At 40.6% G+C, this 72089-nt stretch overlaps 3 protein-coding genes across 3 annotated transcripts; 2 read left to right on the forward strand and 1 right to left on the reverse strand.

The window, feature by feature from the left end:
• The first annotated feature begins 6041 nt into the window (after positions 1-6041).
• On the forward strand, positions 6042-16331 carry LOC144069404 (regulator of G-protein signaling 5-like). Its single transcript, XM_077594798.1, has 5 exons — positions 6042-6202; positions 7116-7229; positions 9690-9751; positions 13204-13370; positions 14212-16331. Exons 1-5 carry the CDS (start codon positions 6159-6161, stop codon positions 14374-14376), a joined length of 552 nt encoding a protein of 183 aa, XP_077450924.1. The 5' UTR covers positions 6042-6158; the 3' UTR covers positions 14377-16331.
• Positions 16332-35119: 18788 nt separating this feature from the next.
• On the reverse strand, positions 35120-59594 carry rgs4 (regulator of G protein signaling 4). Its single transcript, XM_077594700.1, has 6 exons — positions 59529-59594; positions 49066-49235; positions 48721-48825; positions 43957-44021; positions 42841-43004; positions 35120-35514 (listed from the first exon to the last, which is right to left on the reverse strand). The coding sequence occupies exons 2-6, from the start codon at positions 49107-49109 to the stop codon at positions 35329-35331; spliced, it is 564 nt and encodes a 187-aa protein (XP_077450826.1). The 5' UTR covers positions 49110-49235; positions 59529-59594; the 3' UTR covers positions 35120-35328.
• Positions 59595-63088: 3494 nt separating this feature from the next.
• fetub (fetuin B) lies at positions 63089-68580 on the forward strand. Its single transcript, XM_077594706.1, has 7 exons — positions 63089-63368; positions 63839-63952; positions 64628-64715; positions 64851-65017; positions 66731-66841; positions 67128-67214; positions 67614-68580. The coding sequence occupies exons 1-7, from the start codon at positions 63153-63155 to the stop codon at positions 68346-68348; spliced, it is 1518 nt and encodes a 505-aa protein (XP_077450832.1). The 5' UTR covers positions 63089-63152; the 3' UTR covers positions 68349-68580.
• Positions 68581-72089: the final 3509 nt, after the last annotated feature.

The following is a 72089-nucleotide window of genomic DNA, read 5'->3' on the forward strand; positions in this document are numbered from 1 at the left end:
TACAGCATGTTTTACATGAAAAATTAGAGGGAACATTGACATGCACCTGCTTGCGGCAGGTGTGATACTGGTGTGCCCATAGCGAGCAATGATGATGTCGTGACCGGATGATTCGCCTAAAGACGTTTCGGCGACGGACGTTTGACAGACGGACAGGTCGCCGAATGGACGTTCCGCCGAACGTTCATTCGGCGACCTGCCCGTCTGTCAAACGTCCGTCGGCGAAACGTCTTTAGGCGAATCATCCGAGTACCGATGATGTCGCTCACACTGGTACTCGGTGCGCTCAGGGAGGTTGACTTTCTGCTCAGACCAACGAAAAATTAGAGGGAACATTGTACACACCCTTACTTTATATGAAAAGAGAATATAAAATATGATCATTTTAAAAAGTATTTTTGTTGTTCTGTTGTCCAATAAAAATAAGATATCGCCCTCCTTACACTAGGAAAAGTAAATAATAAAACTTGCAGAAATTTTGACAGGCGTCTTTATTTTTATAAATTGGCCTTCAAACCAAAAGTTGCTGTGCAATATGAAATTAGAAAAATAATCAACTGAAAACATAATCACCTCTGGCAAGCAGACTATTTTCAGACTTACAAAATTCAAAGTGTAATTTTACCTCACATATGGCCATTTAGAAAAAATGAAATTAAAAAAAATAAATACAGTGGTACCTCGAGATACGAGCTTAATCCGTTCCGGAACTGAGCTCGTATGGCGAGATTCTCGTAACTCGAGCGGACGTTTTCCATTGAAATGAATGGAAAACCAATTAATTCGTTCCAACCCTCTGAAAAAACACCAAAAACAGGATATTGGATTGGAAAAAATGTTTTATTTCTTCTAATTCGCCATCTATTAACAAAGTAACACATAACTAGAGGTTTAATAGTAATAAAATGTGTTTAATCTAACTAAAATTGGGCAGATTTCACCGACGGGAGGCAGAGACGTTTGGGGGCGTGTGGGGGGGGGGGGGGGGTGGGGGGGTCGTGTTTTTACCACGACAACGCACTCGTAAACGGAACAAAGAAATTTAAATTAACTTGGATTAATATATACAGACATTCAAACATACGTTTAATGTAACTTTACACAAAACTGAATTCTAATTTTGTTGTAATCTTTTGTTACCTTCGTTTTCCGGGTTGGCGGTTTGCCATGCCTCCACCTTCACGTTCGCTATCGATGGACTGTTTGCTGTTGTATTGCCTTCAAAATATTCCCAAAATGATGCACACAAATGTCCTCACAATAGGATAACGCACGACCACTTGCCAACGAGATATAGTCTTTAAAGAACGATCGCGGGAGCTTCTTTCCTTAGAAAGAATAACAGGAAATACAATAGTTGAGCCCTCTTTTTGCCCGCGCATGCGCGTTGTGCGTTTCCTGGTCTTAGGAGAAACTCGTCTGAATTAATCGTTCCGTGCTCGTAAATATTGTTATACACGAAAGATATGCAAAAAAGACCTGGCTTGGTCGCATCACGAAATTTTGATCGCATGACGGGCGAATTATTCGATCGAAATTTCCGCCGTAAGACGAGAATTTTGTATGACGAGCGGTCGTATGACGAGGTACCACTGTAGTTGGGATGAATTTACCGTATTTTCACGACTATATGGCGCACCGCATTTAAAGGCGCAGTGTCAGTAACGAGTGCTATTTCTGTATTTGACACACACACAGGACGCACCACTTTTAAAGGCGCAGCCAGGCATGGCAAAACATACACCAGTTTAAACATACGGACACACGCTAAAAACACGTTTTTAAAAAGGCAACGGAAGCAAAACTGAGTTCGGTTGTACTTTATTTAGTCATTTTACAATTTACTCACGTCATCATCACCCACAAATTTATCAAAGTCCTCATTTTCTGTGTCCGAATTGAACAATTGTCCAAATGAGTCATCGAAAACGCTGAGTTTTATACGTTCGTCCAGGCGACCACAATCCATTCGCAAATAGTAGCTAGCGTAACTAGCCCGGCGCTGCCTGCCACCCTTCGTAAAGCTATGTTGATGCCGATGTCCAGGCCACAATCCATTCGCAAATAGTAGCTAGCGTAACTAGCCCGGCGCTGCCTGCCACCCTTCGTAAAGCTATGTTGATGCCGATGTCCAGGCCACAATCCATTCGCAAATAGTAGCTAGCGTAACTAGCCCGGCGCTTTAGTTAAGCCTCCGGGAATGACGGAAAGCTCAGAGTTCATTTTCGTGACTTGGTTTTTCACCGCTGCTTCGGGGGGGCTTAGAAACCAAACCGAAATTGTTTTGCAATAAACACATGCCCACACTATATACGGGTACCTTGTAGGGGTGTGCCTTTAGCGTCTGACCCCACCCACATCCGCCTTCTTTCTATATAAGAAGCGTGTCGGCAAGAAGTGTTCTTAGTAAGGCTTCAGAGCTTACACACGGCGCTCCGCATTATAAGGTGCCCAGTCTATTTTGGAGAAAATTTAAGACTTTTTAGTGCGCCTTATAGTCGTGAAAATACGGTAACCCATTTTTACCCAAGATAACAAGTCTTAGATTTTTGCAACATTTTCATTTAGAATGGGGCAACACCCTTGATATAAAAAAATAAGACATGACAGGCTGTCCTCAAATGAGTACAGTGGGTTAAGGACATTTTCAATAAGGCTGCTCTATGCACAGGTATCGATGAGGCATTTAAAAATAGTAAGATAGTGCCAGGGAAAATTCACTTGGATCCTTCAGTGGATCAGATCTGTGTTGTCCTGCATCTTATAATTGCTCATTTTGGCCGTGTTACTGTCCTTTTGAGTTCTTGCTTCATGTTAGCTTCTATTGCTAACATGCTAAAACACGTTTTCTCTTCTCCTGAGCGTTGGTCTGGAACTAGTGTTCATCTTGCAGCAGGGTCCCCGCTCTTTGTGGTAGTCTGGTGGTGTAATTGCAGTATAAAATTATCAAATTTTTATTGAAAGTTTTTATTATTATTGTTGACAAAAATTAATTCAGGGCGGCCTGGTGGGGCGAGTGGTTAGCGTGTCGGCTTCACAGCTCTGGGGTCCTGGGTTCAAATCCAGGTCATGTCCATCTGTGTGGAGTTTGCATGATCTCTCCAGGCCTGCGTGGGTTTCCTCCGGGTACTCCGATTTCCTCCCACATTCCAAAAACATGCATGGTAGGCTGATTGGACACTCTAAATTGCCCCTAGATATGGGTGTGAGTGTGCATGGTTATCCGTCTCCTTGTGCCCTGCAATTCGCTGGCCACCGTTTCAGGGTGTCCCCTGCCTCTGGCCCGGAGACAGCTGGGATTAGCTCCAGCACCCCTGTGACCCTAATGAGGATAAAGCGGTTCAGAAAATGAGGTGAGATGAGACGAAAATTATTTTACAATAATCATCATTATCGTTTTAGCCCAGCTCCAATTCAAAGGTAATCAGGTGGAACATGGCGTGTGGTTAGCACGTCTGCCTCACAGTTCTGAGAATAAAGGTTTAATCCCCGGTTGTTTCTGACCTCCCTTTGTGGAGATTGTATGTTCTGCCCATGCCTGCATGGGTTTTCTCTAAGTAGTCTTGTTTCCCCCCCACATCTGAAAAACATGCATGGTAGGCTGGTAGAACACTTTAAACCAGGGGTGCCCAACCTCCATCAACACATCTGACTCAAATAATCAGGATCACTAGCAACCTTGCCGATGAATAGTTCATTTAATTCAGGTGTGTTGGTGGAGGGAAGACATGGAAAACAGAGTGAAAAGTTAATCTTAAGGTAAAGAGATGAAATCTATTTTGTAAACCATGTAAACTGTTCAGAGAATGGGTCACTAACTACCAGGTGGCCACCAGTTTGAGACACACACACACACACACATATATATATATATAATTATATATATACATACATATATATACATATATATATACACAATAAAAAATACTATTAAATACTATTTCGTTTTTTGTCATTTTTTTAAATCTAAAAATAAATGAATAAGAATATTTGATGTTTTCTGCTTTTACTTTTTAATATAAATAAAAAAATTAAATATATTTCTTAAAATATTTTATTGGCTTCCCCTTTTAATGAAAAACAAATAGTTAAAAGTATAAAAAGGGAAATATTTAATGATTTCCTTTCTGAGAAAAAAAGTTCAAATGAACATTTTTAAATTAAAAAAAATGAAAATTTATGTTTTTTTCTCACTTTTTTAAATACAATTTTTTAAACTAAAATTGATGAAAATAATTAAATAAAATGTAAAATGTTTACTATTTCTATTAACTGCTTTGTAATGAAGAATTTAATATTTCCCCCCTTTTTTTAAAAAGTAAATACTAAATAAAATTAAATACAACAATCTTTGCTATTGAGGGGCTCTGGAAGATTTGGCGAATTTTTAATATCTAAAAATGATTTATTGCTCACCAGAAAAGTCAATTCATTCGGGGATTGATTGTGGCACCTTATCTGCCTGACATATTAGACTCGCTTTGAATAAAACCGTAAATACGACATGCCCCGTGACAAAAAAATTAGTTCGACAACCCTAACTCGGGGAAAAAAATTGTGATGTAGGGGCGAAAAGAGGGAGAGGTTGAAGAGGGGTGTTTGGGTTGGCAAATGTTGGATGTTTATCTTCTTTTTTTAAATGGGCGAGTGCAATCCTTATTATTAAAGGCTGAATGAGTGCCTATACACACTGGAAAAATAATCTGCATTCCCTTCTGCCTGATAGGCATGAAACATTTTTAAAAGTCAACAGTAAACCTGTAAATACATATAGTTTTATATGGATGGTTGCCAATTAATAGTCTCTATCGAAAATGATGACAGTAAATGGGTTAGGGTTGAATTGTTGTAAGAATATTAGAAAATTAGCTTTTCCCGCCCTCACGCAGAAAACAAATGTTAGGTTCTAGAAGGATAGTTCAATTTCATTCCATTTGAATTGGGGCTCATTATCTTCTGAAAATAGATGTTTATAGTATATAAAATGTCTGGAAACAACTTCTTCCTCAGTAAAAAAACAAGAAAAAAAGTTTCCCAGAGTGAGAGCTGGGGCAAGGTCAGCCTCGTAGCTTGCTCACCTGCCGTGAGCGTCTGTGTGTGAGTACTAAAGAAAATTGTCACAATCCAATAAATAAAGACTTGTCAGAATTCAATCCCGAATCGCAATTTATTTGTTTGTTTGAATTGACAAAGACACAAGCAGTGTCATTCTCAGTAGGTTTTTTTGCATCAGCATTGGGACTGTTCTATGTCATATTGTACTGTATGAACACAAACTCTTCTTTTCATTCATTCATTCATTCACTCATTCATTTTCTGAACCGCTTTATCCTCACTAGGGTCGCGGGGGGTGCTGGAGCCTATCTCAGCTGACTTTGGCCCATAGGTGGAGGACATCCTGTATTGGTGGCGCGATCACAGTGTACGAGGAGACGGACAACCATTCACTCTCACACCTAAGGGCAATTTAGAGCGTCCAATCAGTCTACCAAAATGTTTTTTTTTCTAATGTTGGAGGAAACCGGAGTCCCCGGAGAAAACTCACGCAGGCTCGGGGAGAGCATGCAAACTCCACACAGGTGGACCGACCTGGATTTGAACCCAGGACCCCAGAGCTGTGAGGCTGACATGCTAACCACTCAACAGACCGGGCCGCCGCTCTTCATTTCTAAAGACAATATGAATGTCAGTGGTAGCTATTTAGTCTGCTTGTGTCAAAATTCCTCTAAAACCATCGAAACATCAAAGTTCTTACTTTTTCTTCCTATTGAGACACCATATTGAGAGTGAACTGGAATACTATTTCCCAAAACAGGATATGTGTGGGTGGTCGTGTTCATTAAAAATAAATTAATCAAATGATTATGAATTGCCTTGTAATTAAAAATGCTGTAATACAACCCCAACAGTCTGAAATCTTAACTACAAAGGAGCTCAAATATAAACACCTGTTTTTCTTTGTCCAGGCTCTCCGGCTGCACACATTCCAGTCTGATTGGCTTCACTGTTGGCGCACAGCCCAGAGGGTGTCTGCATAAAACCCCGTTGTGTTTAAAGCCAGTGCCAGAAAGCAAGAGGAACTCTCAGGCTCATTGTGGACTAAAAGACCAAAGGTTAATCAACAAATTTTTTAGCAACGTGTCTAAGGGTTTTGCAAAATGTGTAAGGGATTAGCTGCCTTGCCCCAAAGCTGCCTCGAAAGGTAAGGCTACTAGGTACTAAATATAAATCTTCATATAACTAGCAATTAATGTATGATGCTATATTTGATTGACTGATAGTATGTCGAATATATTGTATTTTAGTGATAAAATACGTTGGCATGAGCAAATTTGTTTTGCTATAATATCTTAACTTGATCACTGTTTTCTGTAAAAAAAAAATAGTTACTTCATATGTCTCCACCACCACATGTAATTTTACTGATAAATTATTGATTTATGATCCAAAGTCCTGTTGGGATAAAAAATAAAAACTAGATGTGCCACATATTAATATGTTTTGGTTGAAACATAGCAAATCATTTTGTGTATTTTAGTATGTACAGTGTCCATTCTATGAAGTATCATTGAAATGACAGTTACATATTTCATATATTTGATAGTTGTTGTTTTTTTTGTCCTGTTGAGCATTGTTCAGTTGTTTTTGTTTATGTTTTGTTTAATTAATTATCTTAGTTTTAATTTGATATGTAACCATTTTATTATAGTTCCTGATAGTGAAGTGTTTGTGAGTGCAAAATACATATTTTATTCATTCACTCATTCATCTTCCATGCCGTAGATATTGAAATTGAAAATGAAAAAGAAATGTGATGATTTAAAAATGGCAACTAGTTGTTAGACAATTTGTAGTTTACTTTTAACTTCCCTTGAGAATGGCCCCAACATCTCAAGAGGGGCAGTACTGTTTGTGTCTTTTCACATAGCTAATATCTCTCCTTGCATGCAGGTCATCTGGTTCAATGTACTGTGGTGTAATACAAATGCACTTTATATATGCAGCTACAACTAAGATCAATGTTTTCTTGAGGGTCATAATGAGTACAATAAAACAATGTAAAAAAAAATCCCCCCAAAAAACTATTACATTTCCCCCTTCGTCATGTCTTACAGGGCAAAGGAGATCAAGTCAAAATTGGGAGTTTTGCTGCAAAAGCCAGAAAATGCAATCGACCTCATTGTTCCTTATCCGGAAAAAACGGAGAAGAAGCCAGAGAAGTTGCAGAAGTAACTTTTTTTTTTATTCTGCTTTGGGTAGGGACACAGAATCACAGACAATCCTTGTTTAACAAGTTTGATTATATTTAATTTAAAGTAGCAAGCCAGGGCATATTAAACAAAGGCATGATTAAACAGTTGAAACAATCACAGTTTGAAAGCATTCAAATCCATCCATAACACTGCTTCACCTTTAAAACATGGTTGCATGTACTGTATTATTGATTACTCTTGGTTTAACCCGTTTTTACTGATTTGGCAAAATTAAATAAAGCTGAATATGGATTAATTAAATGTTTATTTAATGTATTTTTATTTTTATTGCACTGGGCATTGTGGTTCTAAAAAGTAATCACAGAGTCTCTTAAACCATTATTAATTATTGTTGAGGCACCAGAAAAAAATTATAATGACATTGGCCTCACGTGAGCATAAGGCAGCAGCCCAGCAGCTGAGTGGTTAGCACGTCGGCCTCACAGTTCTCTGGTCCTGGGTTCAAATACAGGTACTCCTCTGTGGAGTTTGCATGTTCTCCCTGGCCCTGCATGAGTTTTCTCCGGTTTCTCCGGTTTCCTCCCACATTCCGAAAATATGCATACTAGGCTGATCGGACACTCCAAATTGTTTTCCTAGGTATGAATGTGAGTGCGAATGGTTGTCTGTCTCCTCGTGCCCAGCGATCGGGTGGCCACCGATTCAGGGTGTTCCCCTCTCCTGCCCGAAAGTCAGCTGGGATAGGCTCCAGCACACCCCCGCAACCCTTGTGAGGACAAGCGGTTCAGAAAATGAATGAATGATCAACCTGCAATAAGGTTATCTCATCTCATCTTATCTCATTTTCTGAACCGCTTTATCCTCATTAGTAGCGGACTCCTGGCCAGAAGCGGGGGACATTCTGAATCGGTGGCCAGTTGATCGCAGGGCACAAAGAGACTGACAACCATGCACACTCACACCCATACCGAGGGGCAATTTAGAGTGTCCAATCACCCTACCGTGCATCTTTTTTCGATTGTGGGAGGAAACCAGACTACCCGGAGGAAACCCACACAGGCACGGAAAGAACATGCAAACTCCCAACACACAGGTGTCCTGGATTTGAACCCAGGACCCCAGAGCTGTGAGGCTAATGCGCTAACCACTCGCCCAACCGGGCTGCCTAATAAGGTTATCATGAAAATCAATTCTCATAGAAGTAAAGGTTAGCTTGTCGCTAGAGAATTTCTTTAAAGATGGATCACCAATGTGTGTGGTGGTATATTTCCCAACATAAATGCGCCATGCCTTGCTGAACCTTCACTATTTGAGATATGGCAACCCTCTCAGTTTGGCTCTGCCAAGAAGTATCTAATGCAGGGGTGGCGAACACGCGGCTCCCGGCAAAAATGAATGTGGCTCTTTGCCTTGTTTCATGTTTCTCAAAATTTTATTCTCTCTTAAAACACTCAAATTCATCAGTCCCTAGTAAAAACAAATAATAAATTATATTTTAAAAATAATCATTTGTGTCTATCTGTCTGTGGCTCTTTGACTCTCACTGTTTGAAATTTTTGCTAACTTGTTCGCCACACCCTGATCTAGTAACTTAAAAACTGTAGCACAATAATTTTGCTATATAATTGCCCAAATACAATTTGCCCCTTTTATTTCTTTTTTCAAAACTAAGGATAGTTTATTTTACCACTCTGATTTTTAAACACCCCACTTTTTCCAAAATTGGCACCATTTAATAAGGAGTGTGAAAAGTATGAGATGTGAAAAGAAGGAGCCATGGAGTACATTCTGCTGCCCCTGGAAACGCAAAATTATCCATCCATTTTTAACACCACTCGTCCTTGTCAAGGTCAGGGCGAAAAATGTACTATCTAATAGACTGGTCGCCTGTCAGTCATAGAGCACTAACAGACAGAAAACCATTCGCAATCCATCCTACACCATCAGTGGCTACTCCTTGGATATTATCTACCTACATTTTTTGAGTTATGTCGGCACATGATCAGAACCAGCTGAAGTCAGTTGATACTCACAAAAATGCAAAAGATAAAATAGTTGATTTTTTTAAATTAGGTTATGATGCTTTGACAAGTCAGTAGCTAATAAAAAACCTACACAAGGGACTAAAGCTGGAAATTAGCTGACGGCTACAATCTTACATATTTAATATGTTCATTAACATGAATATGAATGTGTTCATTAATATGTACATTCCCTTATCAAATCAATCAATCAATATGAACACATTTGCAATACATGGCTGTATATATAGTTAATGCTAAAATATCCATCATTAGGGGGGGAAATTAAGAACAGTCCCATATGGAATAATATGGATGGATTTTTTTGTAAGAAATTTGAATTTTCTGTACTTTCCAAAAGAGAAAATAAACAACAATATATTTTACTTAACATTTAAAAGATGAATTTAGTTTCCCAGGCCATTTTGTTAACATAAAACTATTCCCTGCACAGACCTTCAAGAGAGGAAGCTGCTCAGTGGCGTGAGAGTCTGGATCGTGTTCTGAACAACAGTTGTAAGTTGACTCTCTCTAATGATCTTTGGCTTACATGTTATTGCTCAATCCACCTAAAATGCATTAAATCTACATATAATGTTGTGAAATTAATCCTTGATCGTATTATAAAAAAAGGCTAGAGAATAAAGAATGCAAGAATTGACAAAGTGGGATATTTAATGGGATTCGCTGCAGAGAGAAATATAATCGCAACCTGTAAACAAACACAGAACAAGTGAGGTGTCCTCCCATTAGCCCAGTGGCCTTATATATTCAAATGACATGTTTTTTCTAATATTTTTCCCATGCAGATCAGTGTCCCCAAATACACCTGCTCCCAAAACAACAATAAGAATTATTGTTATCTTTAAGAAAACAATTTATATTATTTAGCCAAGGTTCCAATTTGTTGATAACATAGAAGTGTGTCTTAATATGTCACTCACTCTCTTGCATTCATTTATCTCCCATACCCCTTATCCTCGAAAGGATGGGGGGGGGGGGTTGCTGGAGCCTAACCCAGCTGTCTTCGGGCGAAAGGCAGACTACACCCTAGACTGGTCGCCAGTCAGTCGTAGGGCACACAGAGAGACAGACGATCACTCACTCCCGCAATCACACTGCCACTGAGCCGGAATCGATCCCAGACTGGCCACATTAAAGTCAGGCGGAAGAACCACTACACCAGTGTTTCCCAACCACTGTGGCACGCCACACTGGTGTGCCTTGAGTAATGGTCAGGTGTACCGCGAGAAAATTGCAACTCATACAATGTAATATTCAGAGAGAAAAATTAACATGAATATAACATGTATACTTATATTTGCATCACTCAAACTAAAAGTTGTTCAGGGTCCACAGAGCAACTTTTGGTGACATAAGGTCACTGTCGGGTGGTTCTAAAAATGTCGTGCTTTAAAAACATATTTGCCTCAAATTAGGATATTTGCGCCGATGTACACACAAGGACTCTTTTGCATCATAGAATATGTAAATACGCAAGACTATTGAGTGTGAAGTTTCTTTGCATTCAATGATCTACAAACTATGGTGCAGGGGCACACTGTTTGTGACACTGCATTTTTATTGGTTCACGGCATAAAAAAACACTATTTACATTTCCAACAATGCTATTAAAAAGGTCAGGGTGTGCAGCGGTGTGGGGGAGATGCAAATAATGGACAATAGTATTATCCACAAATGTAAAAGGTCACTAAAATCTGCATCCACTATTGTATCAACTTTTCAGTATTTGTGAGAAGCAGTTTTTGGTTTGAGTGGCCTCAATTAATGTAGATTATTTTTATATGGGTATTTTAATTTGGGATAGATTAAGATATATCCATATTCACGCAGAATCGTTATATCAAAAACATCAATTTGGCAAAATGGCATTTTTATTGTTTTGTTATAATCAATTTTAATCTTTTATTGTATTTACTTATTGTTCCAATAAAACAAATATAAAGAACAGATGTTTAGCTCATTGAGTTGTTATTGCATTACATCTGTCTGTTTATGAGCAATCATAGGTTGAAAAAATGTCTGCCTACATAAACAATCATCAATCAACAATCATTTTGCCGAGTAAACGTAGCTTATGGAAAAGCACCACCAATTTCGTCACACGCAGTTTCTGGGTGTGATGACAAGTAGGCTTTTTGGTTGTTGATAATGACGACAGGGCCTATGTCCGATTATTATTATTATTATTATTATCTCCCCAATTTTACAGAAACTGCACTATTCCCAGGGCTATATATATATATATATATATATATATATATATATATATATATATATATATATATATATATATATATATATTGTTAGGTTCATCCAATTGTAGGTTTATCCTTAGGTTTTTCCAATTCAGCTTTCAATAAAAAAGGCATCTGTAGTCACATCACATTTAATTCTTGCAAGAGAGAATACATCCGGCAGCTCGCCCCACCCAAGATTATTCTAAAGAGCGGCATTATGTCCTGCCTATTTAAGGCTTCAAATCAAAACAATTACAAGGTTATCGATTCCATTTGCGTAAGCAAGAAACAAAACAATTCCATAATCAAGCAACCCAAGCGTCAACCTGGCGTCACAAATTAAAACAATATACAAGTTGATTGATAGCCATCCGTTGAGCCAACAACAATTTAAGCGTCCTTCACCGATCTTCCCTGTTGAACTCGCATCTGGGGAAGGGGTCGACGCGTATCTTCCAGTAATCAGTCCTCGGAGCAAGAACTCAGTGGATTGTTTTATGTCCTTTCGAACTTGTATCTCTCGCTGTCCTGGAGAGCGACCTTGGCGCAAGCGTTTGCTTCACATATTAATTCAACTCTAACATAAAGGCGATCAAACACATATATATATTGTTTAATATAGTTACACATTTAGGATGAGCAAATATATTGATTAATATAGTAAGCATGTATATTATAAGGCTTTATATTCATTGCAAACACATTTATAATAATGAATTACCCCAACATATATATATATATATATATATATATATATATATATATATATATATATATATATATATATATATATATATATATATGTGTGTGTGTGTGTGTGTTTAATTAAATTTTACGTTTTTCTATTGTATTATTTTATTTATTTGTAAAATGGTATTTCTGAGCACGCAATATGGTTTCGTGAACAACCACAGCAACTACCATTCTATAAACACTACAATTTATTTTGATGGCAATAATTTAGTACTGCTTAGTATTTTGAGCATTAACTTTTAACTGAGTATTTTGTTAAGGTCAAAAAAGAGCTTGTTGACATTATTTGAGTGTCTCTTTGTGTATCTTAGCACAGCAGCTTGATTGCTACTCAGAGCTATATTTAAAAGCAAGTCAGCCATTAACAGTAAAAGGTGGATAAAAGCCTGAGGGCTTCAGAGAAGGCTTATCATCTGTAGCATAGATTTGATCAGACAATGGAACCTTTACGGGCATTGTGTAGAATTACAATGGGTTTTAATGAGTTCTTGTTACGTCACAACTTGTTTTAGGAAAAACATGTACTGCACCAATAATGTTTGGGTTAAAACTTATATTTGCAGTTTTTCAAGGACCTGGGTTAGGGATCTGGTCTGGCGCATATCTCAGCCAACTATGGGGAAAAGGGAGGGGACACCACCCTTACTTGGTGGCCAGCCAATCCCAGGACACAAGGAGACATAAAACCATCTACACACACACTCACACACATTTATTCAACCAGCCTACCATACATGTTTTGAGATGTAGTAGGAGAAACCCAGTTTGTCACATTACTTCCATTAACCAAAGAATACTTTATTGTGTTCAGTGTTTAAAATTGGGAGTGAAGTCACTATTGGTCCATGTCTAAACGTATGTATACTCTATGTCTGTAGTACAGTAGATTTTAGTCTAAATGTATATATAAAAAATGATGGTAATCTGTTAAGTTTCCCACCTTCTGTCCATTAGATGGTCTTTCCACTTTCCGTGCCTTTCTGCAGTCTGAGTTCAGTGATGAGAATATTGAGTTCTGGATGGCCTGTGAGGATTTCAAGAAGATCAAGAACCCAGTGAAGATGGCCACCAAGGCAAAAATGATATATGAAGACTTTATTCAGTCTGAAGGACCTAAAGAGGTGAGGCTTCCGTTCCCTCATCTGAATGCATTAACAGTACACTGAAACTTACTAACAGACAACTTATTGTGGAGAGGAGGCGGGATTCGAACAGTACCCAAAATAAGTATAGTAGTTTATTGGAGAAAATTGCTGTATGTTTCAATTAAAAAGAAAAAAAAACGGCGGACAGCCAAATAACTTCAAATTAAAAAAATCTAGAGTATTTAAACAAACAAGATCAAATTTCCAGAGTCCGATTCCTATGCTTACCAAAACAGACATATGCAATGGTATATATGCTATCTCAACAGCAATACAATGCAACTGCAAACAATTCCTTCATCTTCCATACTGTGCATCCTCAAAGGTTGCGGGGGTTGCTGGAGCCAAATCCAGCTTACTTTGGGCGAAAGGCAGACTACAACCTAGGCTGGTCACCAGTTAGCCGTAAGGCACACGGAGAAACAAATGACCCTCCGCACTCACATTTATACCGCCACCAGCAGGAATCGAGGCCGCGCCTGCCCGCACCGAAGTCAGGCGAGTGAACATGTACACCATGAGGCGGCCTACACACATCATGTTTTTCATTTCCATTTTTATCAACAAAAATAAAAGAGAAATATTTTCCTCCAGAGTCAACATGGCATGCTATTCACTCTCACTTCCATAGACAGACTGTCCTTTATTTGTAGACGCTGGGGGCAAAATATCAATCTTGGTATACCATACAATTATATAATGCGAGTCAGGTTTGTTGTTTGTATACTTCGGTAAGATGCCATCTCCTTCTTGTATCAGTCAACAATTAATTGTTGGATTTTTCACTGACAGAATTTACTTTGCTCTCCTGCCATAGGTCAATATTGACCATTTTACCAAGGATGTGACCCTGAGGAATTTTGTAGATCTTTCACCTGAAACCTTCAACCTGGCTCAAAAGCGGATTCACGCCTTGATGGAAAAAGACTCCTTTGGTCGCTTCCTGAGGTCTGAGCAGTACCAGGAGCTTTTGGTCAACTAAACCCAACAAGGAAACTGAGCAGCTGGGTGGGGAGATGTTGAATTGATTGAAATTTGTGTTTTAGCCATACATAAGGAATTATAATTATAATATATTGTAATTGAAGAAAAAAAATGTGCTCAATGCAAAATTTTAAAAATATATAATCATCTTTTGGGGTTTAAAAAAAACACCTCCCAATCCAACACAGAGTTCCCAATCCTTTTCAATATGTAAACTGCTCAGAATAAATTTGACTGTCACTCCTCCAACCCTAACCCCTAGCCGGTGAGGCAAAACTCCTATTGTAATTCCTGCAAAAACTGACAAAACCCCATTAATCATTATAGAACGTGTGGAAACAACTTCATTTTCTACAGAAAAATACAAACTAATATGATCATGACTAAAAATGATGCTATTATATCTTTTATGATGTAAACTATGTGATAATTTTATTAGATTGACCTTTGCAAACTTCGCAAAGATTATGACTAGACTATGGTGAATAACTATGCGTTAGTCAGCAAAAAGGAAGTTTAATACAGGCATAGTTATATAAGTTAGTTATGAATGAACCTGACAGCCATGACCCATTTAAAAACCATTGGAATTCATTTGAATGGAGAAGGTGAGCCATCACCTGTCAGCTAATATCACTCACCGCTCACTAATGCTCTCAATGGACTGAAGGTGGGGATGGAGGGAGGGGGCTTCTGGAACCCTTCTCGTTATTTCAATATTGTTTGACCAAAATCTGTGAATCCAGTAAAAAAAAATCCCACTGGTTCATTTTTAACAATGCTCCCAAATCCGTTACTGCAAATTATTGACACATTGATTGAATTAAATATGTACAAGCCACCTGCAAATGACTGTTTAATATAGTGAATGATGATCACAAAACTCTACTTGTATTTCCACTTTCTTTTTCCTCCCAAACACAAGTTTATCTACACTACAGCCACCAAATGCCCTTTTTGGCTCGAGTGAGAGTCATCCTTGTGAACAGTGCTGGCCAGTTAGTTCAGTGGCCAAGCCTCTTGGCTACCACTAAACTGCAAGTTGTTTGGATGGGAAATCGAGTGGGTGTGAATCTCAGAATGAGGGAACCGCATGGCGAAATTGTTTTATAAAGTATACACAAACCTATTAGCAACATTCAGTAGTGTTTTCCCATGTGCTTCTACTTACAGTGTGGAAAATTGAATCAGCTAGATGCCCTTTTTGTTTTTTTTAACATACACAGTGCACACAAAATAATTCTGGGTTGCTGCAGTATACATCTTATCTGGTGGTTGATCCCATTCTTTGATAATGTTGATGTTGATTATAAAAAATAAATAAAAAATAAATGAATGAATGCATAAATAAATAAATACGTAAATACGTAATATAATAAATAAGTAAATACATACATACATACATACATACATACATACACACACACACACACATACATACATGCATACATACATGCATGCATACATACATACATACATACATACATACATACATACATACATACATACATACATACATACATAAAAATGAATCCAAATTGCATACTACACACATTATACTTCATTTTAATACATAATGTAATCCTTATCAATTGAAATACTGATTCACAATAGGTGAATATTGATGGGAAGAGTGGTGGGTTTTATGTTTGTGTTCAATTTAAATTCACAGTGTGATGATGTACTCATATTATGTAATCTGCTTTTGTATCTTACGAAATAATTTTTGTTGTAACCAACACCATTATTTTTATATTCAACACTTCTTAATTCCTTTTTGCTCTGAGATTAACACAGTGTCAGGTAGTAATATGGTACAGATTAGCCAGTCTGATGCCATACACAAGGGATTCAAAATATCATAGCAATCAGGACTTTGAAAGTGCCGAATATGTCCTAAGGTCGTGCATGTATGTGTTGAAGTTGATCACACAAATATATCTCTGCATACTACTTTTGAAGATGTATTTATTTTACATGTGTACAGTATCTATCTGGATATAAACCACTATTCATTACTGTCCAACCAAACGGTGAGAGGCCAGGGGATTGAGCACATCAAAAAAATGGATTGGACATGGCCGGTATTCTGGTGTTTCATCAAAAATTTTCCTGAAGCATGCTTTGACCAAGTGACAATTGAAGTGTTTCCAATGAAGAGTTGTTGGAAATTGACGGTGGAACTAAAACACAAAGGCATTGTCGGACCATCACCAAAAGTCAGTGGCGGGCGGTGCATTTTCTGGTAGCGCCTTCAACGTATTAATCCAACCCTCAAAAACTATTTTATGGCTATAAAACCTCTACTGCAGCTACAGCTGCAACACATAAAAAAAAAATCAATAAATTAATGCACAAAAATGGGGTAAAATCCACTTCCTAGCAGCATTTCATGATTAAATACAAATACTGGAGCTTTTCAGACATTAAAAACAGGCCAGGGGGTTATTTTCCCGGGAAAAGACAGCGATGAACGTCAATGGCGTACGGGCAAACATTGCCCGAAAATGGGGTAAAATCCAGCCAAAAACAGCATTTATTGATTAAATACAAATACTGGAGCTTTTTAGACATCAGAACCGGGCCCGGAGTATCATTTCCCCGGTAAAAAGACAGCGATGAATGTCGATACGTCCATACGTGAAATGACAAAAAATGCACTAAAATACTAAAATTAGGTAAAATCCACTTCCTAGCATCATTTATTGATTGAATACAAATACTGGAGCATTTGAGACATTACAACCAGGCCAGGGGGGTGATTTTTCCCAGGAAAAGACAGCGATGGAGGTCAATGGTGAAACGCCCAAAATTAAACTGGGGTAAAATCCACTTCCTAGCAGCATTTTGTGATTAAATACAAACACTGGAGCTTTTCAGATATCAGAACTTGGCCCACAATTGAAATATTATTTAGGAATATGGCCATATTTTACTCACCAAAAATCATTTTTACACAATATCCATCGTCCTTTCTTTCTTCCTTCTTTCCTATCGCCATCAAAGCTAATGATGAAAGTCGAGCCTGTCCTGTCATATTTCTGGCATAGTCCGTTTTGAAAATGGCTTTAAATCAAAACAACAATATACTATTTGCTTATGGAGCTAAGTTAGCACACAAAGTGCCGCACACACCATATTCCCGGCTGTAACAGGCTTGCTAGCTTCGGAGTTGACCGCCCTTTCTTAATAATATCCTTTTTTTTTTTTTTTTGAAAAGTCCGTCTGGAAAATTGCTTTGTGAGAGAAATCTGCAACAGAATTCATTTGTTTTTGCCACTGCCGGCTATGTGGGTGGAGTTTGCGATCTCTGGCTGCTTTGGCCCGCCTACTAGCCAATCATAGTTTGTGAAAGCAATGACATGTCCCAGCCAGCAAAATGCTAACGCCTATGAAAAATCATTGTGGGGTTGCCAACTCGAAATCTGATTGGTTAAAAGCAACAGTCTAGTTTAATGCAGCAGAGCCCGCAAGAACTGATTGTGAAGGCTTTGAGGCAGATCTGATCTGGCAACAAATAATGGCTGAAATGTGATTGGTTAAATGCTTCAATATGAAAACACACATCTGGAAGCAGTGCAACCAGGGGGAAAAGCAATGGAAGGAAGCTAACAGAGCATTTGGAATAATAAGTATTGATGGACAAAATATAATATGATTCAGATATTTCTTAGGCCAGCAGAGAAGGCCTTGAAGGCCCTGACGGCCCGCCACTGCCAAAAGTACACTGGTATATTTAAACTGATTTAAATATTTTGTTCAGAGTCGAAAGGCATAAATACAACATATTTCCCATTCAGTGTTGAGTAGACCCCAAGCTCCGATAGAAATAGAGTGAAAGCTAATGCTTTGGCGACAGGCTTGTTACTCTCACCGTGTGGTGATGTTTATGTTTCTAGTTTGAAGCTTTAACGTAAAATCTCACCAAAATCATGTTCTTCTGGATTTAATTCCTCCTCCCTCTGACACGAAGTAAAAAAAATACTCTTTTCCACTCACTTCCCCTGGAGGAGTCCTCCCCTTTCTCTTCATCATTGGTTTCAACTATGCTGAAGTAAACTGCTATGCATTGCCTAATTTAAATAGTTATGGATCTGTGTGAGTATTTTTTCTATAAAGGTGCAGGTTTTTAGTAGGCTTTAGCTTTTTGTCCTTGAGATGAGTGTAGTGAATTATATTCCTTCGTTTTGTACTTATAGTTTCAATCAAAAAATACATAGCTTTTACATGATGTAATTGTTGTGAACCGAAAGATAAGACCAGTTATACCATGTCATCACTGACTCCAATTCCTCACATTAATGTGTTATGTTATGCTTTACCTCGGCTGCAGACTGTAATTAAAAACAGGTTGCTGAAAGGATGCCCTGTTTGTCCTCCTAATAAGGTATCTAATATCTAAACTAATATGTGGTAAACAATCTAAGACTCAGCAAATAATATTAAACTAATGGAAGTTCAAAAGTTCATGATACTCTTGTGTTAAATTATTATGTTCCACATGATGGCTTTCCAAAGTTTTAGTGTTTATTTCCTAAAAAAATAAAAATAAAAAACCCATTGCCCCCTTTTATTCCCCCCATACTCCTTCTGGAAAGAACGGAAACAGATGTGACAGAGAGAGTCTGCCAACACAAACACAGTCAAAGGCTTACATGGTCACATCCTTTATTTCCAAGAAGAAATTGAAAAAAAAAAAGATTTTTGGGGGCCTCACAGGGGGTTAATGACATTTCTAACAACTTGTTTGTTTTACATATCTTGTCTATTGTCACATAAGTCCACTTCTCTGAAAGCATTGCATAGATAACATCAAATAGTGTATATTTAATAGTTTGTGTGGAAAATATAGCATAAACATTGGTGAATTGTCATAATAATGGGTTCTTAGTGCCTCATTAACAATGGGAATGACATCAGACTTTCCATATAGTTGTAGAGAGCTTAGAAGTTTTGGAACCTTTTAGAAAATACATCATACAACTCATCTGCATTTATGGACTCAAATGCAGTGGAAATGAACAGAATTTCACTGTTATACCAAAAACAAACATTTATTTACCAATTATTATGTCTACTGAGAGAAGAGCCACATCAGATACAGATTTGAACAAAATTTGTTGTTGCCTTCAGCTCAGACATTGGGCTAAAGATGACATTTTTTGAACATTAAAACAATTAAAAGTAGTAGTTTAATATAGTGCTTGAGCCTAAGTCACAGTCCAATACCAGTTTATTACACATTCATTCATTTTCTGAACCGCTTTATCCTCACAAGGGTCGCAGGAGGTGCTGGAGAATATCCAAACTGACTTCAGGCACGAGGCAGGGGACAATCGCAGGGCATTGACGGACAACCATTCATGCTCATACTCGTTCATAGGGGCAATTTAGAGGGTCCAATCAGCCTACCATGCATGTCTTTGGAATGTGGGAGGAACCCAGAGTACATGGAGAAAACCCACGCAGGCCCGGGGAGAACATGCAAACTCCACACAGGTGGACTGACGTGCATTCGAACGCAGTTATGTTTTAAAATTGTCTCCGATGCCTAAATAGTTCCTGAAAATTCATTCAGTGATTTCCCGTACCACTTATCTTCACAAAGGTCGCAGGGGGTTCTGGAGCCTACCCCAGCCAACTTTGAGCATCAGGCAAGGGACACCCTGAATAGGTGTGCAGCCAATTGCAGGGCACAAGGAAAGAACAACCATTCACGCTCACAGTCAAAACTTAGGGGCAATTTAGACTTTTCAAAGAGCCTAACATGCATGTTTTTCGGATGTTGGGAGGAAACTGGAATACCCAGAGAAAACTTGGGATTGAATGCTCACTCTCACAACTTTGAGGCTGACATGCTAACCACTCAACCACCGGGCAGCCGTTCTTAGACATTTATAAAAAAGAAATTCAACTACTACTCCTACCGGCTAACTTATAACCTATAGGCAACACAGGCACCAAAGACTGCTTGAATTTTTAAGGAACAAGCGGGTGGGGTTAAACAAATTAAAATTCAGGCACCAATTCAGGGTCATCGAGTTTTGGTACACAATTCATGCAGCACATTAGTGAGGTTTCTTCAAAAACTAAGAAGAATCTGTTCAAAAGTGCATATGGTTCTGATTTAAACTAACATAAATAGGATTAGGCCATTAGATTACATCACACTGGAAGCAGTTGAAGCGCAGGTCTACAAACTATTGAACTCAAGCTGCAGGATTTCATTGGAACCACAAAAGAAAACACATTTTCACCAATCTGGCATCTTACAAGTACACCGGTAACGTTGGACGAGTGACGGACCGGAACGAACTGGAGTACAAGGGAGTCATCACAGCCTCTGTTGACTGGTGTGGGCAAAACCACCTCTACATCAATGCCAGTAAACAAAGAAAATAGTGATCGATTGCCAGAGGAAGGCGCAACCCCAACACAGGTGAATATCCAGGGAAAAGACTTTGAAATCGTGGAGAATTTTAAGCACCTGGGTGTTCACCTCAACAAAAAATTGGACTAGTCCAAAAATAAAGATGCCCTGTACAAGAGGGGCCACAATCGCCTCCACCTAATGAGGAGACTACGGTCCTTTTATGACACCCTGGTGGCATTTACAGTATTTTATGCAGTGGTGTGTTGGAGATTCTGGAGCTCAAAGAGGGACAGGAACAGGCTGAATAAGCTGGTCTGGGGGGCCAGTTCTGTTGTGGCCTGTCCTCTGGACTCTGTAGAGGAAGTCGGAGAGAAGAGGATGCTGGCCAAGATGATGTCGATCATGGAAAACACCTCCCACCACCTGCATGAGTTTGTGCAGTCCCTCCTCAGCTCTTTCAGCAATAGGCTGCTGCACCCTCAATGCAAGAAGGAGCGCTTCCGCGGATCCTTCCTCCCATCAGCTGTCAGGCTCTATATCTAATATGTATATTATATGTATATTATATATATATATATATATATATATATATATATATATATATATATATATATATATATATATTATATATATTATATATATAGTGGCGGTCCGTGCATTTTCTGGTAGCGCCTTCAACGTATCAATCCAACCCTCAAAAACTTTTTTATGGCTATAAAACCTCTACTGCAGCTACAGCTGCGACACATAGAAAATAATCAATAAATCAATGCACAAAAATGGGGTAAAATCCACTTCCTAGCAGCATTTCATGATTAAATACAAATACTGGAGCTTTTCAGACATTAAAACCAGGCCAGGGGGGTGATTTCCCCGGGAAAAGACAGCGATGAACGTCAATGGCGTACAGGCAAACATTGCCTGAAAATAGGGTAAAATCCAGCCGAAAACAGCATTTATTGATTAAATACAAATACTGAAGCTTTTTAGACATCAGAACCGGGCCCGGAGTATCATTTCCCCGGTAAAAAGACAGCGATGAATGTCGATACGTCCATATACGTCCATACGTGAAACAGCAAAAAAATGCACTAAAATGAGGTAAAATCCACTTCCTAGCAGCATTTATTGATTAAATACAAATACTGGAGCTTTTGAGACATTACAACCAGGCCAGGGGGGTGATTTTTCCCGGGAAAATACAGCGATGGGCGTCAATGGTGAAACGGCAAAAATTAAACTGGGGTAAAATGGGGTAAAATCCACTTCCTAGGAGCATTTAGTGATTAAATACAAACACTGGAGCTTTTCAGATATCAGAACTGGGCCCACAATAGAAATATTATTTAGGAATATAGCCATATTATACTCACCAAAAATCCTTTTTAACTGTACTCAATATCCATCCTCCTTTCTTTCTTCCTTCTTTTCTATCGCCATCGAAGCTAATGATGAAAGTCGAGCCTGTCCTGTCATATTTCTGGCACAGTCCGTCTTGAAAATGGCTTTAAATCAACACAACAATATAGTTGCTTGTGCAGCTAAGTTAGCGCACTGAAAGTGGCGCACACACCCTTTTTCCGGCTGTAACAGGCTTGCTAGCTTCGGAGTTGACCGCCCTTTCTTAATGATGTCAATTTTTTTCTGGAAAAGTCCGTCTGGAAAATAGCTTTGTGAGCAAATCTGCAACAAAATCCATTTGTTTTGCTCTGTCGGCCATTGTGGGTGGAGTTTAAGATCTCTGGCTGCCTCACTATGGCTTTGGCCCGCCTACTCTCTAACGCAAGCCAATAATAGTTGGGGAAAGCAATGACGTATCCCAGCCAGCAAAATGCCAATGCGTATGAAAAAGCATTGTGGGGTTGCCACCTCGAAATCTGATTGGTTAAAAGCAACAGTCTAGTTTAATGCAGCAGAGCCCGCAGAACTGATTGTGAAAGCTTTGAGGCAGATTTCTGATCCTGTCAACAAGTAATGGCTTAAATGTGATTGGTTAAATGCTTCAATATGAAAACACATCTGGAAGCAGTGCAACCAGGGGGGAAAGCAATGAAAGGAAGCTAACAGACCATTTGGAATAATAAGTATTGATGGACAAAATATAATATGATTCAGATATTTCTTAGGCCAGCAGAGAAGGCCTTGAAGGCCCTGACGGCCCGCCACTGATATATTTATATATATATATATATATATATATATATATATATATATATATATATATATATATATATATATATATATAGTAATCCCTCGAATATTGCGGTTAATGTAGACCAGACGTGGCCCCGATAAACAAAAAACTGGGGTCAGTAGGATCATCCCCATTATTACTATCACAATACATGTTTTCGCGCCTATATAGAAATACAAGTACACAAGTACAATTATCAAAAACTGTATATTTATTAAAAAAGGGCGCTTGAGCGAGGTATGAAGTATCATATATATATATGTATATATATATATATATATATATATATATATATATATATATATATGATATATATGTATGAAAACATGAGTAGTGTACGCGGGACTGAGCTGGCTCGCCAATATGTATAGGGAAGCAGGAAGTTCGCAGGTATGAAGTATCATATATATATATATATATATATATATATATATATATATATATATATATATATATATATATATATATATATATATATATATATATATATATGATACTTCATACCTGCGAACTTCACAAGTGTACTTGTGGATGGGAAAAGGTGACCACGTACAGGGGACTACGAAGTATCATATATATATATATATATATATATATATATGATACTTCATACCTCGCTCAAGCGCCCTTTTATTTAATAAATATACAGTTTTTGATAATTGTACTTGTGTACTTGTATTTCTATATAGGCGCGAAAACATGTATTGTGATAGTAATAATGGGGATGATCCTACTGACCCCAGTTTTTTGTTTATCGCGGCCACGTCTGTCATATATATATATGATACTTCCTAAAAATCCATTTCCCATTTTTTTTATTTTTTGGTTTGTTTTTGTTTTTAAAGACTGCACTGATTACTATTAAACCATAAAGAGAAACAGAAAAGACACTAAGACAAGCAGCCCTGCAACTTTATTTAATTTAGTGTCCATTCTGGGTCCCTTAAACACAGGTGGTTTCGATTGTGCATGTGTACGTGCCTTCTTGCATGGCTGATCAAATTAACTAGCCAGATCCTGACAGGATTTGAATAGCAGTGTTTAAAAACAGCTTGATGTTGGTGAGGCTGGAGAAAACATCCAGTGCTAAGCTAGTTGATAGTTAATGAATCTTTTCCCCTCAAGAGAATCAAATTGCCAATGTACCTACCACCAAACAATAAAGGAAAGTTTGCAAAAAACAATCAGAGGAAGCGGAAAAAAAAGATTTCAGGTTAAAATGAAGGAAAATTGTGAAATGGGCAATGCAGCAAAACTAACAAAAAACTAAGAATGATATTTAAAATGGCATTTAGACACAAGGGCTTATTGGCGCATTATTTACAATGGGAACCACGACACAGGCTTAGATTTATTGGCGGCGATCAACATGGAATTTATTGGTCAGGGCAGCTTGGGTGATGGAAAAGGTTGCATCCAACCAGTAATACACAAAAGTATTACATTCACATTACAGCAGCATGTACTAAAGTATATTTATTCATTCATCTTCCGTACTATGCATCCTTGGAAGGGTCGCTGAAGCCTATCCCAGCTGACTTCGGGCAAAAGGCAGAAAAGTATACCCTAGAACAGGGGTCCCCAAACTTTTTCTTGTGAGGGCCACATAACTTTTCCCTTCTCTGATGGGGGGCCGGTGTCAGTTTGTAACAGAAAAAGTGTGACGATCGTAGGGGAGCTTAATTTTTTTTATTGTTTTCCAGAAAGCCACACATAACCAAATAACCCTTTCCAGGTTCTTTACAGAAAAAAAGTCAGGAAACATATAATAACACTTAATGAAATAAATAATAACTAAATAACCCTCTCTGAGTTATTCACAGAAAAAACAGGAAATAAATAACACTATTTATGAAATAAATAATAACTAAATAACTCTCTCTGGGTTCTTCATAGAAAAAAAAGCCATGGAACATTAACTTTCTGTTGTGCCATGCACAATCTTCTCCCTTTGCTCTGAAGTTTATGCACGACACCACAACCGTCATTACAGAATCACGTCAACATTTTGCAGCACAGTGCTTGGTGGTGAATTTGGCAGTGGACTCGTAGCGGGGCGGTGAGACCCCTTTTTTCCAACTCCCGGTTCATGCGTCCCATTATTAGACCGCGAGTTTCGGCCACCATGCTAGGAGCCCCGTCAGTCGTGATGCTAGCTAGCTTTGACCAGTCCAGGTCCAACTTCTCCATGGTTTGGCACACTTTGTCAAAAATATCCTCTCCCGTTGTAGTCCCTTTGAGACTTTGGAGGGCTGCCAGATCCTCGCAAATCTCAAAGTTTGCGCTAACTCCACGAATAAAAATGAGCAGTTGCGCTGTGTCTTGCACGTCCGTGCTTTCATCCAGTGCTAATGAAAAAATGTCAAATTATTTCGTCTTCTGCTGCAGCTGGGCATATACATTACTCCCGATTTCTTCAACGCGTCTGGTCATTGTACTCACCGACAGACTTACGGCATTAAATGCATCTTTCTTCTCGGGACACACCTCCTCCGCGACAGTATCCATACATTTCTTAACAAACTCTCCGTCAGTGAAAGGCTTACCGCTGCTTGCTATCAATTTAGCAACCCAAAAGCTGGCCCGAACGGATGCCTGGTTCTGCTGAGATAGTAGTCCACTTTTTCGCTTTGAGAGTTTGTCTGCTCGTATTTGGCCTTGCAATCTATCGTACTTGTCTTTGTGACGGGATTCATAGTGTCGGCAAAGATTGTATTCTTTGAATACCGCCACCGTCTCTTGACAAATGAGACAAACAGCCTTTTCTTTGCATTGAACAAAAAAATAATCGTTTGTCCACTCCAGGTTAAATACCCTGCATTCTGAATCAATTTTTCTCTCACCTAACTTTTTCGCCATTATTCCGTTCTCAAACAGGTTGCAGTTTTAATATGCTTGAATAGTCCGCGATGGTCCCAGGGCTTCGCCCTCACCTGCGATCGTCCAGATGTCTCGGTAACACTGCTCGTGCATGCAACGGTGGACGTGCCCACATGCATCAAAGGGAAACACTCTCCCCGCACGTGTCACCAAAGAAGCAATGCGAAGCCCCGCTTCACTGGGATGATTTGTGGGCTCAGCAGGGGTGCAATGAACCAAACACAAGATTAAAACGTCCCAGTCTTCAAGGCCAAATAGGAAAAAAAATCCGATAGCGTCTCTAGTATTGTTCAGAGGGCCGGTCCAAATGTGCCGGCGGGCCGCATCCCAAAAAAAAAAAAAAAAATGTAAAAAAAAAAAAAAAAAAAAAAAAAAAACATTCTGATAGCGTCTCTGGTATTGTTCAGAGGGCCGGTCCAAATGTGCCGGCGGGCCGGATACGGCCCGCGGGCCGTAGTTTGGTGACCCCTGCCCTAGAATGTTCGCCAGTCAGCCGTAGGGCACACAGGGAGACAGACAACCGTTCGGACTTATAATTGTACCACCACCAGTGGGAATCAACCCCGTGCCTGCCCGCACCGAAGTCGGGCGAGTGAACAACTACACCATCAGGTGGCCCTACTAAAGTATTTTGCCTTTTTTTTAAAAGAATGATGACACGATGGCGAAGTGCACTAGATCCAACAATTTATTCACACTCTGTTTCACGTGCATTTTTAAATTAAAATAAAGTACCGGACAATAGTCCGACAAAAGTTATTTGATCGAAGTCATTTGACCGAAGTCATACAACGCGACCTCTTAACTTTTTTTCCTTCGAAATTGGTCGGTCAATCCTTCATTTCGCCGACCTTTGTTGGTAATGAGACACATCTCAAGCAGATTTCGTGTACAGTCATGGCTTGAGATACGAGCTTAATGCGTTCCGGGACTGAGCTCGTATGTCGAAAAAAAGTTTTAATCTTACGTTACGCTAAATTCAAACCTTCTTGTGCAATAACCAAGGCGAAAAGGTTCATGTATTCCACCGCGGCTTTCAAGGCGAACTTCCTGCTTCCCTATACATATTGGCGAGCCAGCTCAGTCACGCGTACACTACTCATGTTTTCAGATTATTTCGTGCTTAATATCGATTGTCATCATACGCCTTTTCTTTGCGCTACCCTTCATTGCACAGGCTTGCTTTGGACCCATTGTGTTTCCCTTAATTTTCCACTGACTAACACTAAAAAACACGGAAAAATGAAACGCTCCGCCCAGTACTCGTTGAAATCTTTCCACGAGGGAGATGCGGCAAGAAAGCACTGAAATCATAAGCAGCCACCTAGCTGCCTCGTATGCTTGTTTCTCAAAATGAAATTGGTATCTCAAGGAAAATATTTGCTCGTGATTTTACTCGTATCTCAAATTCTTCGTATGTCGGGGCACTCGTATGTGAAGGTCTTACTGTATTTAAAAGAAAATCATCAATTTGAATTTACAGCACCTTAAAAGGCATGGTTGTATTCATGTTTTTTAGCCTAACAGGACGTACCACCAGATATCGACGATGGCAATGGAAAAGGACAACGAGTATAGCAGAACTCCAGTTAATGAGGAGAAGATCGTCCAAAAGTGTATTGTGGATGGGAAAAGGTGACCACGTACAGGGGACTACGAATCCACCAGGGGAAGTTAAAGTCTGATCAGAGAGGCCAACAGAGACCTTGCACTGCGGCAGTGGGTGAGACAAGAGGGACCAAGTGCCAGGTAGAAAACTACAGTCCCAAAGGATCCAATGTTGCAGAAAGCTGTGAAGGCGCAGAGGAAGAAAGCCCCTCGGTGGAGGCTGAGCCCCCATGCAAACACCAAGACCCACCCCACAGCATCTCACACAGAACAGAGTCAGATGCAGAGACCAAGAAACCAGCAAGAAGGAATAAAATCAAATGGCCAAAGTCAAATGGAGCAAAGACATGGACTTTGGACACAGACCTGATCAAGACCCTGGAGGCAAGGTAGCAGGGAGGTGTCGAAGCCAAGCGTAACCTGTTTGGAGATGTCATTTACCAGACGTGCAGAGACAGGTTTGGTGAAATTACTTTCAAGCAGGAGAACACCCCAAGAGAAAGGGGGAGGAGGGAAAAGGAGATTGCCCAGCTCGTGCAAAGAAGCCAACAACTCTGCAAGTACTGGACGAATGCAACCCAGCCAGAGAGAGGGCCTGAAAGTCCTGTGGGAAGAGGTCAGGCAAAGACTATCCAGGCTTCCCAGAACTGAACGCATCCGCAAGGGTAGTAAACGGAAGCAGAAAGAGCAAGCCAGACCCTTCAAGCATGCCAGAAATTTCTGGAGGAGAAGTCCATAAAGCTCAAGAGGGCAGTACAGTGACCAACTAAGAGACATCCCTCTAGGAACTCCAGGTTACATACGGCCCTCACCACCGACAGCTGAGTTCAACATCATGCTTCGCAAGCTCAGCGAAGTTAGGCAAGGGGTGAAATAGGTGAGGTCTCATCAGCACCTGGTCCCTATGTCCCCCACAAGTTATATAAAAACTGCCCACAGGTATTAGAGCTACTCTGGTACCTAATGAGAACTACCTGGAAGAAGCAGCTCAATCCATCGGAGTGGCAAAGGGCTGTAGCGCTCATCATCCCAAAGGAAGCGAACTCCAAAGATATAGGCCAATTCAGAAGCCCTGCTGAATGTAGAGGAGAAAGATCAAACCCTCCAGGTCTGTCACTTAGAAGAGGAGTCCGAAATAACAACACCACTTTTGTCGTCGGGGAGAACGAATCACCCTCATCTCTGAGCAATCCATTAAAAGTATGAGGAGGCAGTACACTGCAGAGCTGTCTGATAAACAGATGGGGGGTGGGTGTCATGAAACAACTCACTGATGGCCTGGCAAGGATTGACCAGAGCCAACTCCCTGCAAAGTTCAAGGTCTGGTGCTATCAGTTCACAATCTACAGGAGGGTAATGTGGTTCTTGAAAATGAGCAAGATCTCCTTATCCGCCATGTGCAGGATGGATGGAAAAGCCAACTCATTCATCAGAAAGTGGCTACGTCTACCATGGTGCCTTTCCGAAACGGGCCTCTTTGGAAGGAATGCACTGCAATGCCACTGCAGTCTATCAGTCTGGGCTACAGGCAAGATAAGTTAAAGCTGGTTGTTGAGCTAAGAGAGTCCACTGACCAATCAGTAAGGAACGCCAACAATAAGGTTCCCACTGGCCGGAGGTGAAATGCTCAGGCTGAGGTTGACCAAGCTGTTGATAGAATGCATCATCAGGAGATCATGGCCAGAATTCAGGCAAGAAGAGCAGGGCTAGGATGGGAAGAAGCACCACAATTCTGGTCCAAGGCTAACTGTAAGGAGAGGAAGGAGATGGTGGTGATGGGGGTGACAAGGATGGGGGAAGAGTGGTATAAGATGAAAGCTGTGTCGCAGGACCAACAAGGAAGCTAGACAACCTGGGAGGGAGTTGTCAAACAAAACATCAGTTAGTCCAACCTGTGGACGATCCCACAGGCAAGGATGAGCTTCCTCATTCGCGCAACTTACGACATGCTTCCCTGTCCTCGTAACCTCCACCTATGGTTCAGGAATGAGGAATGCTGTGCACTTTGTAATGTTCCCAACACTAGCCTCCAGCACGTATTGTCAGGCAGCAAGACAGCCCTTTCTTATGGGCCCTATGGATGTTGCCATGACGAGTTCCTGAGGAAACTGGCAGAAGTGCTAGAGGAATGTCGATAGAGCAGCAAAAATCACCATGAGCAGAGAACCACACCACCTTTGTCACAGAAGGAGGGGAAAAAAGATAAACCAGGCCTAGAGAGACACTAAGACCATTTTCCCATGGTCAGGAGTGAGACATGATAGTTGACCTCAACAAGCAGCTCCGATTCTCCACGGAGATCATCACTACATCACTCTGCCCAGACATTGTGGCATGGTCCTCCAAAGCAACAGCGGTTCCTCTTATAGAACTAACAGTAGCATCAGATTGAGGCCGCCTTTGAGCGCAAGAAGGCCAAATACTTCGAGCTGGCAGGTGAGTGTCAGGTAATTGGCTGGAAGTCTGCCATCTACCCAGTCGAGGTTGGCTGCCGAGGCTACGTCGGGCTGTCAACAACATACCTCCTGAGGGACTGTTAGGTTTATCATTATTGTAGATGTGTATCAATATTATTATATTATATGTACTTGCAACGAAGAGTTAGTGACATTAGAACAAAGGGCATTTTAATGCATCTCTTGCAAAAGTAAGGACTGTGGTTCGCATCAGGAGGACTGGGAATGGCCTTGGGCACGATGGGTTCACAACAAGAACTGTGGACTGTTTTCGGCTTGGGCAGGATGAGTCCACAACAAGCGCCCTTGGGAACTGTGGACTGTTTTGGCTTGGGCAGGACGGGTCCACAACAGGCGCTCTTGGGAAGATTCGACAGACCTACAATTGTTATGATGACTGTGATAAATTGTTATGAGACTCTAAAGTTGTTTAGACTTCTGTGGGACATGGCGTTAAAATCTTATGAATAAATTAGTGAAAGAGACCTCGAGTTGTTAGAATTATCCTGACCGGAGTCGCGGATGGATGTATTCTCTTCTTGCAAGAATTAAACAAAGATATGACTTCAGATGCCTCTTTTATTGTGAATTTGGAAATACCTAAGGATTATTCCAACATTTTGGTCCTTCGAGCCAATGGTCAAGATACTGAAGCAGAATTCAGGACGCTTCCATTCTATATCTGGGAAAAAGACCGTGGCCACGGTGTGTCTAAAAACCCTTTGCGGGCTGCATTACTCGAAGGACTTACTCGTAAGTCCACATGAATGTCTGCATTTGTTGACGGTTGCCAAATGTGCGAATGGCCATTGCATGTGTAGGTCCATTTTTGAGAAATGAGACAATAAAACCCTGGGCATACTAGTCTCTACCAGGTAAAGAGACAGAGCATGAGTCTATACAACTTAGGGCAGACATGTCCAAAGTCCGGCCCCCGGGCCAATTGCGGCCCGTGGACAAATTTTTACCGGCCCGCGGCCTCTATCAGGAATTTTTTTTTTTTTTTTTTTTTCATATGAAATCAATAATATGCGGCCCGCCAGCACTGTTGACCACAGTATAAAATACATGTGTACAAAAAGCTATTTTTCATATTTTTCATTTCACCAGAAGATGGCAGTAGCCCTGTGGCCGCACTCTGGCGTGATCGTTTCAGCCCAGCCCATTTCTAACATGGCGTCTGTAAACAAAAAAAGGAAAGTTGACCGCGAGGGCCGCCGCTTCCAGGACAAGTGGAAATTTGAGTATTTTTTCACTGAAATACGAAACAACTGTGTCTGCCTAATTTGCCAAGAGACTGTGGCTGTTTTCAAGGAATTCAACATCAAGAGGCACTACCAGACGAAACATGCTAGCTACGACAAGCTAACTGGGAACAAACGCGGTGAAAAAGTGAAGCAACTGGAAGCTGTTTTAACGGCACAGCAAAGCTTTTTCACAAGAGTCCGTGAGTCAAATGAAAATGCCACAAAGGCAAGCTACGAAGTGGCAACGCTGATTGCAAAGCACTGCAAACCTTTCACTGAGGGTGAATTTATTAAAGACTGTGTAATGAAAATGGTTGAGAAAATTTGTCCCGCGAAGAAGCAAGAGTTTGCCAATATTTTCCTGGCTCGTAATACTGTGGTACGGAGAATTGAAGACGTTTCATTAGATATTAAGAGACAGTTAGAGGCAAAAGGAACTGAGTTTGACTTTTTCTCGTTAGCGTGCGATGAAAGCACGGATGCGTCCGACACCGCTCAGTTACTGATCTTTTTAAGAGGAGTGGACAATGACATGAACATGAGTGAAGAGCTTCTGGACCTCCAGAGTCTGAAGGGCCAAACAAGAGGAACGGATTTATTTGTTTCTGTTTGTTCCACCGTAGATGACATGAAACTACAGTGGAATAAAGTCACCGGGATTATTACGGACGGCGCACCTGCCATGGCTGGCGAGCGGAGTGGATTATCAAGCCTTGTCTGTAACAAAGTCAGCGAAGAAGGAGGCAGCGCTATTAAACTCCACTGTATTATTCATCAAGAAGTTCTCTGTGCCAAATATATGAAATATGATAATGTTATGAAACCGGTGATAAAGACTATTAATTATATTCGCTCCAAAGCGCTGTGCCACCGCCAGTTTCAACAGTTTCTTCTCGACATCCAGGCTGAATACGGAGATATTTTGTATCACACCGACGTAAGGTGGCTCAGTCGGGGGTCTGCGCTGCAGCGCTTCTTCTCTCTCAGGGAGGAAATTGGACAATTCTTGACTAAAAAGGGACAACCCATGCCACAATTAAATGATCCTGTTTGGCTGGCTGATTTGGGATTTTTAGTTGACATAACGCGACATCTGAATGCGCTGAACACAAGCCTTCAAGGGCAAAATGCAGTGGTAAGCCAACTGTATTCACACATCAAAGCCTTTCGGACCAAGCTGCTACTTTTCCAAAGACACCTGTCACAGGCGCAGCCCAATACCGCACATTTCCCGTCGCTGCAGGAAATTGTGACCAGTTTCCCACAGATCAATATCAGTGCGCAAATGACAAAGTATGCAGCAGACATCTCATCTCTGGTTGAGGAGTTTCAGCAGCGCTTTCGGGACTTTGCAGCTATTGAAAAGGAGATCACGCTTTTTTCCTCTCCTTTCTCCGTGGACCCTGATGACGCTCCAGACCACCTGCAACTGGAGCTCATTGAGCTGCAGTGTGACGCCGAGCATCGCAGTCGGCACCAACAGCTCCCTCTTGTCAACTTCTACCGCCAGCTGGATGAAGGCAGGTTCCAAGCAATTCGGACATTTGCTAAGAAAATGCTGAGCTTGTTTGGCTCCACATACATGTGCGAGAAGACATTCTCCGTTATGAACATTAACAAGAGCCGCATGAGGACGAGACTGAGTGACTCTCACCTGCGTGACGTCTTGCGCATCAAAACCACTGCTCTTGAGCCAGACATGGACTACATACTGCAGTCAAGATCCCAGTATCACCCTTCACATTAGTGCAGGCAAGACCTTTGTTAAGTCCTCTGAGTTGAATAAATTCTTAAATCTCAGTTAATTATTTTTTTTGTGATGGTCAAAATCACAGTTTGAATATGCAGTGATCATTGTTTTGTTTTCAGCACTTTTCCTACAGTGAGCATATAATAGTGAATAATATGTAATGTTTCACATGAACTTAGATATCCTTTATAGTTTTCTTAATTTTTTGTGGTTTGTGATTTCGGTAAAAACCTAAATGTAAAAAAAAATGTAAAAGTAAAAGTATGCCATTTGTAATTAAAAAAAATCCCAAAAAGTTAATTTGTATTTAATGTTAATGGTTCAAAGAATGTCAGGCTAAATAGTCGGCCCCCACACATTTTCACCTTACCAAATCTGGCCCTCTTTGCAAAAAGTTTGGACACCCCTGGGCTAGGGTATACATTTGTTACGTGTGTTACGTGTGTGATTAGGGCAGTTCGGGGTGTCCTATACTGTGAAAAGTACAAATATAACTCCGACGGTATATCAGGCTAGGGTATACGTTTGTGTTACGTGTGTTACGTGTGTAGTTCTGATAATAAAAGGCGGAAAAGAAAGTTAACTAACTGATAACTGAGTGGACGCGAACTCCCTTCAAAATGGGCAGCTCGAATAACAAAGCGGCTAGGGATGATGATCCGAAACAGCGTCTGCCGTGTAAAGATTGGAAGCTTGTTGAAAATCAAAGTGCTACAAGGGTTAAACACCTAAATTTATGGATAAACAAATATGGGTTTGCTGGCTAGCTTAAATATGCATGAAATATTAAAACCTGCAGGATAAAATACGCACTAAGCATAGAGATAATCTATATCTATATATAATATGTGAATGGAGATACAAGCGAGACGGCTTGTTCCACAGAAAGAAGAGTGATAAAACGGGTCCGTTGTGTAAAAAAAAAAAAAAAAAACGTATGGAAAACAGACCGGATAGTGGCTCTCAAGGACCGGAGTTGGCCACCCCTGGTGTATGTGAATGGTTGTTTGTGTTCTTGTGCCCTGTAATTAGCTGGCAACCAATTCAGGGTGTACCTCGCTTACTGTCTACCAGTGGTGGACCGTCAGGACCTTCAAGGCCTTCTCAGCTGGCCTAAGAAATATCTGAATCATATATTATATTTTGTACATCAATACTTATTAAATAATTTCAAATTGTCTGTTAGCTTCCTTTCATTGCTTTTCCCCCTGGTTGCACTGCTTTCAGATGTGTTTTCATATTGAAGCATTTAACCAATCACATTTCAGCCATTATTTGTTGCCAGGGTCAGAAATCTGCCTCAAGGCCTTCACAATCAGTTCTCCAGGCTCTGCTACATTAAACAAGCGTCGATAAGACTGTTGCTTTAACCAATCAGATTTCGAGTTGGCAACACCACAATGCCTTCTCGCAGGCGTAGGGATACGTCATCGCTTTCACCAACTATGATTGGCTAGTGATAGAGTGGATTAGCCAGAGCTACCAAACTCTATCTGGAGCGAGCTGCACAAGCAAATATATTGTTGTGTTGATTTAAAGCCATTTTCAAGATGGACTTTTTAAGAAAAAAAAGCTGGACTTCATTAAGAAACTCCAAAGCAAGCAAATCTGTCACAACCGGGAACTAACATTTTCAGCAGTAAATCGAATAAAAACATATGCCAGAAATACAACAGGACAGGCTCGACTTTCAGCATTTGCTTCAATGGCGATAGAAAAGAAGGAAGAAAGCAAGGAGGATGGATATTGTGTACAGTTAAAAAGGATTTTTGGTGAGTAAAATATGGCTATATTCCTAAATAATATTTCAATTGTATGAGGTTATTATTGATTATTTTTTATGTGTCGCAGTTGTAGCTGCAGTAGAGGTTTTATAGCCATAAAATAGTTTTTGAGGGTTGGATTGATTCGCTGAAGGCGCTGCTAGAAAATGCACGGACCGCCACTGCTGTCTACAGTTGGCAAGGGTAGACTTCAGCATGAACCCTTGTGAGGATTAGCCAATTAGAAAATGAATGAATTAATTAATAAACATAAGATGAAATCAGTAATCATACAACGTATGTGAAATGATAACATTTATTATGTCTTTCATCCGTAATAATCAAGTTATTCAAAGGTTTGAATGATAAATATTTTCCTAAATGTATAAATAGTTTTCAGATTAAACAGAAACCACCAGATTTTCCATTACATCATTTTTAAATAAGGTTCAATATACATAAATATGTAGAGGTAGTAATGAATAATATGCACATACTTTCAAAATAAAAGACACTTTTAATATCAATATGTTCTGTATTTAACGTAAACTTGTTCTCACAGAATGAAATTCCTGATTATGTACTATGTCAATCATTAAAATGTTCTTTTGGTTTTTCTTCCAGTCAAGGAAGCCAGTTCTTGCTTTGTATCAGAGGTGTTGCAGCTACTTTTTTGTTTCTAACCTACAACAGAAAAGTGAGCCTGAGATATTAAATTGTGCATTAGCTTGGAGTGTAGGAAACGTTTGTAGGAGTCTTTCTCCATCAAAAGGTAAATCCTCCTTTGAGCCACCTCAAAACAGGAGTGAGAGACGCACAAAATATTTTGCATGGTTTCTTTTCTGGTCACAGCATCTAGGTTAACCTGAAAGAGACATGAAGGGAAAGCTATGTTACAAAATAACGTAAACACTCAATGGAGCCTCAAAATTCATGTAATGTACATTTTTTTAAAATCACGGGGTGCTGAAGTCCAACCCAGCTGAATTTGTGCAAATGGCAAACTACATCCTAAAACCACTTTAGGGTCACGAGGGGAGCTGGAGCCTATTCCAGCTGACTGCGGGTCAAAGGCAGGGGACGCCCTGAATCGGTGGCCAGCCGATCGCAGGGCACAAGGAGACGGACAACCATTCACAATCACCCCCATACCTAGGGGCAATTTGAAGTGTCCAATCAACCTACCATGCATGTTTCTGGAATGTGGGAGGAAACCGGAGTACCCGGGGGAAAACCCACGCAGCTCAATAACAGGTGAAAGGGGCGCTAGAACGTATTGCTGTTGGGCAATTGGTGGGGTCAAACCCTTAACAAGTTACCAGCCAATCACAAGGCACACATAGACGTTAACACTCATTAAATTTGAGTTTGATCTATTTAATAAAGGGACAATACATTTTAATGAACATAGTGCATATACAGAATCATGTTAACGAACATATACATATATATATATATATATATATATATATATATATATATATATATATATATATATATATATATATATATATATATATATATATATCAGTGGCGGGCCTTCAAGGCCTTCTCTGCTGGCCTAAGAAATATCTGAGTAATATTATATTTTGTCCATCAATACTTATTATTCCAAATGGTCTGTTAGCTTCCTTTCATTGCTTTTCCCCCTGGTTGCACTGCTTCCAAATGTGTGTTTTCATATTGAAGCATTTAACCAATCACATTTCAGCCATTATTTGTTGCCAGATCAGATCTGCCTCAAAGCCTCCACAATCAGTTCTTGCGGGCTCTGCTGCATTAAACTAGACTGTTGCTTTTAACCAATCAGATTTCGAGTTGGCAACCCCACAGTGATTTTTCATAGGCGTTGGCATTTTGCTGGCTGGGACATGTTATTGCTTTCACAAACTATGATTGGCTAGTAGGCGGGCCAAAGCAGTACCCGAGGCAGCCGAGATCGCAAACTCCACCCACAATGGCCGACAGAAGCAAAAACAAATGGATTCTGTTTGCTCACAAAGCTATTTTCCAGACGGACTCCGAAGCTAGCAAGCCTGTTACAGCCGGGAAAATAGAATAGAATATTGTTGTGTTGATTTAAAGCCATTTTCAAAACGGACTATGCCGGAAATATGACAGGACAGGCTCGACTTTCATCATTGGCTTCGATGGCGATAGGAAAGAAGGAAGAAAGAAAGGAGGATGGATATTGTGTAAAAAGGATTTTTGGTGAGTAAAATATGGCTATATTCCTAAATAATATTTCAATTGTGGGCCAAGTTCTGATATCTGAAAAGCTCCAGTGTTTGTATTTAAGCTCCAGTGTTTGTATTTAATCACAAAATGCTGCTAGGAAGTGGATTTTACCCCAGTTTAATTTTTGGCGTTTTACCATTGACGTCCATCGCTGTATTTTCCCGGGAAAAATCACCCCCCTGGCCTGGTTGTAATGTCTCAAAAGCTCCAGTATTTGTATTCAATCAATAAATGATGCTAGGAAGTGGATTTTACCTAATTTTATTGCATTTTTTGTCATTTCACGTATGGACGTAACTGACGTTCATCGCTGTCTTTTTACCAGGGAAATGATACTCCTGGCCCGGTTCTGATGTCTAAAAAGCTCCAGTATTTGTATTTAATCAATAAATGCTGTTTTCGGCTGGATTTTACCACATTTTCGGGCAATGTTTGCCTGTACGCCATTGACGTTCATCGCTGTCTTTTCCCGGGAAAATCACCCCCTGGCCTGGTTTTAATGTCTGAAAAGCTCCAGTATTTGTATTTAATCATGAAATGCTGCTAGGAAGTGGATTTTACCCCATTTTTGTCCATTAATTTATTGATTATTTTTTATGTGTCGCAGCTGTAGCTGCAGTAGAGGTTTTATAGCCATAAAATAGTTTTTGAGGGTTGGATTGATACGTTGAAGGCGCTACCAGAAAATGCACCGACCGCCACTGATATATATATATATATATATATATATATATATGTATATATATATGTATACATATGTATGTATATATATATATATATATATATATATATATATATATATATATATATATATATATATATATATATATATATATATATATATATATATATATATTGGATTGGATTGGATAACTTTATTCATCCCGTATTCGGGAAATTTCGTTGTTCCAGTGGCAAGAGGGTGAGGATGCAGCAATAGGAAAGGCATTTTAGACATAAATAGATAGGTAATAAGTAGGTCAAGAAATAAATACATGAATAAATATATAATTAAATAAGCGTGTTGCTTAGCACATATATACATATATGTGTATATATATATATATATATATATATATATATATATATATATATATATTTACAAATATATATATATATATATATATGTAAATTGGTTAGATTATAGTCAAAGGTTAATTTCCATCTATAGTCCCTTATGCAGGTTGAGGATAAAATCAATAAGGCAGTACAAGACAAAAAACTAGAAAGCAGCATAGAAACGATGAGACAGAGACAAGGTGTTGTGATCACAATGTTGTTCATCCAGCAGCATCAGAGCTAAAGCGATCATTTGAGCCATATCCACACCTGCTAAGTTTGGTCCAGACCAAACCTAAAAATCATGTTGTGTTGCGCATAATTGAGCTGGTGTGAATACAAACAAGCAAACTCTTATGCGGACCCAACAGCCCGTCTGAGAACTCACCGGAGTTTCCAAGTGAACCCTAATGCAGTTCGCTTTATGTGTGAAAGCGACCCCACCGTGGTTTGGACCAAACCTGAAATCACACACCTTTTTGCACGTAATGTGTTTCCGTTGACAAACATGAAGGGTTCAACATGGAGTGATGAGGAGATGTGATGTGTTTTAGATATTTACATATGAAATCGAAAAACTGTGACATCATTACCCCAAAGAAAACAAACTATGGACATGGCCTGCTATGAATATGTTGAATGAGAATGTTTGGTAAGTCAACTAACAGGAAAGGGGAAGGTGAACTGACGTCCGCAATTGAAGAGGCAGAATCAGCTTGTGAAAGGTCATGCGATTCCTGTGCCTGTGGTGAACAAAGATGCCTCTGAACATCAAGTGGATGGTGCAAAGAAATTCATCAATGATGTGATGGCAAGCTTCATGGAATGGGAAGAATGGATCCCAGGAGCAGAAAAAACCTCCTCTGGATGGCAGAGTGAAAGGCTTAAAAAAAACTAAAGAACAGCCTTGAAGCCAAAAAGTCAGAATTTCTAGTGGTGCAAAGAACTGCAGGGGAGGAAATGAGAGGAAAAGCTCTTTAGGTACTGTTTGCAGCACAGCCAGCCCTGCAGCCTATTCTTAAAATTAAACCCACCATCTTACCCAGATTTTATGGATCCAAAAGAGACTTCCATCAGTGGAAAAGGGAATGGAAGAGTCTTCAGAGACAAGGTGAGCCAACTAGCTCAGCAGAAGCCAAAAAGATCCAGCTTCTTGACACCGTTGATTAGAAGATCCACAGAGACCTAAGACTGTCAACCTATACGACTGCAGAGGACATGTTCAAGGTGCTGGAAAACAGATTTGGAAACAAAACAACCATAGCCTTGGAGATCTTTGAAGACTTGGAGAAACTCCCCCCTCTGAAGTCATACCAGCCCAGGAAAATGATTGAAATAATCCAATCAGTTGAAAAGGCCCTTAATGACCTCACAGAGCTCGGCAATACTGGAGCCATCAAGAATCGGCTTGTAATCAAATCAATACAGAGCAAACTGCCAGATACAATGTAGAGCAGGGGTCACCAAACTACGGCCCGTGGGCTGGATACGGCTCGCCGGCACATTTGGACCGGCCCTCTGAACAATACCAGAGACGCTATCGGATATTTTTCCTATTTGGCCTTGAAGACTGGGGACGTTTTAATCTTGTGTTTGGTTCATTGCACCCCTGCTGAGCCCACAAATCATCCCAGTGAAGCGGGGCTTCACATTGCTTCTTTGGTGACACGCTCAGGGAGAGTGTTTCCCTTTGATGCATGCGGGCACGTCCACCGTTGCATGCACGAGCAGTGTTACCGAGACATCTGGACGATCGCAGGTGAGGGCGGAGCCCTGGGACCATTGCGGACTATTTAAGCATATAAAAACTGTGCAACCTGTTTGAGAACGGAATAATGGCGACAAAGTTAGTTAAGAGAAAAATTGATTCAGAATGCAGGGTATTTAACCTGGAGTGGACAAACGATTATTTTTTTGTTCAATGCAAAGAAAAGGCTGTTTGTCTCATTTGTCAAGAGACGGTGGCGGTATTCAAAGAATACAATCTTTGCCGACACTATGAATCCCGTCACAAAGACAAGTACGATAGATTGCAAGGCCAAATACGAGCAGACAAACTCTCAAAGCGAAAAAGTGGACTACTATCTTAGCAGAACCAGGCATCCGTTCGGGCCAGCTTTTGGGTTGCTAAATTGATAGCAAGCAGCGGTAAGCCTTTCACTGACGGAGAGTTTGTTAAGAAATGTATGGATACTGTCGCGGAGGAGGTGTGTCCCGAGAAGAAAGATGCATTTAATGCCGTAAGTCTGTCGGTGAGTACAATGACCAGACGCGTTGAAGAAATTGGGAGTAATGTATATGCCCAGCTGCAGCAGAAGACGAAAGAATTTGACTTTTTTTCATTAGCACTGGATGAAAGCACGGACGTGCAAGACACAGCGCAACTGCTCATTTTTATTTGTGGAGTTAGCGCAAACTTTGAGATTTGCGAGGATCTGGCAGCCCTCCAAAGTCTCAAAGGGACTACAACGGGAGAGGATATTTTTGACAAAGTGTGCCAAACCATGGAGAAGTTGGACCTGGACTGGTCAAAGCTAGCTAGCATCACGACTGACGGGGCTCCTAGCATGGTGGCCGAAACTCGCGGTCTAATAATGGGATGCATGAACCGGGAGTTGGAAAAAAGGGGTCTCACCGCCCCGCTACGAGTCCACTGCCGAATTCACCAGCAAGCACTGTGCTGCAAAATGTTGACGTGGGATTCTGTAATGACGGTTGTGGTGTCGTGCATAAACTTCAGAGCAAAGGGAGAAGATTGTGCATGGCACAACAGAAAGTTAATGTTCCATGGCTTTTTTTTTCTATGAAGAACCCAGAGAGAGATATTTAGTTATTATTTATTTCATAAATAGTGTTATTTATTTCCTGTTTTTTCTGTGAAGAACTCAGAGAGGGTTATTTAGTTATTATTTATTTCATTAATAGTGTTATTATTTGTTTCCTGACTTTTTTCTGTAAAGAACCTGGAAAGGGTTATTTGTTATGTGTGGCTTTCTGGAAAACAATATTTTTTTAAGCTCCCCTACAATCGTCACACTTTTTCTGTTACAAACTGACACCGGCCCCCCATCAGAGAAGGGAAAAGTTATGTGGCCCTCACAGGAAAAAGTTTGGGGACCCTTGATGTAGAGGGACTGGCTAGTCTTCATAGTCAATCCAGTCACACCAGACAGCCACTTCGTTAGCCTCCTAAACTACCTGAAAACTCAAGAAGAGGTCTTGGAGTGGCTCAAGAAAGTTGGAGTATGTAAGAAGCCGGACAAAGTCAGCTGACTCCAACAAATATGCCTCAATCAGGTCCACGAGTAAAGGGGGATGCGTCGTCTGTGGAGATGAGCGGCACAAAGAAGAAAGGAAATAGCCAAAGTACAGAGAACGGTCAAACCTAAATAACTGAAAAGGTTCTTTCCAGATGCCAGCTCAGAAGACCTGCACTGGTGGAACACACCTAGACCTCTTTGAGAAAGTGCATTTGGCAGCTCACACAGCCAAAACGCACTTTGCATGGTCCATGAGAGCCACAGCTGTGAAATATCAAGAACTCAGTCTAACAGAGGGATTCAAAGCTGAAACCAAAAGCACTGTTACAGACAAAGAATTTCTCACCTGGTGGAAATGGGACAGTATTGGAGCAAACCAAAGTGTGGAGGATGCAGATAAGGCAACTGCCAGCCAGGAGGCAAGGAGATGACACTGAGCGAGGAAAAAGCTGGAAATCATCAGGACAGGCCTCACCTATGTCAACGCTGATGATCACATCAGTGAACCACACTGGGACACAAAATACCCATGAATTGAAGATCCTATTTCTCTACCTAACAAAACAATTGGAGCCGAAACCAATTTTCTGAGAACAGAAAAGCAACTCAAGAAAGAACCAAAGTGTAAGGTGGCATATGCAGCTCAAGTCCATGAGATGGTGGAAAGAGGAGCAGAAAGGAAGCTCACCAAAGAAATGATGGCCAACTGGAAGGGACCAGTATGGTATGTTAGCCACATGGTAGCGCCAAACCCACACTCTGTGCTACACCTGTGCGTCTGGTCTGGAACAGCACCCAGATGTTCAAGGGACTCAGCATGAAAGATCTCCTGTTGAAAGGGCCTGAAGTCTTCAATCCAAAGACACCCTTCAGTTCCTCGGTCATACGCAACTGGTAGGAAATGGACTTGGTTAATGATTAGTTTGTTTCATGTCAGCTACTAGCTGTGTTCTTTGTGTTTGTCTTTACTTTAGAATGATTCATCAATCTTAGGTTCATAGAACTGAAGTGAATGTTTATGTTTGGTTTATTCAATCAGTTAAGGTGCCTATTTACTTTGTACTTTATTACGTTTGAATACTTTACTGTATGTTATTAGTTCATTTAAAATGTGATTAGTAAACTTAAAGTAATGCTTTGACCTGATTATTAATTTAATGTCATGTGTTTCTTTGTTCAAACACCCTCTAACCACCAATAAACTACAATAAACTGTAATAAAGGGAGTAAGATTTCGAGTTGTTCATGTCTATGAGGGACCAAGGCCTTTTTCGAGTTGGGGCAAAGAACTGAGGGAGTTAAAGACAACTTGACAATGTTCAACAGACCTACAATGCATGGTTTTGGGGAAATGGGAGACAAGAGTAACTGAAGAAAACCCATGCAGGCACAGGGAGAACATGCAAACCTAACAGATGAAACCCAGAGCCAGTGAGTGATATCAGAACTGTGAGGCAGCTCTGCTACCCAGTCATACACCGCACTGAAAAGATTTATCATAAATTTTAGGTCAGTTGTGAAAAAACAGTCTAAATCTAAATCTTCAAATCATTGATGACATTTAATGAAAAAAATACATACTGTAAATGTTGGACTTAATACTGCTGTATACAATGGAACTCCTTCATGCTTACCTCGTTTGGAGAGTCTGTTGACACATATTGTTGGTAGATCAACTTTGCCTTCTTTTCCAACTTGCAAGTTGAAGTATTCTTGAAATCCTCACACGCAATCCAGAAGTCCATGTTCTCCTGGCTGAACTCCGAACTCAGGAAGCTGGTAAACATTGTTCGACCCACTGAAATAAAAATAAAATACATACTATAATCAGTGGCGAGCCGTGCATTTCACACCTAGGCCTTCAGTAGTGCTATGTTTGAATCAATCCAACACTCAATAACTATTTTATGGCTATTAAACATTTACTGCAGCTATAGCTGCGACACATAAAAAAACATCCATAATAACCTCATAAAATTGAAATATTATTTAGGAATATAGCCACATTTTACTCAACAAAAATCTTTTTTATTTGTACACAAAATCCATCCTCCTTTCTTGCCTCAAGAAGATTTCAATTACTCTGTCAGACAAATTATCCATGCGTTTCAGTTCCATCAAGAAGTTCTTTTCTATCGGAGAGGTTCCAGCACTCCTGCAACCCTCATGAGAATAAGGAATTCAGATATCATTGCTGTGGCCTAGAATTGCTAAGAATAAACATCAGTCCCCCCAAAATAAATAAAAGGTGAGAAAGACTAACAAAAAAAAACAATCATGACAATTCATTTTTTAGGAATAAATTAACAGAGGTAGAAGGTCAGATCTTAGCTAGGGGTTACTGTCAGGCTATTGCACACGCACGTTCACGTACACACACAAAAAATATCTGTAGAGAACTGATGAAAAAAGCCCCCGAGCCTGTGTGGGTTTTCTCCGGGTACTCCGGTTTCCTCCCACATTCCAAAGACATGCATGGTAGGCTGATTGCACACCAATTCAGGCTGTCCCCCGCCTCCTGCCCGAAGTCAACTGGGATAGGCTCCAGCACCCCCCGCGACCCTAGTGAGGATAAAGCGGTACAGAAAATGAGATGAGATGAGTCGATGTGTCTTGACCTCCGCGCCAGAAGCTCCACCCAACCCCTGAGACCGATTCACTAACACCTAGGGTTCGATCGAACCCAGGTTAAGACTGATTTAGAATAATACTATTTTCAGTTAAATGTGTGCATTTTCTTTCACACTCACTTTCAGAGTTCATCACGTAGCTGAAAGATTCTTTCCACTTCTCCAACTCAGCAGAAGTCGGTATCCTGAAAAATAGTATTGTTTCTTCAAATTAAGTTAAGTAATTACCTGCTCTTGAAAAAAAACATTTTGTACTGTAAGACGCAGTGCTAATATCACATAGCCAAATATATTTGTATGCTGAGATGTTTCTATTATTGTCCCAAATTAAACACTTTATCAATAAGCTGCCATTGACTGTGGTAGACGACCGATTCATGTTGACTGCTGCGTTATATATCCACTTGATGGAGCTCTAATAACAGAAACAGCATCTGCACCTCAGTCAACATGAATCGGACGTCTACCGCATTCAATGACAGCTTATTGATCATGTGTTTAATTTGGGACAATAATAGTATAAAAGAGGCAAGTTTGTCTATACCGGGGTGGGCAAACTTGTTGACTTGCGGGCCAGAATGGATACTAAAATTTGACAGCATTTGGACACGCAATGTAATTTATCAAACCTGTGGATTGAAATATAAGAAAAAAGACACAATTGAAGGTGAAAATTTATTTTCAAATTTACTTTCAACATTAAGAAAATATTATTATTCAACGAAAGAAAGCGATCTTTAAATTGAGAGTGATGAGCGGTATTGCAGGGCAAAGGGAAATGAATGAGGTCATTGATTTTTACTATAATTTGGACAACGCCGGCGGGCCGGATTAAAAAGCCTAACGGGCTGTATATGGCCCACGGGCCGAGGTTGGAAAAACATGTACACACACGAATCCGGGGGCGGGGCAAGCGAGCTAATCCGGCGTCGAGAAACATGTACACACACGCCAATAATACGCAATTTATTGATAATTTTGATATTAGATATTTAGATATTAATGCTCTGACATTTACAAATTCTCTCTCTCTCTCTCATGATTATAATTTTGAGAGCGAGCGAGCGAATCCGGCGACAAATAACATGTACACACACGCCAATAATACGCAACTTATTGATAATTTTGATATTAGATATTTAGATATTAATGCTCTTACATTGTCATTGCAATTACAAACTCACTCTCTCTCATGTACACACACGCCAATACGAGCGAATCCGGGGGTGGGGCGAGCGAATGCTCTTACATTTTCAATGCAATTACAAACTCACTCTCTCTCTCATGATTATAATTTTGAGAGCGAGAGATTACCTGGATATTTAGATATTAATGCTCTTACATTGTCAATGCAATTAGAAACTCACTCTCTCTCATGATTGTAATTTTGAGAGCGAGCTAACCCAAGCGACGACAAAACGTCCGTTCGACGAAATGACCGGCGGCGAATCTGTCGACCAAACGTCCGTTCGACGAAACGTCCGTTCGACGAAACGTCCGTTCGACGAACTGTCCGTCGCCCAAACGTCCGTCGACCAAACAGCTTTCGACGAAACGTCCGGTCACCATTCATATCTCATATTAAGACTTAAAAAATAAATAAAAAAAAGACCCCAAAAAGCCAACCATTGGCAGCATGAATGATTATAGGCCTGTTGCCCTCACGCCTGTGATCATGAAGTGCTTTGAAAAGTTGGTAGCCCGCCATATCAGGAATACAATCTCTCCCTCAATTGACCCTCACCAGTTTGCTTATAGAGCAAACAGGTCCACTGATGATGCTATTGCCATTGCTCTTCATACAGCACTGAGCCACCTGGAACACCCTGGGAACTACGTGAGGATGCTCTTCATTGACTATAGCTCAGCCTTCAACACCATAAAACCGGACATTCTGACTGACAAACTCTCCCACCTTGGACTATCCTCTTCAATCTGCTGCTGGATAAAGAACTTCTTGACCAACCGACCACAGACTGTTAGACTTGGTCCCCACCTCTCTTCCTCCATTACACTAAGCACTGGCTCCCCTCAAGGCTGTGTACTGAGTCCTCTTCTGTACTCCCTGTACACATACGACTGTACACCCACCCACCAGTCTAACGCCATCATCAAATTCGCTGACGACACCACTGTGGTCGGACTCATCTCAGGAGGGGATGAGTCGGCTTACAGAGATGAGGTCAACAATTTGTCTTCGTGGTGCCCGGTGAACAATCTCACACTGAACACCACGAAAACTAAAGAAATAATCCTGGACTCTCGCAAACACGGCACAGATCTGGCCCCACTCCTCATAAATGGAGTATGTGTAGACAGGGTCCAGTCCTTTAAATTCCTGGGGGTCCACGTCACGGACAAGCTCTCATGGTCTACAAACATCACGGCAGTGGTGAAGAAGGCTCAGAAACGACTCCATTTCCTCAGGGTACTTAGGAAGAACAACTTGGGCACCAATCTTCTGATAACCTTCTATAGAACCACTGTAGAGAGCATCCTGGCGTACGGCATCACAGTGTGGTACGCTGGAAGCACGGCGGCAGACAAAAAGGCCATGCAGAAAGTGATTAACACTGCCCAGAGGATTGTCGGCTGCTCTCTGCCCTCACTGGAAGACATTGCCAGCCCTCGTTACCTCAGCAGAGCCAAGAACATCATAGGGGACCCTTACCACCCTGGTCACAATCTGTTCCAGCTGCTGCCCTCTGGCAGACGCTATAGGTCCCACAAAGCACGGACAAATAGGCTTAAGGACAGTTTTTTCCCCACATCCATCAGAAATCTAAACTCGCGCTAACATAACACACATTCCCTTCTGCGGTAATATGAACAGATGTTTGGGTGGTGATCTGCCTCCTACTAGCTGACTGAAGTAAGGTAAGTGGAAGACAGTGAGAGGTAAGCGAGAGGTACTATGAAGACCCGAATAATCGTATGCCTACGATTATTTTTTCAACTCAAATTTTCGCATGCCTACGATTCTTATTCGGGTGCCTACGATTATTAATTTTTGCCTCAATTAAGTCCGTGCAGCAGCAACATTGTTCTATGTCATTAACTTCCTACGTGTAAAGCACACGTGCTGTTTTTACTAACGTACTAGTACTAGTAAGAACGTGCAATTGCCACTGGTAGAGTTGCAATATACATAATTACAATGTCATACCTGTCAACCTGGCCAATTCCTCCCCGTATTAATGACTGGAATTCCCCGTATTAAGCAATAGAAAACCGTACAAATGCAACGCGGCACATATTTACTCACATAGGGTGCACGTAAAAGTGTTATGGTCGCGCCGCGTTGTCGTGACGCGACCGTGAATGTATTCGGACCCAAGCGCTATGACTCATAGCTGCTTAAATAACGAAACAGGAAATGATCATTAATCATTTCCTGTTTCGTGTGAAAGGGGAATGCGTGTGCGCATATCATGCTTAAAGCATGACAATATTAGCAGTTCTGTTTAGACACTAATTATCTCGTGCCTACTAATGTTCATTATTTTTGGAATTTTCCACTGCCTACTATTATTCCGGTGCCTACTATTATTAATTCATTTGGAATTTTCCACTCCCTACTATTATTCCGGTGCCTACTATTATTCGGGTCTTCATAGTAAGCGACCTGTATCCACAACAGCAGAATGCCAAATTACAAGTCCGTAACTTACACTTATTTAGGTCTTTTGCCGAGTAAACGTAGCTTATGGAGAAGCATCATCAATTTCGTCACACGCAGTTCTGCGTGTGATGACAAGTAGGCTTTTTGTGTTGTGATAATGACGACAGGGCCTATGTCCGATTATTATTATTATTATTATTATTATTATTATTATAATTATTATTATTATTATTATTATTATTATTATTATTAAACACAGGTGTGGCATATATATATTTTATATTAAATTTTGAGAATTTTTAGCTGTTTGACTTAGTCTGGTGCGTTAGCTGTTTGCATTGAGAAAAAAAAATAAAAATTGCTGATAACATCTCATCTCATTTTCTGAACCGCTTTATCCTCATTAAGGTCACGGGGGGTACTGGAGCCTATCCCAGCTGACTCCGGGCCAGAGGCAGGGGACACCCTGAATCGGTGGCCAACCGATCACAAGGCACAAGGAGATGGACAACCATGTACAATCACACCCATACCTAGGGGGAATTTAGAGTGTCCAATCAGCTTACCATGCACGATCAGATGGACATGACCTGGATTTGAACCCAGGACCCCAGATGTGAGACTGACGCGCTAACCACTCACCCCACCGGACCTTCCTTGCTGACTGATAACATTTGATTTGAAATTTGTTGTTACCACGACAAATGATTGAGTCACTCTAGGAAAATACATCAGATGTTCAAATTTTGTGGGTGACCCGGCAGATGAGTGGCTAGCGCGTGTGCCTCACAACTCTGGGATCCTGGGTTCAAATCCAGGTCGGTCCACCAATGTGGAGTTTGCATGTTCTCGTAATGTGTACTCTTGTTTCCTCCCAGATTCCAAAAAAACATTCATGGTAGGCTGATTTGACACTCTAAATTGCTCCTAAGTATGAGTGTGAGCGTGCATGGTTCTCTGTCTTCTTGTGCCCTGCAATTGGCTGGGCACCAATTCAGGATGTCCCCCGCCTTTGGCCGGAAGTCAGCGAGGATAGGCTCCAGCACCCCCTAATGAGGATAAAGCGGTTCAGAAAATGAATGAAAAAAATGTTCAAATTGTTTGAGGTGCACATATTCTTTGGCATCCTCGATGGTAAAAGTGTCTTTTTCTGAATTAACTGGAAATGATGGCATATTGAAAAGGAATCAACATTTATGACTTCTCAGGCCTCAATTTCTTTTACTTTAATTAAAAACTCTAAGAAGAAACGTTCTTCTGACCTTTCATCAGAATCCTCATTCTTCTCTTCCGTCTTCTTCTGCTTTACTTCTTGTGACTCCTGTCTCTGAAGCATAAAGCTTATTTTGTGTTTGATGTCTTTGGCACTGTTGAGATGAATAAGAGGAAGATTTTAAAGAGACACTTAATCTGTTTGAATGAATAGCTATTTCATTATCAAAACATATGTACCATGACTGTGTTTTTCACAGCTACCCAAAGGGCCAAAACATTCTAGCAAATACAAAATAAAGTGTACATTTACATTTAGTCAATATAACAGTTATTTAAATTTGGAAATTTTAGCTGCAAGATGAAATCAATCTGATCAATCTGTTAAAGCTTACCTTTTTAGGCATGTTGCAGGAAGTGTTGCAAGTCCTTTGCACATTGTGGAACTTTAAGGATCAACTTTTTTTTTCTTTTAAATTTAGTAAAACAACAGTGACGTCGCCAGGAGGAGTTATATCACTGATGTTCAGTTTACAGTAACAGAGGAGGCAAAGATGACTCCACCCTGAGTGCACACAGACAAAAACACAGGAATCACACTAGAGTCGGAAGGAGGGGGTGAAGGGAGTGTATAGGAAGACCTTATATAACTGCTTTGTGATGGAAATCTGTATGTTTTTTGTTGTTTTTGTTTTGTCACGGGGCATAAAATATGTTGCATATCGTTTTACTCAAATATTGGCTGTGAAAATAAGCAATTGAATTCCAACAAAACATTTTAAAATAAACACATGAAAATATGTCTTGATTTCTTAACAAATTTGATAGGCACACAAAAGGTGGTTTAATGAGTGGATTGATTTGATTAGATTGGACGGATTCCTAGATTTTATGGGGTAATAGTTAATTAGACATGGAGAAGCGCTTTATTCCATCAAAGTAACAAATACAAGTGTTTGAAATTAAGGTATCAGATAAATCACTTGTTACCTAGAAAACATACAGTTTCTCTAAACATGGTATAAACATCTCGTCTTGGTAAAAATCCAAAGCTACTTTGAAACAACATCAAGGGATTCCGTCCATCATCCTGCACTGTTTGAAAAATCTACTATATTTAACTATGTCAAGGAGAAGCATTCACATCCCCCATGACGGTGAGCTGTATTGAATTTTGTTGGGTCCACAAATTAGTATCAGATTAGAGGTTTAGTGTCTAATTAGTGACGCATAATTGATGACCCTCTGAAGTTGCAAATGAAGATGTCATGAAAATGTTTTATTGTTTTTCTTTTGTTTTTTTTTTACCACACAAGGAGGAATAATTAAAGTCCATTGCTCAAGTTCTGTCGTGGGGCATCAGGGTAACAAAAATTGACCTTCTTTTGTTTCAGCAGTAGACCTAAACATTTTTTCATTCTTTCATCTTCCATACGGTCCATTCTCGAAAGGGTTGCGGGGGTTGTTGGAGCTTAACACAACTGCTTTCGGGTGAAAGACAGACTAAACCCTAGACTGGTCGCCAGTCAGTCGAAGGGCACACAGAAAGACAGAGAACCACTCATACTGGCACTGAGTGGGAATCAAACCTAGACTGCCCGCACCAGGGTCAAGTGGAAGAACCACAACACCATCGGGTGGCCTTAGACCTAAACAAAAAGAGTTATATATGTATACACTTGCTCACTTAGATGAGATAGGGCCAGCCACCCATGATAGGCTTTTATAAGGTAACCGAGGGAAAAAAAGACATATTGGTCATCCTTAGGGTATTCTAATGCAAAATAAAGTCCACTGTGGTTCTCCTTTACACATAACGTTTTTAAAAGGATACATTAACATCTGAAATTGGTTGATTTTGGGACAATAACACAGTATCAGAATGCTGAATTGCAGTACAGGTGCCAAATGAGAAGATACTGAGGTGTTTCTATTCTAAGTCTCCACCAATACATTGAAAACTGCTTGTGAAGGTGGTTTTCCAGCATGACACTGACCCCAACTAAAGAAACAAATAAAATGGCTCCATTTGAACCCTAGCAATTATCTTAATATCAATCCTAAAGTAGATAGTGAGAGGTGAAGGTTGGGGAGTTTTCAAATGCCGAACGCAAAACCTCCAGAATTTGGAGATGATCCGTAGAGAGAAGTGGACTAAAATCATCACTGTCGTGAGCCCACACATGGTAATTGGCCCCAGGGGTTTGGCCAAAAAGAATTAAATCATATTTTGATATTTCTGTCAATTAAATGCTCCAATAAATGATTCTTTATTTCATGTATTTCAGGTGATATTTCGTTTTCAAGTTTTTCCCATTTTTCGCTTCATTTTTAGCACCCCTTAACGTTGTCAGGGTTGCAGGGTTGCAGGGTGCTGGAACATATCCCAGCTCCCTTTGGGCAAAAGACAGACTCCATTTTAAACTAATTAGACTTCAGTTGTAGGGCACACACAGAGACAGACAACAATTTTCACTCTCGGTGGGAATCATTCCTACGCTACCTGCACAATAGTCAGCCGAATGAACAACAATACCCGTGGCAGTGACTTAACTTGGTTTATAACACCATCAAATTAAAGCTGGAAAATGATGAGAATCCTTGTGCCCATTCATTTTTTTGTCCTGATTTGTTCTTAGTAAATTCACAAGACCAGAGGAGTGAAATAGTCAAATGATGGAAACATCCAACACCTTAATTGGATGTGTTCACGAGAAAGCTTTTATGACCTAAGGTGAATGCATAGTAAATTAACTCAATTTACCCGTGTGGGAATTTGTTAGGATTATTAGTCTTACATTATTATATATTTGCTCGCAATGAAGAACGCTTTGCTTTACTTAGCTTATTAATCTTACATTATTATATATTTGCTCGCAATGAAGAATGCTTTGCTTTACTTAGCTTAGAAACATTAGAAAAGTCATTTTAGAACATCTGCTTGCAACCATGTAAATGCTTGCTCCTTAGTTAGACCAAACAAATGAAGATCGAATCATCTTGGACTGCTGGAATGCTGAGAACCTTCGGCTCAACATGACCACCATGACTATTTTCACACCCCTCCCTTGAGAGCTGAGATGTCTATTGTAACTAGGGTCATTCATCCTTAAAGCTAATAAACAGGAAAAAGATGCGTCTAACGCCAGAATGAATTTTGGACTAAGACGGGTCGGTTCGATTCTCTCTGGCAAGAAAACCACAGATGAGTCTCCTGTCTCTTTTATATGTGCGTGCATTTGGGAATGCCTATTGGTGAACCTATCAAATTGGTCCTTCGAGCCTGAGAGTGAACATACCGAAGGAATCCGGGCGCTTGGTCAACATCTTGGAAAGACCGTGGCCACGGCATCTAAAACCCTTTGCAGGCTGGATTTTCAGCTGAGCACCTGGGTTCAGGACGGTTGAAGACCCATCCTACTAAAAGAGACATCTGAAGACATCTCTGGTGAGCCCACATGAATGTTTGCATGTTGTGATGGTGGCTCCAAATGCAGTAAAAAGAGCATTGCATGTGAAGGTCCATTTTGAGAAGTGGACTCGCGTCCTGGGGACGGCGACAATAAAACCGTGTGAATACTAGTCCCTAACAGGTGAGAGACAGAGCATGAGTCTATAAAACTTAGGGCGTCGGTGTCCTGTACTGTGGTCCGGTAGGTACTTCAACTCCGAAAGTATACCGGGAGCGGGAGGGTATACTTGTGTGTTACAGCTAAACTGATAGCAAAAACGTAGGTGTATAACTTAATGCAAAACATGGAGGTTAATTTTTTTTGCTAACAATTAATATACTTGTGTGGGGGTGTGGGGGTGTTTCAATGTGTCACAGTTTTTCCGTTATTGCATTATTGGCAAACAAAGACTTAATCACAGCCACTCGCATGGCAGTCGCTCATGCTGACTGACTAGGGCGACGAACGGTGGCAATTGAACTTCCAAAACAAATTTCTATTTGTAGATGTGTGGCCTCGCATATCTAATACGTTAATTAACTATTTCCTTTGAGAATGATTATTGCTGATAGAACAGCAAAAGGGGTGAACTACCAAGAAGCCCCACTGGTGGTCTCCACCAGTGATGAAAATTTGCGGGCCACTGATGTATGGGTAAACGACCCAAATAGAAAGACTAGTGGTTAGCGCATCAACCTTACGGTTCTAAGATCTACTAATGAAAGCCGGGGGATCCCGACCTTCCAGAGTGTGGAGTATTCCTGGTGTCCTCAAGAATTTGTGGGTTTTCTCCAGGTACTCCAGTTTTCTCCCACAAACCAAAATTATGGATGCTAGACTGGTTGAACACTCTAAATTCCCCTGATTATGAGTGTGAGCGTGAATGGTTGTCTGTCTTCTTGTGTTTTTGATTGGCTGGCCACCAAGATATAATCAATCGATCAGGTAGCAAGGTGGAAAAGGATTTGGAAATTTGAAATCGATTTTTCTGAAATCGCCAATAAGCCCTTTTTCAGGGATGGCGGCGACAGATTATGGAAAAAAGAAAACAAAAGTTTCGTCAAATGAAATTTTTGATTAGAATGCAGCAGCAGTACTCCAAATGTGAAACTTGACGTGGTTGGTACATCAGCTTACTTGGGTGAGCTGCTTTTAACAAAGCTGGCTTGAGTCATGGGAAGTCCCATGTCTCGACATGGGGGATGGTGGCCTTGGTACGGTGCCAATACACAATTTTTAGGGTTAAGTTGGTTGCAGAGCATGCTTAACCTGTGCTCGGCATATCAGTGCACAATTTGAAATTCCAAAGAACCATTGATTTATAGTAATAATGGCACCCAAATTGTGTTAACAAAATAATGGGCTGATTTGACAAAAGGTTCCATATCTCGTTATGAAATCACTGCGCCTACATAACAAGTTCAACTGGACAACAACATATGAAAATCCTATTTGGTAGACCATAGAAATCACCATTATTCACTGCACGATTGGAACTTGATGATGAGGCTAATCTGGCTCTCTAGATAAAAAAATTCTTTAAGGAAACGCATTGAATTTGGGTTAGCAGAAGGAGACTGTGCTTCTCAACAGGAAACGGACCAACGGTGGTGCCAGGAGCCTGGGTGCTCAACCTACAGTATAAAAAAGACGCACTAGCACGACCCAAAGTGGGAACGTCCATACCAAGTGTTGTTGACCAACCACCAGACATGAAAATAGCCGAGGGGGGGATGTGGATCCACCTTTGCACTGTAAGAAGGTTCTCTCAGTTGCAACCTTTGAGGAGACAGGTGAAAACAACTTTCTGATGTAATAAAATGAAACGGCAACCACTCCAATATTGATTGGAAAGATTATTACTCAGCGAGCAATGCCTTAAACGATAGGGAACTCTTTTATATTGGTTTTATTGTCTCCATATGCAAGAAATGTGAAAGCATTTCAATTGAGACTAAACCTCTTACAAAGGATTAAAACAAACGACCAGACGAGGGAAAATACGATCGAATATAACAACTCCCTCAATCACCATTCTTTGGGGAAAGTGTTTTTACAAAAGAAAAAAAACGTGTCCTGCTTGTAAAGAAAAGGAAAAATGTTGAAACGGTGTCTATCCTGTTACAAAAGCAGTGAATGACAAGCCAATTTTTCCGCTGTGCTAACTTTACCTGTTTGAACCTTACAGGGCATGGTCTGAATCTGGGTGCGGTAGATGAGACATGGTGTGCCCATTGTCCAAGACAAACTGCGCCACTGATTCTACGCTTTGGCTTATGGTGGTGAAGTGGTGCAAATAAATTATATAACTCCTGTCAAAAAAGAAACAGGACTATGTGCTTTGCTTTCACTGTTTTCACCGGTATCTGTTTTAGAGTGGAGGAGATACAATTGGTGGCTCAGAATTTCGGTGCGGCAGCTGGCCTCTCTCGACGACGTTGAGCCTCATCGAGGGATGGCGATCCGACTTATGGGTTGGTTTGCCAAATTGCAGCAGGAGTCTTTTTTTCTCTGGGTTACGCCAAATAAAAATATGAATAGGGTGAACAACATCCATTACAATGTCCAAATGTCAAGTGTGGAGTTTGCATCTTCGCCTGCGTGGGTTTTCTCCAGGTACTCCGTTTTACTCCCACATTCCAAAGACATGCATAGTAGGCTGATTGGACACTCTAAATTGCCCCTAGGTATGAGTGTGAACATGAATGGTTGTTTGTCTCCTTGTGCCCTGTGATTGGCTGGCCACCAATTCAGGGTGTCCCCCACCTCTGGGCCGAAGTCAGCTGGGATAGGCTCCAGCACCCCCATTCAGAAAATGAAATGAGATTATATTATATATTATATAATGTTATGTTATAGTCTCTAAATTATACACTCGACTTGCCCCTGGGTATGAGTGTGGCCGGGCGGCCGGGTGGATGGACGGACGGACGAAAACTGGCTGTTATTCGCTGGTGAATTAGAGCTGTTCTGCATGTGGTGAAATGTATCCTTACTTGTATTAGATCTACAGCCTGTAACCTGTAAGGACAATTTTCATCCAACACACTTTGAGGAATAAAATGTCACAAAATAACTAACAACTTGAAGATTACAGCTTTAACTTAATGATGCATAAAACAGACCTGATGGTGCTGGCCTACAGGGAGAGGGGGAGGTTCAATGCCCAGTTGTTTTGGAGTCCACATCACTAAACAAGTCACGGAACAATAATGAGATGTGACAGTCCTACGTGTGGAACAGCACGTGTAGTACAGGCCCAGATACTTATCAAAACCAGCCCTGCTTAGTGGCCCCTTACACTGCTTTGATGTGACATGGATACAGCGATGATGGATGAGACAATGGGCTGCTGAGTGTTTCTATGTGGCACAAAACCACCCTTGGCAACTAAAGCATACACTTATTGTTGTACAAACTCTAACAATACAACGCTCCGCTGGAAAAGATATAGCTACGATCAAATGAATCTGGAACGTATTCCTCTACACAAATTGTAACTGCAAATTGATGTAATTTCAAATCTATTGTTAGGATTACACCTAAATATTTATGGCTATATCTGAATAAAAAGCCCAGGTTTTATTGCCGCTTAAATGAACAATAATGTGTTACGGTCGTGGGCGGACGAGGGCCCCGAAGCCGGACATGGAGTTTTCTATTTATTATGAGTGTCTATTGTGTAAGGCCAGGCGAAGGTACGAAAGGGAGAAAGAAGCGTAGAGGAGTCGTCTTGAGTAGCGTGGAGGTTGATAGCCGAAAGGTTTGTAGAGGGTACAAGGTGCGTGGTTGAGGCCGTGGTTGTAATCGTGGTCGGAATTGTGGTCGGAATTGTGGTCCAAAATGTGGTTGTAATTGTGGTCATAGGGGGGAAAAAGAGGTCGAAGATCAGGCAAGACAAACTCCCAAATTCACAAATTCCCTTTCTTTCCCACTCTGATCCGCAGTTCGAATAGCAGCCGATATTCTTGACCACGTTTTCAAGTCTAAATCATGGGTGAGGAAGCATCCAGCTACGATGCTACTTACCTCTAGAACAGGGGTGTCAAACATGCGGCCCGCGGGCCGGAACCGGCCCCCAAGGAGGTTCGATCAGGCCCGCAGGATAATTTGAAAGTGGAAAAAATGCATAAAAGACATGGAATTAATATTTTTAATTCGCTGCAATTCATGGATTATCCGCTAAGGGGCGCACTATTTCCATCAGAGTAGAAGACAAGCCGCATCACTGAGACAGAAACTTTCTTCATTACACATTTCAAATCACTCTCCTTAGTTTGTAAGGTGCACGCAAAGATTACATTTAGATTTTATATGCGTATGTGTAAGTGGTTTAAACATTCCTTTCATTAAAAGTCTCTTTTAATCTTAAAGTGCATTACTATATTTTTCAGTACCAATTAAAGTTTTGTGCCTTTGTACAATCAGTGGGATCAGTTGCAATGCCTATTTGTGAATGATAAAAGTCAATTGCACATTTGTCTAAGGAAATATGAGGTGTTTCATGAAATGTTTTGTAAAAGGATAGTTCATTCAATTTCAATATTTTCCTAATGTTCTTGTGCTTCTTTACACCAAAACAAAGGAAAGACATGATATTTTGGTTATTTATAGCAGAGCATGGTATAATTTTAATGGTCCGGCCCCACTTGACATCTCCCTAGGCCGTATGTGGCCCACGATGCCAAATGAGTTTGACACCCCTGCTCTAGAATAAGTCATTTGACAGTCTGAAGTGTGATCAAACAGTTTGCTTCTTTAAATCCAAGCTAAAAGTGCAATTGCTTACCACGGCATATTCAAAACTGACTATCTAGTTTAAACTGGTCGAGTGGTTAGCATGTCCACCTCACAATTGTGAGATCGGGGCTTCTATCTTAGGCCTTCCTATGAGAAGTTCGCAGGCTTTGTGAGTTTTCTCCGGGTGGTCTGGTTTCCTCCCACATCCCAAAAACATTTATGGCAGGCTGGCTCAACACTCTAAATTGTCCCTCATTCATTTAAAAAAGAATGAACACAAATATGTTTTCAGTTAGGAAAAACATTTATTTGAATCTTAATGAGGCCGTTCCACCAAAGGTATCAAATAATATTTGCAGCAACTTTTGTTCAAAGTGCTTAAATATGTCACGTTTTGGTGGGATTTTGGGGGAGGTGTGTGTGTGTGTTTTCCTTGTGTGTGCGGACTGGGTGATTGTGTGTGTTTTTCGCATCTTGTGCCCTTCCTGGCTTCCCTTTCCTCTTGTGGGTGGCTGTTTGTATTTTGTGATTAGCCCCTGTCCTGTGTTATTTAAGCGTATATCTCTTGTGGTATCTGGTGGCAATATTTCTTTGATTTGGTCATGTTGTCTCCTTCAGTGTGTGTACGTGCTATCCCTGTTAGGTTTTTTCTTTGTTGATTTTTGCTAAGTCCTAAGTTTGTTAAGCATTTTCTATTAGTTCTTATTAAAGCCTTTAGTTTTGTGCACCAGCACTACGTGTGTCGTCAACTCCCTGCATTAACTCCCTGCATTTCTGGGTCCCACTTCGCGTCCCAACCGAAGACCCTTCATGACAAAATAAGCCCGCCGATTCACAGCAAAACCACAACCACTTACAGTTTAGGCCCTGCTGAACCCAACATGTTGATTATTTTAGGAGAATAAGCATCTCATCTCATTTTCTGAACCGCTTAATCCTCACTAGTGCCGCAGGAGGTGCTGGAGCCTATGCCAGCTGACTTTGCAGGGCACAAGGAGACAAACAACCATACCTAGGGGCAATTTAGAGTGTCCAATCAGCCTACCATGCATGTCTTTGGAATGTGGGAAGAAACCAGAGTATACATGGAGAAAACCGATGCTGGCCCAGGAAGATCAAGCAAGCTTCAGGTGCACTGACCTCGATTGGAACCCTGGTCTCCACCCACTGTGAGGCCAACGCACTAACCACTCATCCGCCGGGCCGCCGGGAAAAAGAGTATGTCAAAAATAAATAAGAGCATGAGACGATACAGTGTATTTTTATGACAATTAAGTAGAAGTAGTAACAATAATTTCATGACCTAAAAGTCAGACTAGCTTCTCATTTACAATGATGACATGCGACAAGGCCTAGGAATAAAGAACAAGTCAGCATCAGACCAATTAAATAAGATCAGGAAAGGAAACATCACATAAGCAGTCTGCTTAACCAAAGTCATGAAAGTGTGAACATTAACAAATGTGAACATTCCAATTTTTTTTCATGTGACACATTTTCTTAAGCATGAAATTGTTTAAATAGGGTTTCCTGACAATGTCAAAACGCCATGGTACAAACCTGCTCCATGCGATCAAATGCAGTGGCACCATCTAGTGTCCAAAGAGAACTGATGACACTATCAGGTACTGAATTCGTTTTATGTCTACAGTCAGGCAACTTTAATTTAGCAGGTCTTCTTTCAAAAGCTCAAATTTGCGACTTTTTATAGTGTTGACTAATTTAATCATTTTAATATTATGTTGTGAAGAAAGAACACTTTCGACATGCTACAAGTTTAGAAAAGCTGCTTCTAATTTTTTTCTCTCTCTCTATATATATATATGTATATATATATATATATATATATATATATATATATATATATATATATATATATATATATATGTATATATATATATATATATATATGTATATATATATATATATATATGTATATATATATATATATATATATATATATATATATATGTATATATATATATATGTATATATATATGTATATATATATATATATATATATATATATATATATATAAAGAATGTAAATATACTACTTTATATACTGTACTCACAGTGAAAAGGGTTCCTCTGTGCTTGATAGAAATAAAAAAAAAACAGGATAATGGGAGTTTTCGTCCAAGTCCTTACAGTGGAGCCCTCTTTCAGCGAGGTACAGCTTTGTGTTCGGGAAGAAACAGTGTGTGAAAGCTTTTATGATCCAGGCTTTCTGGTTGCTCTTCCAATATACAGGCAGCACGGCTCTGTTCTTAGTTGTATTAAGTTCATTTTGTCTTCTTGTGGCCATGTCTGCTCAACATTATCCGCGATATTCGAGGGATTACTGTACTCACCTGAGTACGCGTGGGATGAAAACATGTCAGGTAACAAAACCACCTTAAAAAACACCATTGTCTGTTATAAACGAATCAGTCAAAACAGGCTTTGTTCTTGTTTTTTTAAGCACAAGCTAAAGCCCCCAAAAAGCTTGTTTTAGAACCGAAAGGCAGTTGTTGCGCTATAAAAATAATTCTCTTTTGAGAAATGGGTTAGATGAGAGAGGAAAATTTCACTTACATGCATAGCACAGCAAACTAATCGATAATCCTTGCAAATGCTCAAAGCTTGAGTTTACACATTTATAAAAGGTAAAGAAATTCAATTACTCTATTTGGATCCAACAGCCGTTTCTGGCCGCCAGCGAGTTTTCAGGTGCACCCCAGTGGTGGACGGTCATGGCCTGCAAGGCCTTCTCTGCTGGCCTAAAAAAATATCTGAATCACAGATTGATGTGAATTATGTTTTGTCATGAATACTTATTAAATAATTCCAAATTGTCCGTCAGCTTCCTTTCATTGCTTTTCCCCTGGTTGCGCTGCTTCCAGATGTGTGTTTTCATATTTCAGCATCACATTTCAGCAATTGTTTTTTGCCAGGGTCAGAAATCTGCCTCAAGGCCTTCACAATCAGTTCTACAGGCTCTGCTGCATAAAACAAGCGTCGATCAAACTGTTGCTTTAACCAATCAGATTTCGAGTTGGCAACGCCAAGGCCTTCTCACAGGCGTAGGGATACGTCATCGCTTTCACTAACTATGATTGGCTAGTGATAGAGTGGACTAGCCAGCTTTTATTACAGAATATTCCGGGCACATTTGAACTACAGGCAAAGGCTGTCATCCACAAATGCGCACAGACAGACAAGAGGGTGGTAACGAGACTATGCTTAGGTTGGGATTTTCCACTAAAAAAGTATACTATTGTTATGAACCGGCCGAAACACTAACTACAATATTTGAATTTCTTCAAGGGTGCATCTGGTTAGAGTTGAAACTCCTACGATATTGTTATCTTCTCTCAAGAATATACTGGCTTGCAGGACAGAGCTCTACTTAGGAAATTCGGGTGTTCATGCAGTCATGACTAGCTGTGGTCAAAATGCACATTTTAATCAGAAAATTTCAATCCAAACATTTCAGCGCCATAGAAGAAACAGTGCCCTGACCTCCGCCATTTTTCGCCGCCATTTACCATCTGTCTTCCGGTTGCAAGTTTAAGCCTTAGCTTAAACTTAGGGTTAGGGATAGGGTTAAAAGCTGCAGCTCGTTCAGGCCTTGAGGGAAGGTGAGAAGCGAAAACATGAAGAATTTTGCGTTGAAATGTTAGATAAACTCGAAAAAGACGATCGGCTAGTTTTTAGTGATGAAGCCATGTTTCACACAGGTGGCAAAGTTAATAAACAATGTTCGCATTTGGGGCAAAGAAAATCCTCATGGAACAGTTGAACATGGCTCACCAAAAGTTAGTGTTTTGTGCAATATCCAAGATAAAGGTTTATGGGCCTTTTTTCTTCAAAGGAAATGTGAGATGTTTATCCGAAAATTGCCTAATTGATGAGGTCATAGAAAATGAAGACGAAAGTTTCATTTTTTTCAGCAGGATGGGCTCCACCGGGAGCTCAATGTACAAGCCTACCTTAATGAGGTTCTGCCAGAGAGATGGATCGGTCGAGATAGTGAAGAAGACGATTTGCTTCTGAAATGGCCACCACGATCACCAGACTTTTCTCCGTGTGATTTTTTCCTCTGGGGTTATGTAAAAAGACTAGTCTTCGTACTTGCTCTTCCAGCTAACATTGAAGAACTGACACAGAGAATTACAGCTGCACTGGAAACTGTTACCGAAGACATGCTACATCAAGTTTGGCACAAGCTCGAAAGATAAGGCATTTTGCATGTTAGAGTATGCTCGGACTCAGTCACCGAAAACAGTGCAGCGTGCCTTCTTCACAAATTTTGCAAAGAAGGCACCAACTACAAAACAAATTAGGACTTGGCACCAAAATTTCAAGAAAAGGGCTGCTTATGCATACCTAAATTGCCAGGACGGCCATCAACATCAGCAGACAGTGGAGCAGCTTTGTAAAGCCTTCCTGCGTAGTCCTCGTAAGAGTCTGAGAAGAACAAGTGTGGAAACCCATATTCCAGTTTGGCGGATTCTGAGCAAACAATTGCAATTTAAACCTTAGAAGCTGCAGCTCGTTCAGGCCTTGAGGGAAGGTGATAAGCGAAAACATAGAAGCTTAGAAGCTGAAATGTGCGGAGTCACAGGCAGTGCTCATATTGAACATTTATGAAAATCTGTCATAGAATCAACAAATATTTGTACTTTGATTTGTAAATTTAACCAATAAAACACATGAGCTCCAACATAAAGTGTATTTAGTTTCATTAAGATCCATCAAGTAGTTTCCGAGATATGGGCATTTAGAATGGGGACAACCATTTTGGAACACCCTGTAATTCAGAAAAAAACTGCGATGTAGTGAAGCAGCAAAAGGTGAAGCCACGAAGTGAAGATGGATCACAGTATTATTCATTTGTGTATTTTGTTGTTAAAATATTTTGACATTTTACAGTTATCTGGAAACAAAAATGTGGACAGTGAAGCCAAAGGTGCATGTCAATAGTTATCAAGATGACCTGTCCAGTCCATGCACCCACGTACACTGAGCCCTAATCTGCTTCTGACCTTTTAACTTTCAAAGTCACAAGGTAGAATGTGTTGATCATTGTCAACAGCTTTGTGTCAGGCTTCCTACCTGCCAGTTGAAAATGCAGAAGAAAACGACAATTCATGACAATCCAAAGAAGAGAAATTGCTTCCATTAAGTAATTGCCTAAAACATCTGGGCAATATAATTGTCACTTTCTTCATTGAATATATGTATATTTTGTTTATTGGAGGAACACCAGCTATGGATCCAATGTGTTCATAATTTAAAATTTTAAATGCTATTTCCGGGCCCACCTAACTTCAGTGTGGACAGGCGCTAAAATCAGCTGGGATGGGATAAGCTCCAGTGAACCCTTACGAGAATATGTGGTACAGAAGATGAATGATATTATGCTACTTGCAAAGTCATTTGGTTAACTTACCTATGTAAATGACCTTGTTAGTCCTTACAACACAACAGTTGACCAAGAAATCTCGATCTTTACATATAACTGGAGGAAGCGTGTTGCTTGTAAGCCATAGCTTAATAGCCTGATAAAACTGACTTAACTGAATGCTAAAACACATGTTTTTACAGAGGGCTGATCCCACTGTTCCATAAATGCAACTGTGTCTGGCTTAATTAGAATCTATAGAAGAAATTTAGCTCATAAACATCTAAACCAGAAATGTTACCAAAACATAAAATACTAAATTTATTTCAGCCATGGACTGAAATGATGATTTCTTACTACATTTATAAGAGAAATTGTTATTGTATAACGTATATCGACACATATATACATATATGTATACATACATATACTATATATATATATATGTATACATACTATATATATATATATATATATATATATATATATATATATATATATAGAGCATGCATTACAGCGTAGGCTGAATAAATTAATTTGTATTCTAAAACACAGTTATTACATCTGATTAGCCAACAGTCCAATCTAGATTCAGTTCCATGAGTAGATCAATTGATGTGTTGTTTCATCTACTGAAAACAGAGAGTAACAAAACTCCATAAACCAAGTCTGCATAGTGTTAGATTGAAGAGCCAAAAATCAATTAGCAGACTGACCCTGAAACCATCGTGTTTTAAAACGGGGTTCAATGGTTATATTTACTCTGTGTGTGTGTTGGATGTTTGTTGGGTGTGGCTTTTAGTTGAAGAGTTTAGGCAGCCTACTTAGTGTATATATATCCCACTATTTCTCACTGACCAAGGTGCATGTGCCTAGGGGACTTACATCAGAAGCCCACACCATGGAGAACATTTCACTGTTCTCATTGCTGTTGGCGTTCGGATTTGTGCTCATCCAGTCCGCGCCATTTGACCAGGATGCCATGGCGATAGAGTCTTGTGAGGATGCTTTGGCACTGGGCGCTGCTAGACAAGCTCTTACCAAGATCAACCGTGACCGGCACGAGGGTTACATCCTGAGCCTTCATCGCTTATCCAACGCACACTCCACAAAGCATGTAAGTGTCACCACTTTGTGACTAGCTAGCATGTGTTACATTCTTGTTTCCCAAAGAGATGTTTTTATTTGGTTGTTTTTTATTTAGATCTAACTGCAATACTACCAGAGAGAATTTATATATCTGTGATTAAAGTGTCGTTGGTTCAGGCAGTCTGGGTCGACTCCTGCTCAGTGGCAGTGTGATTGTGAGTGTGAGTGGTTATTTGGGTCACCTGCCTGTGGTTTGCTGGGATAGGTTCCAGCAGCCCCCATGGCCCTTGTGAGGATAAGCAGTACTGTAGATGAATCATGTAGAGGAGAATTTAGCCTCTTATGGCAATTTAAATTCTGTAAATATAACGTAGTTAGTTTGTGTGAAGCCAATTAAATGGAAATGAATCCCTCTATTTTTTCTTTTAAAAAAAAGTTTTTTTAATCAGTTGAAGTGACCAATTTAACAAATGTTATCATGTCTGATGTTCATTATAGGGAGAAAACGGTATTGTTTTCTATCTAACTTTGGATGTTGTTGAGACCAACTGTAGTGTTCTCAGCAAGAAGGACTGGAAGGACTGCGAGGCTCGCCCCATTTCAAACACAGCTGTAAGTCGCAAGTACTTTCATTTCTCTGATACCCGCTGTACGTGGTTCTTTCGGCTGACTTTGGTGCAGACGGCCTGGGATGAATGCCCACTCGGTGACGACGTGGTTTTAAGTGTGAATGGTTATCTAGGATATAGTCTGTACCACGACGTCATCTGGGATCACCACGTGCCCCTAACAATGGTGAAAATGAATGAATGAGCGAGCGAGTGAGTGAGTGAGTGAGTGAGTGAGTGAGTGAGTGAGTGAGTGAGTGAGTGAGTGAGTGAGTGAGTGAGTGAGCGAGCGAGTGAGTGAGCGAGTGAGTGAGCGAGTGAGTGAGCGAGTGAGTGAGCGAGCGAGCGAGCGAGCGAGTGTGAGTGAGTGAAATTTTAATACATAACTCTCTTTTTTAAACAATATAAATATTTGTAAATCCAATGTGTAATACTGTATTAGACTAAAAGCTAGTTTCTGTCACTGATGACTAAACATTAATGTCTCAAGACCCCTTTTTGAAGGTTTCCGTCTGATCACAATCTTGAGCCCCAAATCCCTTGTTTTTTTGTTTTGGTCAGGCTAGTGGTTAGATTTGGGATTAGAAACCTGCACTCCAAATTCTTTGAAGTGATTTTACAGAAATGTTTTGGACACAACACTACTAAATACAATTAATCTTAATTATTTTCCCTTCAGGTATACGGACAGTGCAAAGCAGCTATTTTCATGAACAGGGTGAACAGGGTGGTGCGTCTGTATAAGTACAACTGTGTTATTAGACCAGGTATGATGCAATTATTTTTCTTTTTTTCTGGAATGATACAATAAACCGCAACAACCACTAATGCTTCTGTATTGATTATCTGTCTGTCTGTCCATCCGTCTGTCTCTCTTGTTTTGTGTGTTTCTCTTTCTCTAGTTCCAGCAGAAAGGGTGAAAGGTTTGTGCAATGACTGTTCAACTAATATCGGTTTTGACAATGCTGAGGTTCAGAAGACTGTCTCAGAATCGCTGGTGAAGTTCAACAATGATAGTGGATTGGCCAATCAATTTGCCCTGCTGAATATTACCCGGGCAAATGGAGGGGTATGATCTACACTTGCAAACACATAAGAGGATATTGTGTGGCATATTGTAGCTGAATATATATTTTGTGTATTGTACTCAACAGACAGTACAATTGAATAATTGTAAATGACATTAATAATACTTGGTCTTGAATGGTGGATAAATAAAATGAAATCACATCAAAAATATAGGTAAAACAAATTAGCAAGGATATCCAAATGCTTTCCAAAAAGAAAAAAAAATGCACAAATGCAAAATGCCATAAGACATACCCCAATTGCCACAACATGACACTCAATTGCTCACAACAGGAATGCAAAATAACCACAGAAGGAATCAAAACTGACTCAGAAGTAGACTAAATTCCACGGAAATAGACAATAGGACTAAAAGTTCCATTCTGTTGCAACCCACACTAAGCAATATAGCAGTGTTTCCCAACCACTATGCCATGGCATGATGGTCAGGTGTGCCACCGGAAATAACCTGACAAGAATTAATACATTATCTCTCATCTCATTTTCTGAACCGCTTTATCCTCACTAGGGTCGCGGGGTCATGCTGGAGCCTATCCCAGCTGGCTTCGGGCCAGAAGCAGGGGACACCCCGAATTGGTGACCAGCCAATCACAGGGTACAAGGAGACAAACAACCATTCACACTCACACTCATACCATTCCTACCATGCATGTCTTTGGAATGTGGAAGGAAACTGGAGTACTTGGAGAAAACCCACGCAGGTAAAGCAAACTCCACACAGGTGGATCGACCTGGATCTGAACCCAGGTCCCCCACTGTGAGGCCGTCTAACCAATCAGTCGCCGGGCCACCCAAATACATTATAATAATCCAAAATAAAACATATAACATTACAAGATTAAAATTGAAATACAATATCGGCGGCCTGGCAGATGAGTGGTTACTGCGTCAGCCTCACAGTTCTGGGGTCCTGGATTCGAATCCAGGTCGGTCCTCCAGTGTGGCGTTTGCATGTTCTCCCCTGTGTGGGTTTTATCCGAGTACTCCAGTTTCCTCCAACATTCCAAAAACATGCATGATAGGCTTGTTGGAGACTCTAAATTGGCCTTAGGTATGAGCGTGAATGGCTGTCGGTCTCCTGGTGCCCTGCGTTCGGCTGGCCACTGATTCAGGGTGTCCCCCGCCTCCGGCCAGACGTCAGCAACACACGTGAGGATAAGTGACTCAGAAAATGAATGAATGAACATGAATCCATATTGCATTGTGTAAGTACTCTTGTATTTAAAATGTCTTTGTGAAAATCTGCCTAACCCAAATTTATAACCTCTGAAGCCAACATAAAGTCCTTAAGAAGTTTTAGACAATAAATATGGATCTGTTAAACTAATCTGGGTAATCCTGTCTGCTCCTGATGAATGTCATTTAATCATCGTAGGGTTTCTAACAACACATTACCCATTTGTTTTCATGTCAATTCACCTCATGAGTCATGTGATGGTGCAAAACATTCATAGGTTGTTGCAGTCACAGTAAGAATATTAGCAGCAGGGATACAAGTACAACTGCATTTGCCATTATAATTCACAAGTAAAACATGTGCCAAAAAATGCTAAATTTATCATTAATCATTTGACAATCTATCTTATAATGTTTATGATGTTTGATTATTTGAGTACTAGCTCTAAAGGCTGAAATGTATATTACATGGTGTCTACACAGAAATATTTCCTAATCTTGTTTTGTTTTCATACAGATGGCCGTAGGAATGTATTACCACGTTGAATACACCATTCAGGAGACCACTTGCTCCAAGACTAAAGACAGTGGGACAGACAAGTGTCCTATAATGGAGTGTGAATTTGCTGTACGTCTAAACAAATCGACTGAAATATTTTTCTATGCCATCATCTAGATATGTGGCATTTGTATGTTTTACTACTTCCTGTGTGGGTTTTCAATAGGTACTGTAGTACAATTAAAAATCATGCAGGTTTGTTTAACTACAGTAGAAGCCTTAAATCTGTCTACAGCTGTATATGCGAGTGTAAAGGGGTTTGTGGGGGTATCTTGCAATTAGAGCATTGAGAAATGAATACGTGGAAAAATTATCAAATAATGTTGTCATATCTTTTCTCTTTCTTCCTCCTCAGCACAAGGGTTTCTGTAAGGCCTCCCACGTCCATACTCCCACTGGTGAAAGCGAGATTAGTGTGGCATGTGAGATCTATGAGCCTGAGGTAAAAGCATGAACCATTCTTGTATCTTTATATGGATGGTTGAATTGGTTTCATTAATGCAGGATTTCGAAGGTCAAAGGCTTTATACAATATCAGCTCATTCGTTAAATCACAATATGATTAATGATATTAGCTGAGCCAAGCTGCTCCAAGGATGCAGGTTTAAAAATGAATTGAATACATACGATTGGCTGGCCACCATTTCGGGGGTTAGCAAGCATTTGTATGTTTCTGTTTAAATTGGTCAGATAAAAATGGCAACTGACATAGAAAACAGAAAAAAATAGAAAATTCAGTAAAACCAAAACTATGTTCATGTGTTTGCATATCATATATTGGTTATGTCCTTTCGGAGAACAGTGACCATACCACAAACACTCATTCACAATCTTTTTCCAGGCTGCTCAACGAGAGAAGAAACTCCACCACGAAGAAACTGATCACAGTCATAATGACACACACCCTCACAGTCACAGTCACGATGAAGCACATGCTGCGGACTCAACCCACACTCATGACCACATCCATGACCACACAAAGAGTCATGCTCACAATGATAAAAATGACATGCATGTTGAGGGGAGTGATCACCACCACACACACGACCATCATGAGGGAAGTGCCCACAGGCACGCTCACGACCACTCCCACGACCATGGACATAATCATGATCATGTGCACAGTCACCACGCCAAGGCACACGATCATAGTAATGACTCACCCAACCACCACCATAACTACAAGCATGAACAAGGGGTACACACTCATGAGCACGACCACGAACTTGCCCTGGATCATGAGCACAAACACACTCACTTGCATGAGCATGAGCACCACCATCATCATCATACCCATGATCACGAGACAACATTCCATGATAATCCAGAGGGCATTGTGACGGTTTTGCCTGCTATGGACGAACCAATGACGCTGCCTTCCTTCCCTGATACCCCTGCAAGTGAAGTTGGAGTTGTGTTGCCTCTTATCCCTGATCCACAGATCCCTGGTCAGATGCAACCAACCATTCGGCCTTTCCCTACTTCAGTTTCATCTGAATGTGCTTCACCAAAACTAGGTGAAACGCTGGTGGGGAAATTCTTTGAAGAAGATCCCATGTTCAAGCCGGCCAATTAATCTGGCAGATCTACACACACCAGTACAGTGAAATGTAGTACATGTTTCAACTTAACCTGACTGAGAAAACCTCAATGGTGCGAATCAGAACTTTTACCTCTGCTAAAGTTAATGTTTGGACGTTGCAGTTCCTCTTGGTTATACAGTACTATAAACAATATACAAATAAATACAGATCTATTGTTTGAAAGCATTAAATAGTGACAAGTTGGTGTCCATCCCAAAAACATGATCCTTGCTCCCTTTTGCCTGTTTTTTGCAAAGCTTGATTCTCATTAAGGAGTCGTTGGCTAAATAAAATAATAAAAAGCAATCCAATTGCATTTAAATTTCACATATGGGTTTGATATACATGCTCACTGGACTGCTCTGTCTGAGAATACTTGACAACTCATGAGAATCTTATCAGAGTATTCAAAAGTAATCATTACATACACAGATCCGTAAGTATTAACAAATATGATAAAAAAAGGCCGGGCGGCCCGGCGGCTTGAGTGGTTAGCACGTCAGCCTGACAGCACTGGAGTCCTGGGTTCAAATCCAGGTCAGTCCACCTGTGTGGAATTTGCATGTTCTCCCCGGGCCTGCGTGGGTTTTCTCCGGGTACTCCAATTTCCTCCCACATTCCAAAGGCATGCATGGCAGGCTGATTGGACACTCTAAACTGCCCTAAGGTATGAGTGTGAGAGTGAATGGTTGTCTGTCTCCTCGTGCCCTGCGATTGGCTGGCCACCGATTCAGGGTGTCCCCCGCTTGTGGCCCGAAGTCAGCTGGGATAGACTCCAGCAACCCTAGTGAGGATAAAGCGCTTCAGAAAATGATTGAATGAATGAATGAATAAAAAAGGACATATGCCTGAACGGAAAAGGAGTATGTAGACGAGTTCTTATGGATTTTATCATGGATTACAAAATTACAAGAGGTTAAGTGGGTCCTCAAAACATGGGATTTTACCATATAAATTCAAACCGGGGGCTCACCTCCTTCCTCACCACAACGGACCAGCCCGCACCATTCTACCTGTCAATCTCCCGCTCCATTTTTTACCTCATTCGTGAACAAGAGCCCACATCCCTGACCCCTAGAGGGTATGCCACCTGGGACTGATTGTCTCCTGACCGCTGCACACTCGATTGAAAATCGTTAAGGTGAGAATTCGAGATCGCGGCCTGATGAAGAACTACATAATCTGCAAAAAGCAGTGAAGCAATACGGAGGCCACCAAACCGGAACACCTCAATGCGACGGTGGAGTCTACATATTCTGTCCTTAAAGTTATGAACTGAATCGGCAACATAGGGCAGCCCTGACGGAGTCCAACCCCCACTGGAAACAGATCCGACTTACGACCGGCTACCCGAACCAGACTCTGACAGTCAGTGATGGACCGTCAGGGCCTGCAAGGCTTTCTCTGTTGGCCTAAAAATATCTGAATCACAGACTGATGTTAATTATATTTTGTCCATGAATACTTATTAAATCATTCCAAATTGTCAGTCAGCTTCCTTTCATTGCTTTTCCCCTGGTTGTGCTGCTTCCAGATGTGCGTCTTCATATTTAAGCATTTAACCAATCACATTTCAGCCAATATTTGTTGCCACGGTCAGAAATCTACCTGGAGGCCTTCACAATCAGTTCTGCAGGCCCTGCAGCATAAAATAAGCGTTGATAAAACTGTTGCTTTAACCAATCAGATTTCAAGTTGGCGACACCAATTCCTTCTCGCAGGCGTAGGGATACGTCATCGCTTTCAGAAACTATGATTGGTTAGTGATAGAGTGTACTAGCCATCGCTAGCAAGCTATATCTGTTGCGAGCTGCACAAGCAAATATACTGTTGTGTTGAATTAATAGCGGTTTTGTCAACCCACAATGGCTGAAGGAGAAGAAATTGATTTGGTTGCAGATTTACTGTCAAAGCCATTTTCAAGATGGACTTTTCAAGAAAAGATGGACATCATTAAGAACCGTCAGACAACCCCGTAGCTAGAGTGTCGAGTGGAGCTACAGCTCAGCGAGAAAGTGCTCAGGAAAATGGAGCTTCACAACGAAAAGCTGAAGAAAAATAGATAATTCTTGAAAAGACTGATAGACTGTCGTTTTTTTGCGCAAGCAGGAAGTTTCATGTCGGGGACACGATGAAAGAGCTGGATCCAAATACAAAGGAAACTATTTGGAGCTTCTTTCCTTACTGCTGAGAGAAACACAGATTTACATTACCACCTGTCCTCTATTAAAGTGTTTAGTGGTACGTCGGGCAAAATACAAAACGTCCTGCTATTACTGAAGTGATGGGGAAAGAGATCAGAAGGGAAGTTAAGAAAGCACTGTTTTTCTCTGTTATGGTGGATGAGACGGCGGACACGAGTAACGCAACACAGCTCGCACTGATTTTTGGTCTGTGGCTATATTCCTAAATATTATTTCAATTTTATGAGGTCATTATTGATGCTTGTGGGAGGAAAACCAGAGTACCCGGAGGAAACTCATGCAGGCCAGGGAGAACATGCACACTCCACACAGGTGGACCGACCTTGATTTGAACCCAGGACCCCAGAGCAGTGAGGGTGACGCGCTGACCACACACTCCACGGGGAAGCCCAGTTTTATAGCCATAAAATACGAGGATGTTTTTAACCACCTCAATGACTTCGACCCCAGAAATTGGAGACTAGGCCTTAGAGTACTGCTTCCTCATGGGAAGGCGTGTCAGTGGCATTGAGATCTTCAAAGTATTCCCACCGATTCACTACATCCGGAGGCGAGGCCGGCAGCGCCCCTTCCCCATTATACACTGTGTTGATGCTGCACGGCTTTCCCCTTCTGAGACGTCAGATGGTGGACAAAAATTTCCTGAAACAACACGAAAGTCGTTCTCCATGGCCTCAGCAAACTCCTCCCATGCCCTAGTTTTTGCTTCAGAGACCACCAGAGCCACTTGGCCAGCCGGGACCCGTCATTTGCCTCGGGAGTGCCGCAAGCAAAAAAGTGCCTACCAGTGGGTTATGGGATTGCCACCACGACAGGCACCGACAACCTTGCAGCCGCAGCTCCGTTCCGCAACCCCGGCAATAGTGGGTCGGAGGACTCAGACTCACTGTCCCCCACCTCTTCCCAGACAATACACATTTAATTTCATTTATAACACTCTCTATGAGTGATAACGATAAATTTGTACATCCAACACGACAACATTTTTGATCAGTTTAAAACAGCTATTCAATAATATAATTAACACTAGCTACAGTAATCCCTCGAACATTGCGGTTAATGTAGACCAGACATGGCCGAGATAATTGAAAAATTGCGAAATAGGGTCACCCCTATTATAACTTTTTTCTTCTTCTTTTTTTTCCTATTAGCAAGAGTGGCTTCCGCTTACGAGTTTCAGCGTGGATTTTCACATTTTTATGAACTTTAATTTTTTAAATATTTTTTTTAATAAGTAAAAGCGGAAAAATTCGTGAAGTAGTGAATTCGCAATAAGGGAAGACACGATAATCGACGGATTAATGTATTTTCAAACTACAACAATGAAAGGGACGGTCCAGAAGAAATGGGCAAGAGAATATAGAGTGGTGAAAGACCCCGCCAAATTTGAAGAATTAAAAAATGGCTAACTCTTTGGCCATTAGCTCGCAGACGGTGTAGGCGTGTCCGCTGCCTGTGTTCAAACCACAGTAGCCGTGAATTGCAGGGTACAACAAGATGAACATCCATTCACTCGCACACTCATACCTA

Source organism: Stigmatopora argus, chromosome 24 (assembly GCF_051989625.1).
Source record: "Stigmatopora argus isolate UIUO_Sarg chromosome 24, RoL_Sarg_1.0, whole genome shotgun sequence".
NCBI classification, from domain to species: Eukaryota; Metazoa; Chordata; class Actinopteri; order Syngnathiformes; family Syngnathidae; genus Stigmatopora; species Stigmatopora argus.

Bases quoted from the DNA above. Each gene is read 5' to 3' on its own strand.
- rgs4 (XM_077594700.1), bottom strand. From the start codon at position 49,109: ATGTGCAAAGGACTTGCAACACTTCCTGCAACATGCCTAAAAAG. The intron at 48,826-49,065 runs GTAAGCTTTAAC...TCATCTCAACAG, and splicing joins CCTGCAACATGCCTAAAAAG to TGCCAAAGACATCAAACACA. The intron at 43,005-43,956 runs GTGAGTGTGAAA...TTTTTATTTCAG, and splicing joins CTACGTGATGAACTCTGAAA to TGGGTCGAACAATGTTTACC.
- LOC144069404 (XM_077594798.1), top strand. From the start codon at position 6,159: ATGTGTAAGGGATTAGCTGCCTTGCCCCAAAGCTGCCTCGAAAG. The intron at 7,230-9,689 runs GTAACTTTTTTT...TTCCCTGCACAG, and splicing joins AAGCCAGAGAAGTTGCAGAA to ACCTTCAAGAGAGGAAGCTG. The intron at 13,371-14,211 runs GTGAGGCTTCCG...CTCCTGCCATAG, and splicing joins AGTCTGAAGGACCTAAAGAG to GTCAATATTGACCATTTTAC.
- fetub (XM_077594706.1), top strand. From the start codon at position 63,153: ATGGAGAACATTTCACTGTTCTCATTGCTGTTGGCGTTCGGATTTGTG. The intron at 63,953-64,627 runs GTAAGTCGCAAG...TTTTCCCTTCAG, and splicing joins GCCCCATTTCAAACACAGCT to GTATACGGACAGTGCAAAGC. The intron at 65,018-66,730 runs GTATGATCTACA...GTTTTCATACAG, and splicing joins TTACCCGGGCAAATGGAGGG to ATGGCCGTAGGAATGTATTA.